Source organism: Arachis ipaensis, chromosome B3, assembly GCF_059453495.1.
Source record: "Arachis ipaensis isolate K30076 ecotype BB chromosome B3, ASM5945349v1, whole genome shotgun sequence".
Classification (NCBI taxonomy): domain Eukaryota; kingdom Viridiplantae; phylum Streptophyta; class Magnoliopsida; order Fabales; family Fabaceae; genus Arachis; species Arachis ipaensis.
In genome coordinates, this window is record NC_142438.1 from 71966996 (window position 1) to 72039084 (window position 72089).

Here is a 72089-nt window from a genome sequence, read left to right on the forward strand (position 1 = left end):
AAAAAGGGAAGAAAACAACAAAATAAAGCTGGGCGTGTGGAACTGGGCGTGCTACTTAGAACAAATGCCATGAAAGTATATGGGCGTGGCACGCCAAGAGCCAGGCGTGACACGCCAGTTGTATTTTCCAGAAAGGGTTCTCAAAGCTTTAACATGGGCGTGGCACGCCCGGAGTCAGGCGCGATATGCCGGTTACATTTTCCAGAAAGGAAAGTTGAAGGCCACAAAGGGGGCGGGGCATGCCAGGCTGGGCATGGCACGCCAACTCCATTGTACACCATGGGGCATGCCACTTGAACTTGTGGGCGTGGCACGCCAGAACAAGATACACACTAGGCATGCCACTTGGTATCGAAGGCGTGGCGTGCCAACTCTAATCCAACACTTGGACGTGCCACTTGAGGACCTAAGCATGGCATGCCAAGCTTGAAGGAGACAAACCAATATGGGTGTGCCACGCCCATTTTCCAGAGGAGGAGGAGAAGGGCCAAACTCACTGGGCGTGCCACTTGGTATCGAAGGCGTGGCACGCCAACTATCATTACTCACTTGGGCGTGCCACTTGAGTCTCAGGCGTGGCACGCGAATGCTCAAACACTCACTGGGCGTGCCACTTGGTATCGAAGGCGTGGCATGCCAGCCTCATCACTCAACAAGAAGAAGACTGGGTGTGCCACTTGAGTTTTGGGCGTGGCACGCCAACCAAAGAACCAAGCACACACAAGGGGCGTGGCACGCCAGACCCTGGGCATGCCACGCTAGTTCAATTTTCCAGAGAAGAAAATGGTACACACACAATGGGCGTGGCACGCCAGACCCTGGGCGTCCCATGCCAGTTCAACTTTTCAGAGAAGAAGATGAAGCACAAAGTGGGCGTAGAATGCCAAACCCTGGGCGTGCCACGCCAGTTCAACTTTTCAGAGAGGAGAAGAAGAAGAAAAAGGCCTGGGCGTGCTACTTGGGATCGAAGGCGTGGCACGCTAGGCTAACCAAGGGTTAAAAAGACCCTGGGCGTGCCACTTTGGCTGGAAGGCATGGCACGCTAGGGAAGGAGGTTCAAAGAGCGTGCCACTTGAGGAGCTGGGCGTGGCACGCCAAGCCAAATTCAGTGGTTAGGTGTGGCACGCCGCTCAAGCGCCAGCCACACGCCAAGCCTGGAGAAGTCACATTTTTGGAGTTTTTTTCCCTCCAGCTGTAATTTTCTTTCTCTTTTGTATTTTCTTAATTCTAATGCTAGAAGTAGTATAAATAACCCCTGAAAGTACTGAGAAGGGGTTCTTGAGTAGTATTTTTTGTTGGAAGTAGTTAGATTTACTTTTCACATCATCTCTTCCATCTCTTGTACTTTTCTCTTAAGCTATGAGTAGCTAAATTCCCTCTTATTGGGAGAGGGAGCTCTGTTGTACTTGATGGATTAATGATAGTGAATTTCCTCTTTTCTTCATCTTCTCTTTGATTTGCTAGAAGGAATTTCGTTTTATTGCTAGTGTTCAATCATCTTGGGAAAGAGGTTGAATGCACAATGGGTTTCATGGGAACCTTGGAAAAGGAAACTTGAAACCATGCTTGAAATCACTTCTCACAATTGAGTAGATCTGGGTTTTGGTGATTGGATATGGTGACATATAATCCACCCACTATTTGGATCTATGAGGATGTGTGGTATAATCAGAGACCAAGCATATCTCTCTTTATGAGCAATTAGACTAAGGAATTTCCTGATTATCAAGATTTGAGAGATTGAATCACCAAGGGATTGGGGTTCAATCAATCATGATTGCCAAGAGGTCAATGAGTTGTATGATTGAAGATGATATGAGCTGGATTTAATCCAAAGAGAACAATATCTCCTAACCCCAATGAATTTCCCCTATTCTTACTTTTCATATTCTTTATAGCTTTCTTTACATTCTGTTATTCTCCATTTCCATTTACAATTCAGTCATTTATATTTCTGCACTTTATATTCTTGCCATTTACTTTCTGTACTTTACTGCTTCTCTTTACTTTTGAGTCATTTTATAATTCTGCTCATTTAAAATTCTGCAATCACAACCTATATTGCTCAGCTTGACTAATTCACCCATTGATTAAAATTGCTCAAATCTACCAATCTCTGTGGATTTGACCCCACTCCTAGTGGGTTATTACTTGACGACAATTTTGGTGCGCTTGCCAAAAAATAGATTCATGATTTTTTTTATGGGGAGTGAATTCCGGTCATCAAGTCTTAACAAGAGTGATTTCTTCACTTATCCTCTATTCTCTATTTGCTGTTTGTTGAATGTATGACAGGTAGAAGAGGAGAAATTTCATCCTCTTTTGATAGTGAACCTGAGAGGACCTTCCTTAGATTAAGGAGGGAAGCAAGAGGCAAAGGAATAATTGGAGAGGAAGTAGTGGAGGAAGATCTGGGAGTTACTATGGAGGAAGAGGTGCATAACCATGTTGGAGAGGATGCTGGCAATCATGTTGGGCAAGAGAGGGGAGTTCTTTGCTTATACATCAACCCAAACCCAGGGAACTGTGACAGTAGCATTCTAAAGCCAACAATTCATGCTAACAACTTTGAATTGAAGCCTCAACTCATCACACTTGTCCAGAATAATTGCTCATTTGGAGGGAGTGCCCAAGAGGACCCAACCTACATCTCACTACATTCTTGAGGATTTGCGACACTGTAAAGTCAAATAGTGTACACCATGACACCTACAAACTACTTCTGTTCCCCTTTTCTCTCAGAGATAAGGTAGCAAAATGGTTAGAAGCATTTTCCAAGGAGAGCTTGCCAACTTGGGATGATATTGTGAACAAGTTTCTAGCAAGATTCTACCCTCTATAGAGATTTAATAGATTGAGAGATGAGGTGCAAGCCTTCAGACAGCAAGATGGTGAAACCCTTTATGAGGCCTGAGAGAGATTTAAAGACTTGACAAGGAAATGCCCTCCGGATATGTTCAATGAGTGGGTGCAATTGCACATCTTCTATGAGGGGCTATCATATGAGTCAAAACAGGCAGTAGATCATTTTTAGGGGGCTCACTTAATAAGAAGAAGACCATTGAAGAGGTCATAGATGTCACAGAGACTGTGGCTAAAAATGAGTACTTCTATGCCTCGGAAAGAACTCAAAAGATAGGAGTAATGGAGCTCAATTCTATGGATGCCCTGTTGGCTCAAAATAAAGTGATCACTGCACAATTGGCAGCTCTAACCAAAAAGATGGAGAAGAACCAAGTCTCAGCTGTTCAAGCCCAAGCCCCTCCACAAGAAGGAGATACACCAGAAGTTGAATGTAAATGGGAGCAAGCTAACTATGTGAACAATCCCAATGTAGGTCAGAAGAGCCACTCAAATTTTGGATGGAAAAACCAACAAAACCATAGCCAAGACCACAAATCATACCAATCTAACCAATACAACAACCACAACCCCAACCATCAATCAGGCAACAACAGACCCTATCACAACTCACAAAATACACCCTACCACAATTCACAGAATGCATCATATCACTCCACCCAGCAAACACACAACAACCACCTGATGAGGGAAAAATGATTCCACACAAACTCACCGGTAAGTGTACCGGGTCGCATCAAGTAGTAATAACTCACAAGAGTGAGGTCGATCCCACAGGGATTGATGGATCAAGCAACTTTAGTGAGGTGATTAGTTTAGTTAAGCTAACAGTGGTGAATTGAGTGAGAATTGAATAACAGAAAGTAATTTGCAGAAAATTATAAATTGCAGAATATAAATCAGCAGAAGCTTAAAGGGCAAGAAAAGTAAATTGTACCAAATGTAAAGGAAATCAGGTGCTGGGAAATTAAATGAAGCAGTAAATCGGAACTTAGAACAATTGCAAAAGACATAAATTGCATGAAAAGTAAATTCAGATCACAGCACGCTCAAATGTAAAGTTGCAGTAAGGAAATTTGCAGACGGAAAGAAAAAGAAATTGAAATTGTATAAACCAAACTGAATTCAATTATAACAGAAATGTAAAATTGTAGAAAAGGGAAAAGAAAGCTAAGCTCTCTACCAGAGCCTTCTACCCTACTCCTACTCCTACTGCTCTGTATTAGAGCCAGCCTCCCTAATGAAATGAAACTGATGCCTTTATATAGGCTTTACAAAATGAAAATGAAATTGAAATTAAAAACAAATTACAATTTAAATGAAATTCCTAGTCTAACTGTTTCTTGTGCCTTTGAGTCATGTCAATGGGCTTTGCTTGCTTTGGGGCTTCAATGAAATGGGTCTTTGGTGTTGCCTCCAGTGGAGCGCTCATTTGAAACAATGAGCGCAACGTTCACTTCACCAAGCGTGCTCTTTGGTGCGCTTGTTTTCTTTACTAGCGCTCACTTAGTGAGTGCCAAGTTAACTTAGTGAGCACTCCTAGTATGTACGGATAGCACCAGCTTTTGCTCCAAGCTTGAAATTCACGAAAAAGTTAACCTAGTGAGTGTGGCACTCACTTTGGAAGTGAACGCTACTCCAAGTGTGTTTTTGGGCCTTAAAGATGCACATTACTTGTGCTTCAATTTCATTCCAAATATAGATTATTATATATCGTTGGAAAGCTCTGAATGTCAGCTTTCCAATGCAACTAAAAGCGCATCAATTGGACATCTGTAGCTCAAGTTATGGTCCTTCGAAGAAGGCATGGTCAAGTTGTTAGAGGTCGCTGGTTTTCTTCCTTAATGCTCCCTTAGTGAGCGCCAAGTTAACTTAGTGAGCGTTGTTTGGAGGCCAATGTTAGCGCCAGCTTCTGAGGCCCAAACTTAACGTTTACCCCAAATTATTATATATCGTTGGAAAGCTCTGGATGTCTACTTTGCAATGCATTTAAGAGCGCATCATTCAAAGCTCTACAGCTCAAGTTATTCTCCTTGGAAGGTGAAGAGGTCAGCTGGCCTTACTGCAGGTTGATACTTTTCAATGTCACTTGAATCACCTCATTTGAAGTTTTGTAGCTCGAGTTATTCTTGTTGGAGTGTGAAGAGGTCAGGGTTGCAAATCCTCTTTGCTCCTTCTTGAATCTGTTTCCAACTCTTTTGCCGCCTTGGGAGTATGATTCTTCTTTTAGTGCTTTTATTGCTTCTTCTTCTATTATTTCCTACAAAGTTTATAAAATCAAAAGATTAAAAAAATATACCATTTAAGCACAAAAGCATTCAATATTTAAGCACTAATCATCAATTTCTTGTATGAAAAAGCATAGAAAAACATGACATGATGACATGTCATCGCAACACCAAAATAAAACCTTGCTTGTCCCCAAGCAAGAAAAGAATCATGCAATAAAGATTTACAGTCCAAGGTAAGAAGAATAGTAGCTCAATGTTCATGGTTGGCTAGTTTTCTATGCATGCCACAATCACAAAAGAGAGGTAAATGATTGATGCTTCTATCTAGCTCAATTTATGAAATCTTTTTCTTATATTTCTTCCTTGAAATAAGTTTTTGATTTTCTTATTAGCTTCTCCTTTTGGGTGCTTTGCCCCATGAGTTGATAACAAAACTACGACTCTAAATGCTTTGTTTTCAAGTATTACCACTTGATACACAAGCACCACAAGCATTTAATTAGAGGACTTCTTTAAGCTCATTTGTTTCTTTTCTTTACTCTCTAATCATTGATGCTCAAAGCCTTGAGCTTTGAGGGAGTGCTTTTGCACTTGAGCCTAGCTTTGACTCTAAGTGTTTTGTTTTCAAGCTCTTTGCCTGATACATAAATACCACGAGTACTTAACAAATGAATTGTCATTGGTACTCAGAGCCTTCAGCTTTCTCATGCTTTCCCTTTTTCTTTTCTTGCCTTAATTGCATTTGATTCTTCAAGGTTTTCATGATTTTAAAAAAATTTCATAAAATGTCCTAGATAAAAACTTCAATTAAATAAAATTTAGTGCAATTGAGCAACAATTAATCATACTAGCCTTCCAATACTTGTATGCCCATGCTAAATTCTTCTTTAATTCCTTGTTTGTTTATGGTCATGATACTTTATTGCTTTTGAACTCACACAATTCAATATGGTAATCATAATGTCACAGCAAGATGTTACAAATCAAAATTCAGGCTATGCTTATTCATACACACATGCATACGGAGAAGATAAAGACAATCATGCAATTTATAGTGCTGGGAATAAGTAGGGAGAAAAAGGAACGTTACCACCTTGTAGTTCATCTTCATTGTTGTTGTCCTTTTCCTCCTATTCTTCCCCTTCCCATACCAACTTAGAGTGTTTGCTCATCCTCAAGCAACAATTGAAACAGTGGTGATGGGGTCTAAGATGGATCATGAGTGTCTTACACAAGAAAATGTCAGTAGCATATGTGTTTAAGCAAGCAAATTAAAAATAACCATGAAGGCACAGGAGACAGAGACATTGTGATTGCAAAAATAAGAGGGTGTGCATGATACATTGCATAAAGAATGAGTGGCACACCAAACTTAGTGTGACACTTTCATTTGGAATTGATGCAAGTATCCAATATAGATTGGAAACAAATTTTTGTTGCATAGCAACACCAAACTTAGAATGCAATCATAGGTCAATTTATTTGAACTAAAACTAAGCAAATGAAACTATTATATGTTAAATACAATTACTAAGGGAAGAATCTGTCATGAATAAGGATTTCTTGGTGAGGTATTTAACAAAAATAGTTAAGGAGTAAAATAAATGGAAACATTAAAAACAAAGATTTAACTAAAACAAAGAGAATAAAAAAAATGTCAAACCAAAAGAAAGATAACACTGTAAAGGCATTATGATTATGCAGACAAGTGGTGTTGCTATATTTCTTGCATAGAGAATTAAGTGGCACACCAAACTTAGAAACTTAGTGTGAGACTTTTAATTTCGAATTGAGGCAATCATCCATAAGGATTGAAAACAGATTGTTGCAGGGCAACACCAAACTTAGAATGTAATCATATGCCAATTTATTGAAATTTTAAACAAAGCAGACAGAGAAAATAAACAAAGAAAAGGAATGAAATGTTACCTAAGGTTGGGTTGCCTCCCAACAAGCGCTCTTTTAGTGTCATTAGCTTGACATGTTATTCTTCACTTTCTTCCTCTTCTTCCAGTTTGTTAAGAGTAATGACCTCAAGGGGGGAGAAGATTCAGCTATTGTCCCCTATTTTGGTCTCTCTTCAACAAGCATCCTTTTGTTAATGGCTTGATTGAGCTTGCTTGCTGATGGTTCAGGGGTTGGGTTGTTTGCATTTGACCTTCTGTTCTTCATGAATGTTGTCCTTTGTAGCTTGGTCACAATCCTCTCTTTGGTGCTCTTGTCAGTTGCCTTCACTTCTTGGATTTCAAGACTTGGTTGCTGTGAGCTTGTTGGAGCTTTATCGTCATCAAAAGCCTTTTGAATTGATGGTTCAATGAGCCCTTCCTCTATGCAGCTCTCTGCTTCAATTGAGTGTGAATCTCATTGATTGGCTTCCTCCCTTTCTTCTGCTTGATCTTCCATTAAGTTTTTTGGGAGTGAAGTTTCATGTTCCTCTGTCACCTCAATTAGCTTCTGTAGATATGTAGTTTCAGGTTCAAATACCTCCACCACCTCATTCTTTCTTGAAATATTGCATGACACAGGTGCCTCTTCTTCTTGCTCTTCCACTTCCTCCTTCACATCCATCAAGTGGTCTTCATCTTCCTTGGTTAGCGGTTCTGAGTGTTTCCTTATGTTCTCCAAGTGCTCATCCATCTTTTGAAGGAAGATTTCTTGTTCTCTCCCGGATTGTTCTTGCCTTTTCAATAATTCTTTGGACTTTTGAAGGGGATCCTCAGCTACTAGTTCAAAAGATGAAAGTTGAGAGAAATGTTGTGGTTATGGATGTATTGTGGTGAGATTGTTTTGAGTGATATGGAATAAATCTTGTGGATTGTTGAATAAGTTTTGTGGTTGGTGGAATGAATTGTATGGATCTTGGAGGAGACTTTGTGTTGAGACATAATCAAGTGATGAAGAATTTTCAAATGAGGAACTGGGAGGTGAGGTTGGACAAGTTTGCATAAATAAATTGAAGGTTTGCTCAAGTGATGATGGCTCTTGATAAGTGGAGTATGAACTGTCATATGCTTTCTGGTTTTGATCCTCCCATCCACAATGTGAATCATTTCATCATAGTATGGATCATTTTGTTGCATTAGGGGACAATCTTGCATGAATTTATCGAAAGCACACTCCCGTGATGATGTCTCTTGATGAACAAAGTATGGATCATCAAAATCTCTTTGATTTTGACCATTCCAGTCACAATCTGAGTAGTTGTTATAGCAGTATGAATCATCTTGTGGCTTTGGGAGGTGTTCATACTTGTTTATTCCTTGTTGATACTCCCATCCACCATTAGCATAATAACATGAATTATTTTGTGTTGTTGGGTAGTATTCCATGGAATTGTCTTGATTAGCATGTTCCCATTGGTTGGATTGCTCATAATCTATTGATTCTTGGTAATATTCCCAGCCACCATTAGAATAGTCAATTGGTGATGGTGGGTAATTGATAAACCATTATTTTATGGTTTATATTGTGTTTAATTGTGTGGTGTTATCAAATCTTTACCCACTTATTCATTAAATAATCATGCATTTATAATTCCTTCCTAAAAATTCTTTATGGTTGAAAACTTGCTTCCTAAAAACTTTTAATTTTGTATTTTAATTCTCCTTTATTCCATTCGATGCCGTGATCTGTGTGTTAAGTGTTTCAGGCTTTATAGGGCATGAATGACTTGGAGATTAGAAAGGAAGCTTGCAAAAATGGAAGGAACACAAGAAATTAAGGAGATGACCAGCGAGAAGTGACGCGGGCACATGGCTCACGCGACCGCGCGACATAGAGGAAATTGCAGTGATGCGGACGCATGGCTCTCGCGACCGCGCGGATTGGAAACTGCACCAGTGACGCAAAGGCGTAGACGACGCGCACGCGTGGCAAGGCAAAATGCTGGATGACGCGAACGCCTGGATGACGTGATCGCGTGACGTGTGCGATCTGCAGAATCTGCAGAATTCACTGGGGGCAATTTTGGGCCCTGTTTTGACCCAGTTTTCGGCCCAGAAAAGCAGATTAGAGCCAGGGAACATGCAGAGACAAAAAAGACAACATTCATTCCGCATAATTTTAGTTTTAGATCTGATTTTACTCCTCCTCTAGGTTTTCTCTCTACACATTGATAGTTCTTAGGATTTCGTTTTTATTGCTTTTTGGATTGGGATATTGAGAAGAGTTATTACCTCTGCCAACACTTCATTATTCTAGTTTGTTTTCCTTACTTCTCTCTTACTCTTCCATGTCTTTAATTTATTCAGAATTACTATTGGATTATTTCTAGAATTTATTTATATAAGAACTATTTTTATTTTTAATTGATCTTTTTTATTATTAGTTATTATGTCTTTCAGTATTTCTCTTCCTTATTTTGTGAAATTTACATTCATAATGAGCGAGTAGTTCTATAACTTGATTAGGAGATGATTAAAAGAAAACCTTGAGTTGGATTACTCAAGAGAAAAATTGTAATTGGGTTTATTGTTGGATTGTCCTCTAGTCACTGACACTAATCCTTTCCAAGGGGGAGGATTGGAACTTGTGAATAGAAATAGCTTTCCAACTTGCTTGACTTTCCTCTACCTAGTAAGGGATAACTAAGCAGAACAACCTTCAATTATCAATTAATCTTGAGAGTACTCCATCAAGGATAGGGCTTCTAACTAATCTACTCCCAGTCAAGGCTTTTATTTAAATTACACAATTTCTCTGATTTAATTCCTGTTATTAACCCAAACCATTTTTTGAAAACATCTGATTAATAAAATAGCACATCTTTCTGCAACTCGTTGGGAGACGACCTGGGATTCATACTCCCAGTATTTTAATTTTAATTTTGTGACAACCCCTTCTAAATTGATAAGTGGATTTTTGGCTGGTTAAGAACTGTACTTGCAACGTATCTCTTATAATAATTTCTTAACTCGCCAATTTCTGCCACGTCAATTTTTGGCGCCGTTGCCGGGGAGTTGCAACAGAGTGCTAAGTTATTGATTGGATTTTATTTATTTGCATTTTTATTTTATTTTGCTACTATGAGCTGCATGTTTCTTTCGTTAAATGACGCGTTCACTTCCTGATCCAAGCTTGCCAGTATTTGATCCTGAGATTGAAAGAACTATCTCACGAATAAGGCAAGCTCGGCCTCGGTTAGTCCTCTCTAAGGGTGAATCTGAAATGTCACTTGAGGAAGAAACAAGCTCCCTTTCTGCTGATTTGGTTGATTTACGTGTAGGTGACATGGTAGCACCTAGGAGAGTTACTATCCAGGAGGCTGGAGCCCCTGATTTCACAATGCAACCGTTTCAAGTGCATCACCCAGCAGTGGCTACAGACTTTGAAATAAAGACTGTACTGCTCAATTTGATGCCTAAGTTTCATGGCTTGACTGCTCAAGAGCCTATCAAGCACCTTAGAGATTTCCAAGCAGCCTGTTCTACTGTCAGGCGCGACGGTGCAGATGAAACTTCTATTTTGTTAAAAGCTTTCCCATTTTCTCTTGAGGGAAAGGCGAGAGAGTGGTACTACACTTAACCCGCAGCAACTGTTTCTGACTGGGATACGCTCAGAAGAGAATTTTTGGAAAAATTCTTTCCAGCTGAAGTTACTGGTAAACTGAGGAAAGACATTTCCATGATTGTTCAGGATGAGTCCAAGACTCTCTACGAATACTGGGAGTGCTTCAACAACCTTCTGGAAGCATGTCCCCACCATATGATTGACAAGATAGTGTTGTTCGGTTACGTCACACAGGGCATGAGGTCCTAAGATAAGACCACATTGGAAAGTGCTAGCAATGGGTCTATGAAAAAGTACAAGACCACTGATGAGGCATGTGTCAGTACAAACCTTGTATTGAATTTTGAAAAATGTCACTTTATGGTAAAACAAGAGATTGTACTAGGACATGTTGTGTCTAATACCGGCATTTCTATAGATCCAGCAAAGGTGGATGTTATTCTAGTTTACCTTACCCCTCCTCTGTTAGGGAAGTCCATTCGTTCCTTGCCATGCAGGTTTTTACCGGAGATTCATTAAGGACTTTAGTAAGGTAGCACTTCCCTTATCCAGATTACTACAGAAAGATATTGAGTTCGAGTTCAGTGAGGATTGCAAACAAGCGTTTGATAAGCTAAAGACTGCCCTGACTCAAGCTCCAATTGTGAGAGGACCAGACTGGAGCCAGCCATTTGAAATCATGTGCAATGCTTCAAACCATGCAGTAGGAGCAGCGCTGGCTCAGCGTGAAGGTAAGGATCCTTTTGTCATTGCTTATGCGTCTAAGACTTAAGACGCCGCTCAGTCTAATTACACTACTACTGAGAAAGAGCTTCTTGCTATTGTTTTTGCTCTAGATAAATTCTGAACCGATTTACTTGGTACTAAAGTAGTAGTACTCAGACCATGCAACTCTAAAGTATTTATTAGCTAAAAAGGAATCCAAACCAAGCCTTATACGTTGGATACTGCTACTACAAGAATTTGATTTAGAAATAAAGGATAGGAGTGGTAACCAGAATTCAGTGGTAGACCACTTGAGTCGCCTTGAGCACATTAAAGATGACTCCACTCCTATAGCTGATAATTTCCCATTTGATAACCTGCAAGTAGTATCTGAGGTAGTTCCTTGGTATGCACCTGTAGCTAATTATCTAGTCAGCCGCACCTTTCCTCCAAACTTTACTAAGCATCAAAGAGACAAGCTGAAAAGCGAGTCTAAATATTATATATGGGATGACCCGTATCTTTGGAGATGTGGCGCTGACCAGGTAATTAGACGGTGTGTGCCTCAATCAGAATTCCAGTCCATCTTAGAGGCCTGTCACTCATCTGAGAGTGAAGGACATTTTAGCCCTCAAAGAACAGCTAGAAAAATCTTAGACTGTGGATTCTGGTGGCCTACTCTTTTTAAAGACGCTGCTAAAATTTGTAAATCTTGTTTCCCATGCCAAAAATTTGGTAATATATCCAAAAAGGATGAAATGCCTCAACAGATTATGCTTTTCTGTGAAATTTTTGATGTTTGGGGCATTGACTTCATGGGTCCATTTCTAAATTCTAATGGTTATTTTTATATCTTGTTAGCTGTAGATTACATTTCTAAATGGGTGGAAGCAATTCCTACCCGTACTGATGATGCTAACACTGTTGTTTTCTTTGTTATAAACCATATTATTTGCCGCTTTGGATCACCACGAGCAATCGTGAGCGATCAAGGCACCCATTTTTGTAACAGGAGACTAACAGGATTACTGAAGAAGCATGGGATAATTCATAAAGTAGCAACAGCCTACCATCCTCAGACTAATGGGCAAGCCGAGGTGTCTAACAGAGAGATAAAGCGCATATTGCAGAAGATAGTCAAACCTCATAGAAGAGACTGGAGCACCAGGCTATAAGATGCACTTTGGGCATACAAAACAGCATACAAGACACCCATTGGGATGAGTCCCTTCTGCTCAATTTATGGAAAATCCTGTCATCTCCCAGTTGAAGTAGAGCACAAAGCCTTTTGGGCAGTAAAGAAGTGCAACATGGGATTTGAGAAAGCCGGAGATGAAAGGAAGTTACAACTGCAAGAATTAGAAAGCCTTCGCCTGGAAGCTTATGAGAACTCAAGGCTGTAAAAGGAAAAGATGAAGGCTGTACATGATCAGCACATCAAGAGGAAAGAGTTCCAACCTGGGGACTTAGTACTCCTTTACAAATCTAGACTGAGGCTCATGCCAGGAAAGTTGAGATCAAGATGGGAAGGTCCATATAGAGTAGAGAAGGCTGAGTCGTACGGAGTTTTTCACCTAAGTCATCCCTCAAGCTCTGAACTCATCAAAGTTAATGGACATCGTTTAAAGCTATATCATGGAGAGAAGATGAAGAAAAACAAGGAGCTAGAGATCTTCCTCTTGGAGGATCCACCCAAAGCAGAAGACTGAGCTAGTAGAGCGTCCAACTTAAGGACGTTAAAGCAAAGTGCTAGGTGGGAGACAACCCACCATGGTATGATCGTTCCTTTCTTTATTCTTAGTTTTATTTTTCAATAACTCTTATCCTTATTAGCACATTTAGTTTGCATCTGTATTTGCATATTTTTATTTTAAGAAAACAAAAAAGAAAAGAGGGAGAGCACGCGACGCGACAGCGTCGCCGACGCGTCCGCGTCATATGTACATCAGGAAGAAAAAGCAATCGAACAGAGAGTCATGCGAGAGCGTGGCTGGAGGTGTGCATTTGGCACAAATCACCCCACGCGACCGCGTTGCTGACGCGTTCACGTCACATGGGAAACATGCCTCCCACGCGTCTGCGTCACTCACACAGACGCGTGACCCAAAAATCGACGTAAGAAAGGGTGCACGACCGAAAGTTGTGCTAGAGTGGTGCTGAACGCACAAGCCTTACCACGCGGACGCATGGCTCACGCGTCCGTGTCATCTCCCTATAATGACCACTCATACGATCGCGTCGACCACGCGACTGTGTCACCCTGGAATTTGGGAATAATGCATTTTGAACAGAGAGTTGTGCGAGCGCGAGGCTGCCCTCGTGCCAGTAGCACAAAACGCATCACGCGTCCGCGTGACCGACGCGACCGTGTCGATCCATTTAAGCGCCATCCACGCGAACGCGTATCCCATGCGTCCGCGTCGCTTGTGCCGCACAGCTTATCCTAATTTGCCAAATATCTTATCTTTCTCTTCCCCAAATCCTACTTTTTCTTTTCCCTCCTTATTATTTTCTTCCCTTTTCTTTCTCCTTCCTTCTTTCTCACTTTTTACTTTCTCTCTCTTACCACCATTGTCAAGGTTTTTCTTTTCTTCTTCCCTCTATACTTTTCTATTCTTCTTCTCAATTTATGTTTTCTTCTCCTTTTCTTTTTCTTTTTACTTGCATTATCCATGTTTTCCTTTTCCTTCTTTTTTCTTTTAATTGGTGTTGGATGTTTCTTAGGGTCATTATTATTCCTTATGGTTTGCTTGAGGATTATTCAGGAACTGTTTGACAATTATATTTTACTTTTTAAAAAGGTTGCTTGCATGTTCAATTTAATACTTTCAATAGCTTCTTTACCATGCATGCTATGTGTTTGTGAAAACGCCCGTATGGCATTGTGCACTATTTTTGAATTCTTTTATTCTCCTACTCTAAATGCTTGCTTTTCACAAAATCCTTTTTTATATCATATTAATTTAATATAATTGTCATTACAAACAAATTGTTAGTATGAAAGACTTGGTAATCTAACTTAGACATTGAATGCTTGTTCTATGCTACTCATGCCTTTGCCTGCATGCCAACAAACACCTTGCATTTACTTGTCATCCTATGCACTTACTATATTCCTCATGATAATTTTTCACATGCAGTCATGACCATGTGTTAACTTCATTCATCTTTAATGTTCATTGATTACCACCCATACCATCATCTTCCTTGCTCTACCCCTTGACATTTTGACATACTTTCTCTTTTCTCCCTTTCAGGATGGCCACCAAGAAAGGCAAGGAGAAAGCTGCTCCTAAATCAACAGCAAGGAGAGGAACAAAACGAGCATTAGTGGCAGAGCCTTCTTTAACTACAGTAAAACCCTCAACAAAGAGAATTAAGAGGATTATAAAGGTTGATGCTAAAGAGAAAGCCTTCCCAGCAAAGGACACTGCGCGATTTACCAATCGCTACTGTGAGCAGATGTTCCCCATCCTGGCAGAAAGGAGTTACAACAACGAATACCTTCTTCTCATCTCAAACCATATTGCTGAATTTGTTGAGCCGCAAATTGCACGAAGACAATGGGGTTTTCTACAGAGACAGCAAAGGCAGGTTAATCTTTCCTGGGTTGTCGAGTTCTACTCCAATTTCCATCTGCCAACCCTGCAGTCTGTCTATGTCCGTCAGAAGCAAGTCCCCATTACAGAAGAGGCCATTCAACGAGGTTTAGATCTTCCCCCTACTCCAGAAGGACTGGACGCATTTCAAGAGGCCGCACTCAAGCGCCAGATGTACCAATTTGACTGGGACGCTGTTCTCAGAGTTATCGCACTACCTGGTAGCAGATGGATCTACGGATACCATCGCTCCCATCCTAAGGGAATTTTGGCTTCTGCACTTACCTTGGAGGCTCGCGTATGGGCACAGATTATGTCCCATTACATCTTTCTGAGCACCCACGAGTCCTCCTTCACTGCAGACATGGCCGTTCTACTATGGTGCATCCTTAAATATCAACCTCTGAACCTACCAAGACACATCCGGAATGCTATGGAACACGTACAAATCGCGGGCAACTTACCTTTTCTCGCCTTGGTCTCAGATCTTGTCTCGGCAGCCGGAGTCTCATACAGAGCTGGGGACACCAAAGCCATGCTTCCACGGGATGATCAATACGTCCCTAACGGGAAATATATCAGACCTCCAGCAGCCACTATAAGCCAGCCTACTGAACCGGCTGAAGACATTCCTCCTTCAACACCACAAGCACCTACAACCAATCAACTGCTCCATCGGATACTCGAGAGGTTGGATCGGCAGGAACATAAAGCAAAACTAAGAGAGCGCCGTAACAAGCGCCGATTCACATACCTCAAGGAGCTACTTAAGGGAAAATACAGAGACTCAGACACCCCGGACTCCACATTCTTTACCAGCACAGGGAGCCATGACGGTCCCGACTGTGGAGACACTGCTACCAGCCCACCTTTATTCCTGACAGATGGCACCGAGGACGGTGCAAAGCCTTAAGTGTGGGGAGGTCGGTCAGTACCTGACTTCCAGAGGTAATTTCTCTTCCTTAACACCAATAAAATAGGATATTTAGTTAGTTTTTTCTTTTGTAGAATAGGATAAATTGCATAGTAATAGATTAGTTGCATGCATGTTCTACTTGATTGAAAAGACAATAAGTTTCTTCTAAGACCCTATTTTTAGAACAAAATTTCACTAATTTTAATTATAACTTTTATGTTAAATTTGCTTGAAGTTGTATTTGGAACATGTTTTTTGAGCTAAAGAACACACAACCTGTGAGACTTTGAGCCTTTATACATGGTTACATTATTTAACCATAATTATTTTATTCTTGTGTATTTACTTCTCTATGATTGTAATCTATACTTTGTTTCATCCTATATGTCCAATGTTTAATATATTTATATGCTTGCATATGATTGAGGCCATTATTTGTTTAGCTCACTTATCCCAAATAAGCCGACCCTTTCAATTACCTTTGTTAGCCACTTTGAGCCTTTAAATCCCATTTGTTCTTTATTTTACCACATTACTAGCCTTAAGCGAAAAAACAATTATATATCCCAATTGAATCTTTAGTTAGCTTAAGATAGAATTGTGTATTAATTAAGTATGGGAAAATTATGGGAACAAAAGATAATAAGGGAATGTGTCATGATGATATAATGGGAATTTGGGTACCTACTCATGTGAAACTATAAGAATTAAAAATATATGTGCATTGATAAGCTATGTTTATTTTTATATTTATATTCAAAAGAAAATAAATAAATAAATAAAATCCAAAAATATTCAATAATTAAATAAGGGGACAAAATTACCCCAATGTTAAGTTAAGAATTCAAAGATCAATGCATGTATGATAAAATTAAATAAAAGTTGATACATGAGTAAGGAATTTGAAAGGAAAATTTTGGGTAGCTAAGTATGAAATTTAAGTTATATAGAATGTACATATGTGTGGGTTAAAGCTTAGGTTAAATAAAGATTCAATTTATAATCTTACTTAACCATATATGTATCCTTACCCTTACCTTGGCCCCATTACAACCTTGAAAAGACCTCATGATATTTGCATTGGTATATTAAATGTTGTTGATTGGTTAGCTGAAGAACAAAAATTAGAAAGCATGATTAGAGAAGGATAGAGTGATTACCCTATACACTAGAGAGATTAGAGCATACATACATCATCAGTGAGGGTTCAATGCTTAAATTCTAGGTTCCCTGCTTTCATGAGCTACCTTCTTGCATTTTTATCCGTTGTTACTGTATAAGAATTGAATTAGTGGAACTTGATTTGTGATTGTCTTGAAGAGCTTGTTTACTTTTGACCAAGTGGACAAAAATCATATAGCTGCATTCACATATATAGGTTGCATTGCATTGCATGAGCTTTACATGTTCCTACTCATTTATTTTATCTCCTTCAACTAAGCATGAGGACATGCTAATATCTAAGTGTGGGGAGGTTGATAAACCATTATTTTATGGTTTATATTGTGTTTAATTGTGTGGTTTTATCAAATCTTTATCCACTTATTCATTAAATAAGCATGCTTTTATAATTCCTTCCTAAAAATGCTTTATGGTTGAAAACTTGCTTCCTAGAAATTTTTAATTTTGTATTTTAATTCTCCTTTATTCCATTCGATGCCGTGATCTGTGTGTTAAGTGTTTCAGGCTTTATAGGGCATGAATGACTTGGAGATTAGAAAGGAAGCTTGCAAAAATGGAAGGAACACAAGAAATTAAGGAGATGACCAGCGAGAAGTGACGCCGGCACATGGCTCACGCGACCGCGCGACATAGAGGAAATTGCAGTGACGCGGACGCATGGCTCACGCGACCGCGCAGATTGGAAACTGCACCAGTGACGCGAAGGCGTGGACGACGCGCACGCGTGGCAAGGCAAAACGTTGGATGACGCAAACGACTGGATGACACGATCGCGTGACGTGCGCGATCTGCAGAATCTGCAGAATTCGCTGGGGGCGATTTTGGGCCCTGTTTTGACCCTGTTTTCGACCCAGAAAAGCAGATTAGAGCCAGGGAACATGCAGAGACAAAAAAGACAACATTCATTCCGCATAATTTTAGTTTTAGATCTGATTTTACTCCTCCTCTAAGTTTTCTCTCTACACATTGATAGTTCTTAGGATTTCATTTTTATTGCTTTTTGGATTGGGATATTGAGAAGAGTTATTACCTCCGCCAAGACTTCATTATTCTATTTTGTTTTCCTTGCTTCTCTCTTACTCTTCCATGTCTTTAATTTATTCAGAATTACTATTGGATTATTTCTAGAATTTATTTTTGTAAGAACTATTTTTATTTTTAATTGATCTTTTTTATTATTAGTTATTATGTCTTTTAGTATTTCTCTTCCTTATTTTGTGAAATTTACATCCATAATGAGCGAGTAGTTCCATAACTTGATTGGGAGATGATTGAAAGGAAACCTTGAGTTGGATTACTCAAGAGAAAAATTGTAATTGGTTTATTGTTGGATTGTCCTCTAGTCACTGACACTAATCCTTTCCAAGGGGGACGATTGGAACTTGTAAATAGAAATAGCTTTCCAACTTGCTTGACTTTCCTCTACCTAGTAAGGGATAACTAAGCAGAACAACCTTCAATTATCAATTAATCTTGAGAGTACTCCATCAAGGATAGGGCTTCCAACTAATCTACTCCCAATCAAGGCTTTTATTTAAATTACATAATTTCTTTGATTTAATTTCCTGTTATCAACCCAAACCATTTTTTGAAAACATCTGATTAATAAAATAGCACATCTTTCTACAACTCGTTGGGAGACGACCTGGGATTCATACTCCCAGTATTTTAATTTTAATTTTGTGACAACCCCTTCTAAATTGATAAGTGGATTTTCGGCTGGTTAAGAACTGTACTTGCAACGTATCTCTTATAATAATTTCTTAACTCGCCAATTTCCGCCACATCAGTAATATCCCATGAAACTTGTTTGATCAAAAGATGAGTTGAACTCCATTTGAATTTTGTAAAATACATCACCAATGAAAATTGAAATTCATGTCACAAGTGAGAATTTCCTAATGAGGCAATAACTTAAACACCTTGGCATCAGAAAATTAAAAGAACAAAAACAAAGAAAATGCTTAATCAAGACTTCTCACCCACTTAATCATTGTTGATCTATATCAATCCCCGGCAACGGTGCCAAAAATTTGATGAGGAAAAAATGATTCCACACAAACTCATCGGCAAGTGTACCGGGTCACATCAAGTAGTAATAACACACAAGAGTGAGGTCGATCCCATACGGGTTGATGGATCAAGCAACTTTAGTGAGGTGATTAGTTTATTTAAGCTAACAGTGGTGAATTGAGTGAGAATTGAGTAACAGAAAGTAAATTGCATAATGTAAATCAGCAAAACCTTAAAGGGCAAGAAAAGTAAATTGTAGCGAATGTAAAGGGAATCGGGTGCTGGGAAATTAAATGAAGCAGTAAATCAGAACTCAGAATAATAGCATAAGACATAACTTGCATAAAAAGTAAATTCAGATCACAGTAAGCTCAAATGTAAAGTTGCAGATACGACATTTGCAGACGGAAAGAAAAAGAAATTGAAATTGTATAAACCAAACTGAATTCAATTATAACAGAAATGTAAAATTGCAGAAAAGGGAAAAGAAAGCTAAGCTCTCTACCAGAGCCTTCTACCCTACTCCTACTCCTGCTGCTCTGTATTAGAGCCAACCTGATAAACCATTATTTTAGGGTTTATATTGTGTTTAATTGTGTGGTTTTATCAAATCTTTACCCACTTATTCATTAAATTATCATGTATCTACAATTCCTTCCCAAAATTACCCCATGGTTGAAAACTGCTTCCTAGAGACTTTTAATTATGTATTTTAATTCTCCTTTATTCCATTCGATGCCGTGATCTGTGTGTTAAGTTTTTCAGGCTTTATAGGGCATGAATGACTTGGAGATTGGAAAGGAAGCTTGCAAAAATGGAAGGAACACAAGAAATTGAGGAGATGACCGGCGAGAAGTGACGCGGACGCATGACTCACGCGACCGCGCGAAATAGAGGAAATTGAAGTGACGCGCTCGCGTGTCTGACGCGAACGCATGGAATGGAAACTGCACAGGTGACGCGAAGGCGTGGACGACGCGCACGCGTTGCAACGCAAGACGCTGGATGACGCGAACTGGTGGATGACGCGATCGCGTGACATGCGCGATCTGCAGAAGCTGCAGAATTCGCTGGGGCGATTTTGGGCCCTGTTTTGACCCAGTTTTCGGCCCAGAAAAATAGACTAGAGCTAGGGAACATGGAGAGACCAGAGACAACATTCATTCCGCATAATTTTAGTTTTAGATCTAATTTTACTCCTCCTCTAGGTTTTCTCTCTACACATTCATAGTTCTTAGGATTTTGATTTTATTGCTTTTCGGATTGGGATATTGAGAAGAGTTGTTACCTCCGTCAAGACTTCATCATTCTAGTTTGTTTTTCTTTACTTGTCATTTACTCTTTCATATCCTCAATTTATTCAGAGTTACTATTGGATTATCTTTAGAATTTATTAATACAAGAACTATTTTTATTTTTATTAATCCTTTTGATTATTATCTATCATATCTTTCCTTATTTCCCTTTCTTATTTTGCAAAGCTTACATTCATAATGAGCGAGTAGTTCCATAACTTGATTGGGAGTTGATTGAAAGGAGGACCTTGAGTTGGATATTCAAGAGTAAAATTATAATTGGAATTAGCGTTGGGTCGCCCTCTAATTATAATCACTGACACTAGTCCTTCCTAAGGGAGAGGATTAGAACTTGTGAATAGAAACTGACTTCCAACTTGCTCGACTTTCCTTTATCCGGTAAAGGATAACTGAGCAAACAACCTTCAATTATCAATTGATCTTGAGAGAACTCCATTAAGGATAGGGCTTCCAACTAATCTACTCCCGGTCAAGGTTTATATTTAAATTACATAATTTCTCTGATTTAATTTCCTGTTTATCAACTCAAACCATTTTAGAAAACATCTGATTAATAAAATAGCACACCTTTCTGCAACTCGTTGGGAGACGACCTGGGATTCATACTCCCAGTATTTTAATTTTAATTTTGTGACAACCCTTCTAAATTGATAAGCGGAATTTTGGTTGGTTGAGAACTATACTTGCAACACATCTCTTATAATAATTTCTTAACTCGCCAATTTCCGCCACGTCAATTTTTGGCGCCGTTGCCGGGGAGTTGCAATAGAGTGCTAAGTTATTGATTGGAATTTATTTATTTTCATTTTATTTTATTTTGCTACTATGAGCTGCATGTTTCTTTCGTTAAATGACGCGTTCACTTCCTGATCCAAGCTTGCCAGTATTTGATCCTGAGATCGAAAGAACTATTTCACGCATAAGGCAAGCTCGGCATCGGTTAGTCCTCTCCGAGGGCGAATCTGAAACGTCACGTAAGGAAAAAACAAGCTCCCTTTCTACTGATTCGGTTGATTTATGTGCAGGTGACATGGCAGCACCCAGAAGAGTTACTATCCAGGAGGCTGGAGCCCCTGATTTTACAATGCAACTGTTTCAAGCGTATCACCCAGCGGTGGCTACAGATTTTGAAATAAAGACTGCACTGCTCAACTTGATGCCTAAGTTTCATGGCTTACCTGCTCAAGAGCCTATCAAGCACCTTAGGGATTTCCAAGCAGCCTGTTCTACTGTCATGCGTGATGGTGCAGATGAAAATTTTATTTTATTAAAAGCTTTCCCATTCTCTCTTGAGGGAAAGGTGAGAGAGTGGCACTACACTCAACCCGCAGCAACTGTTTCTGACTGGGATATGCTTAGAAGAGAATTTTTGGAAAAATTCTTTCCAGCTGAAGTTACTGATAAACTGAGGAAAGACATTTCCATGATTGTTCAGGACGAATCCAAGACTCTCTACGAATACTGGGAGCGCTTCAACAATCTTCTGGAAGCATGCCCCCACCATATAATTGACAAGATAGTGTTGCTCGGCTACGTCACACAGGGCATGAGGCCCCAAGATAAGACCACATTGGAAAGTGCTAGCAATGGGTCTATGAAAAAGTACAAGACCACTGATGAGGCATGGCAATTGATAGTGACTTGGTTGAATCTACTAGGAATCACACGCAGAAACAGAGCCGGTCAAAAGCTGTTGCAGAAGTATCCTCTAGCAGAGAGACTGCTGCTCTAACTCAGAGTATCTATGAAATGACCAACTTACTGAAGCAGATGCAGTTGAGTCAACAACAAGCTCAGCAAGCTCAACCCTCTCCACCACAGCAAAGCCAACAGTTAGTCCCTCAGAGAGTGTACGGGATTTGTGCTGATTATAGCCATTATACTGATGAATGTCTGCAGCTCTAGCAGGAAGGCAACACTGTAGCAGCCACTCATAACTTTTATGACCGCCCCAATCAAGGATACAATCAAGGTGGCAGCTACAACCATGGATGGCAAGACAATTCAAACCAAGGTTGGAGAGATAATTCTAACCAGGGCTGGAGGGACAACAATAGCAGAGGAGGTAGAGACAATCAGAGAAATCAGAGGTGGAATAATAACAACAACAGGCAGCAGAACCAGAACCAGCATTACAGAGCACCTCACCTGAGGCAATTCCAAGGACCACAGTACAACCAACAGCAGACCTCTCAGATCACTTATCCCTCTTCATCTTCTAATGATGAGTTACTACCATCTATTGATCGGAGACAGCAGGCCATGGAAAACAACCTTACTTCTACTCTAAATGGTCTGAACTCTACCTTGCAAGCTCTTGTATCACAGATTGGATCACTAAATAACTCCAACAACCAGCCTTTGAGCTCCAGTGGAATCCCCTCTCAACCATTACCCAATCCAAAGGGTGGCATCAATGTCATCACCCTAAGGTCCGTAACCACACTGCAAGAGAGGAATCAGGAGGAGCCAATCCCGTCAGAACACGCCTTAGCTGAAGAGGTGGTGGAAGTAGAGGATGCTGAAGAGGAAGAGGACATACAAGACATAGTTGAAGAAGAAGAAGCTCAACCACAGAAGGAACCACCAAAGGATGCAGACCCTGTAGGAAATGCCCTCCCTATTCCATTTCCACAAATTTCAAGGAAGCCCAGGAAGCAGATGGAACTTGATCCCAAAATGGTAGAAATATTCAAAAAGGTTGAGGTAACTGTTCCCCTTTTTGATGTTATTCAGCAGGTACCTAAATACGCAAAGTTTCTAAAAGATTTATGTATACATAAAGACAAAATTAATGAATTAGAAACTATTCCTTTAGATAGTTCTATCTCTGCTTTAATGGGAGGTATACCTGAAAAGTGTAGTGATCCAGGTCCATGTATGGTTAATTGTACTATTGGTGGTGTGATATTTTCTGACTGCATGTGTGATTTAGGAGCATGTGTTAGTATAATGCCTTTGTCTATATATGATACTTTGAGGCTCCCTCTCTTAAAAAGGTCGGCAGCTGGTTTTGTGTTAGCAGATAAAAGCATAATTACAGTGGTTGGAATTGCTGAAGATGTGTTAATGAGCATTAAGGGGCTCACATTTCCCATTGACTTCTATATCCTGGAAATGCCCCCTAATGACTCAGGAAGGCCATCATCAATCCTGCTTAGAAGACCATTTGTGAAGACTTCAAAGTTCAAGCTGTACGCATTTTCCGGAACTTATTCTTTTGAAATAGATGGCAGAATAGTGAAATTCAATTTAAATGGAGCTATGGAGCACCCTCTGGATGACCTTTCTATCTCCCAGTGTGACATCATAGATGAAACTATGGCTGATGTTCACCATGAGGAGTTAGAAGAGAAGTACACAGGACAAGGTCCAAGTGTGGGGACACTTTCAGAGGACAATGAGGGTACTTTGCCATTATCACCAGCTCCAGATAATCCAGAGCCTGACCATGAACCAAAATTAGAATTAAAGCCCCTCCCTCCACACCTCAAGTATGCTTACCTTGAGGACAAGCAGAAGTTTCCAGTTATCATTGCAAGGGAACTCACTTCCCAACAAGAAGCACAGCTACTCAGTGTGCTGAGGAAACACAGAAAATTAATTGGATGGAGCTTGGCAGACATAGAAGGCATCAACCCTCAAGTCTGTGAGCACAGAATATTTTTAGAAGAGAGAGCTAGGCCTGTTCGTCAACCCCTGAGAAGACTAAATCCCACTATCTTAGAGGTTGTCAAAAAGAAAGTGACCAGACTACTTGAGGCGGATATCATCTATCCCATCTCAGACAGTGAATGGGTAAGCCTAGTACAAGTGGTACCCAAGATGTCTGGAGTCACTACCGTGGAGAATGAGCATGGAGAGCTCATAGCAACTAGAGTACAGAACGCCTGGAGGGTCTGCATTGATTACAGGCGCCTCAACCAGGCCACTCGTAAGGATCACTACCCCCTTCCATTCATTGATCAAATGCTGGATTGCCTGTCAGGTAAATCACATTATTACTTTTTAGATGGTTACACAGGCTATTTCCAGATTCATATAGCTCCTGAAGATCTGGAAAATACTACTTTTACATGTCCTTTTGGGACTTATGCTTATAAGAGAATGCCCTTTGGCTTGTGCAATGCACCAGCTACTTTCCAAAGGTGCATGATGAGTCTTTTCTCTGACCTTATTAAGGACTGTGTGGAGGTTTTTATGGATGATTTTAGCGTTTATGGTGATTCTTTTAGCCTTTGCTTAGATAGTTTATCTAGAGTATCAGATAGATGTGTCAGTATAAACCTTGTATTGAATTTTGAAGAATGTCACTTTATGGTAAAACAAGGGATTGTACTAGGACATGTTGTGTCTAATACTGGCATTTCTGTAGATCCAGCAAAGGTGGATGTTATTTCTAGTTTACCTTACCGCTCCTCTGTGAGGAAAGTCCGTTCGTTCCTTGGCCATGTAGGTTTTTACTGGAACTTCATCAAGGACTTTGGTAAGGTAGCACTGCCCTTATCCAGACTACTGCAGAAAGATATTGAGTTCGAGTTTAGTGAGGATTGCAAACAAGCGTTTGATAAGCTGAAGACTGCCCTGACTCAAGCTCCAATTGTGAGAGGACCAGACTGGAGCCAGCCATTTGAAATCATGTGCGATACTTCGAACCATGCAGTAGGAGTAGCGCTGGCTCAACGTGAAGGTAAGGATCCTTTTGTAATTGCCTATGTGTCTAAGACTTTAGACACAGCTCAGTCTAATTACACTACTACTGAGAAAGAGCTTCTTGCTATTATTTTTGCTCTGGATAAATTCTGAGCCTATTTACTTGGTACTAAAGTAGTAGTGTACTCAGACCACGCCGCTCTAAAGTATTTATTAGCTAAAAAGGAGTTCAAACCAAGGCTTATACGTTGGATACTGCTACTACAAGAATTTGATTTAGAAATTAAGGATAGGAGTGGTAACCAGAATCTAGTGGCAGACCACTTGAGTCGCCTTGAACACATTAAGGATACCGCCACTCCTATAAATGATAATTTCCCGTTTGATAACTTACAAACAGTATCTGAAGTAGTCCCTTGGTATGAGCCTGTAGCTAATTATCTAGTTAGCCGCACTTTTCCTCCAAACTTTACTAAGCATCAAAGAGACAAGCTGAAAAGTGAGTCCAAATATTATATATGGGATGACCCATATTTATGGAGATGTGGCGCTGACCAGGTAATTAGAAGGTGTGTGCCTCAATCAGAATTCCAGTCCATTTTAGAGGCCTGCCACTCATCTGAGAGTGGAGGACATTTTGGCCCTCAAAGAACAGCTAGAAAAATCTTAGACTGTGGATTCTGGTGGCCTACTCTTTTTAAAGACGCTGCTGAATTTTGTAAATCTTGTTCCCATGCCAAAGGTTTGGAAATATATCCAAGAGGGATGAAATGCCTCAACAGACTATGCTTTTCTGTGAAATTTTTGATGTTTGGGGCATCGACTTCATGGGTCCATTCCCAAATTCTCACAACCTCCCTAATGAAATGAAACTGATGCCTTTATATAGGCTTTACAAAATGAAAATGAAATTGAAATTGAAAATAAATTACAATTTAAATGAAATTCCTAGTCTAACTATTTCTTGTATCTTTGAGTCATGTCAATGGGCTTTGCTTGCTTTGGGGCTTCAATGAAATGGGTCTTGGGTGTTGCCTCCAGTGGAGCGCTCAGTTGAAACAATGAGCGCAGCGTTCACTTCACCAAGCGTACTCTTTGGTGCGCTTGTTTTCTTCACTAGCGCGCTCACTTAGTGAGCGCCAAGTTAACTTAGTGAGCGCTCCTAGTATGTACGAATAGCACCAGCTTTTGCTCCAAGCTTGAAATTCACGAAAAAAGTTAACTACGCTCACTTTGGAAGTGAATGCTACTCTAAGTGTGTTTTTGGGCCTTAAAGATGCCTATCATTTGTACTTCAATTTCATGCCAAATATATATTATTAGATATTGTTCGAAAGCTCTGAATGTTAGCTTTCCAACGCAACTGGAAGCGCATCAATTAGCCATCTGTAGCTCAAGTTATGGTCCTTTGAAGAAGGCATGGTCGTGTTGTCAGGGGTCGCTGGTTTTCTTCCTTAGCGCTCTCTTAGTGAGCGCCAAGTTAACTTAGTGAGCGCTGTTTGGAGGCCAAAGTTAGCGCCAGCTTCTGAGGCCCAAACTTGATGTTCACCCCTTACTATTATATATCGTTGGAAAGCTCTGGATGTTTACTTTCCAATACATTTAAGAGCGCATCATTCAAAGATCTACAGCTAAAGTTATCCTCCTTGGAAGGTGAAGAGGTTAGCTGGCCTTACTGCAGGTTGATACTCTGTTCATCTTTGCACTTTCGGGGTAAGTTTTCTCCCTCAGATTTAGTATCCACCATGTAATGCCATATATGCTTAGAAAGCTCTAGATTCCTACTTTTCAATACCACTTAAATCACCTCATTTGGAGTTTTGTAGCTTGAGTTATTCTTGTTGGAGTGTGAAGAGGTCAGGGTTGCAAATCCTCTTTGCTCCTCCTTGAGTCTGTTTCCAACTCTTTTGCCACCTTGGGAGTATGATTCTTCTTTTAGCGCTTTTATTGCTTCTTCTTCTATTATTTCCTACGAAGTTTATAAAATCAAAAGATCAAAGAAATATACCATTTAAGCACAAAAGCATTCAATATTTAAGCACTAATAATCAATTTTTTGTATGAAAAAGCATAGAAAAATATGACATAATGACATGTCATCACCACCATCAAGATACATCATCCTCAACCATGCAACCATGTGAAATCAGCAGAAATTTTGCAAAATTGGAGGCTGCCATAGCACAATTATCAGCACAACTGACAGGAACCGTTTCCACTATTCTGGAGAAACAAATGCAGGCTTAAAGAAAGATAGATGCAAACCAAGAGGAGTTCAGATCTAACATAAGGAACCAGGGGGCAGCAATTTAAAGACTGGAAGCACAAGTAAGGAGCTTGTCTAAACAAATACCAATGCGTACACATACATTTCCCAGTGATACCATGGCCAACCTAAGAGGGAAATGTAAAGCCATCACACTAAGGAGTGGAAAAGTTGTAGAGGAATCACTTCCAAGTCAAAGCAACCAAGGAGAAGCTGCAAATGACCCTAAAACCAAGAATGAAGAAGAGACCCCTGCACCATCCCCACCAAAACAAGTCCTAAAACCTTAGGTGCCAAAGGCACCCTATCCACAAAGGCTGAGGAAGGATGGTAAGGACAGCCAGTTTTCTAGGTTCCTGGAAATCTTTAAGAAGCTCCAAATCAACATACCCTTCGTTGAAATATTAGAGCAAATGCCACTCTATGCCAAGTTCTTGAAGGAGCTCATGACATGGAAAAGAAACTGGGGAGAGAAGGAAACCATAGTGCTCACAGAGGAACGTAGTGCCATCATACAAAAGAAGCTTCCCCAAAAGATGAAAAATCCTGGGAGCTTCCAAATCCCTTGCATAATAGGGGATATCAACATTGAGAAAGCATTATATGATCTGGGAGCTAGCATCAACCTCATGTCTTTGGCTATGATGAAAAGAATGAGGATAGAAGAGGCCAAACCAACAAGAATGGCACTTCAATTGGCTGATAGAACATTCAAGTTTTCTCATGGGGTAGTGGAAGATTTGTTGGTGAAAGTAGGAGAGTTCATCTCTCTAGCTGATTTTATTGTACTAGATATGGAGGAAGAGGCTAACACATCTATCATCCTAGGAAGGCCATTCCTAGCTATTGTTGGAGCTATAATTGATGTTCAAAAAGGAGAGCTAGTCTTGAGATTGCATGAAGAGAAGATAGTCTTCAATGTCTTTAAAGCAATGAGTTATCCCAAGGAGTCCATAGGTGAATGCATGATGGTGGACACAATGGAAAAGATAGTTCAAGGAGTGTTGGAAGAAGAACAATGTGAAGAAGCTATGGAGCTAGAGCAACAAGCATCAGGTGGAGAATTACCACAAGAAACCATGGATGATTCAATCATGTTGAACCACACTAGCAACAAAGAAGTGGAAGCACCGAAACTAGAGTTGAAGACCCTACCTCCAAACTTGAAGTATGCTTACTTGGGTGACAACAACATATACCCAGTAATCATCAATTCAAGCTTGAGTGAGGGACAAGAAGAGGAGCTTATCCATGTGCTAAAGCAACACAAAGATGCTATAGGATGGACACTTGCAGATTTAAAAAGAAATTAGTCCTTCAGTATGCATGCACAAAATCCTCCTTGACGAGGATGCCAAGCCCTCAAGGCAACAACAAAGAAGGCTAAACCCAACAATGAATGAAGTAGTCCAGAAAGAAGTGTTGAAGTTGTGGCAAGCAGAGGTGATTTACCCAATCTCAGACAGCCCTTGGGTAAGCCCAATACAAGTAGTCCCTAAGAAAGGAGGGATCACTGTTGTGCCAAATGAGAAGAATGAATTGATACCAACAAGAACAGTGATTGGCTGGCGCATGTGCATAGATTATAGGAAGCTTGATAAAGCTCTACCAGGAAGGATCACTTCCCCCTACCATTCATGGACTAGATGCTAGAAAGACTTGCGGGACATGAATATTACTGCTTTTTGGACAGTTATTCTGGCTACAACCAAATAGTTGTAGACCCCAAGGTCTAAGAGAAAACCTTATTTACTTGTCTCTATGGTGTCTTTGCTTATAGGAGAATGCCCTTTGGATTGTGAAATGCACCTGCAACATTCCAAAGGTGCATGCTCTCTATATTTTTATACATGATTAAAAGATTCATTGAGGTGTTTATGGATAACTTTTCTGTATTTGGTGATTCATATTCTAAGTGCTTACACCACTTGGCCTTGGTTCTAAAGAGATGCCAAGAAACCAACCTCATTTTGAACTGGGAGAAGTGCCACTTTATGGTCATAGAAGGGGTGACTATTGGTCATAAGATCTCAAAAAGAGGCATAAAGGTGGACAAGGCCAAGGTGGAGGTGATTGAAAAATTGCCCCCACCTTGCAATGTCAAAGCAATTAGAAGTTTTCTAGGACATGCTGGTTTCTATAGAAGGTTCATTAGAGATTTTTCAAACATTGCCAGACCTTTAAGTAACTTGCTTGTCTCTAATTTACCTTTTATCTTTGATAGAGAATGCATGCTAGCCTTTGATGTGCTTAAAAATAGACTTTCCTCTGCACCTATCATAGCACCACCTTGCTGGGATTTACCTTTTGAGTTGATGTGTGATGCATCAGACTTTGCTGTTGGTGCTGTTTTAGGATAGAGTAGAGATAAGCTGGTGCATGTTATTTATTATGCTAGCAAAGTCCTTAATGAGAATCAAAGGAATTACACCACTACAGAGAAGGAACTTTTTTCCATAGTCTTTGCATTTGATAAGTTTAGATCATAGATCTGCATATGGAGGCCATTTTAGTAGAAAAATAACTGCATCCAAGGTGCTACAGTGTGGGTTCTTTTGGCCAACAATATTCAAGGATACAAAGCACTTGGTGACAAGATACAATGAGTGTCAAAGAGCTGGTAACCTACCCAAGAAAAATGAGATGCCACATAAGTTCATCATGGAGTTAGAATTGTTTGATGTATGGGGAATTGATTTCATGGGCCATTTCCATCCTCATACTCAAACAATTATATATTGGTAGCTGTTGATTTTGTGTCAAAGTGGGTGGAGGTAATAGCTACATCAACCAATGACAACTGGGTGGTGATTAACTTTTTGAGGAAGAATATATTCAGTAGATATGGGGCTCCAAGAGCTCTTATAAGTGATGGGGGGAGTCACTTTTGCAACAAGCGACTTGAGACAATCCTCCTCAAATATGGTGTGAAGCATAAAGTGGCAACCCCAGACCATCCACAAACCAACGGTCAAGCTGAAATCTCAAACAGAGAGCTCAAGAGGATCCTTAAGAAGACTATTGGAAACTCAAGAAAAGATTCGTCCAAGAAGCTGGATGATGCATTGTGGGCCTATAGGATAGCTTTTAAGACACCCATTGGCATGTCTCTATATCAATTGGTGCTTGGAAAGGCTTGTCACCTACCAGTGGAGCTTGAACATATAGCATTTTGAGCTCTAAAGATGTTGAACTTTGATAATCAAGCTGCTGGGAAAAGAAGGCTACTACAACTCAATGAGCTGGAAGAATTTAGAAATCAAGCTTATGAGAATACCAAGATTTACAAGAAAAACACAAAGAAATGGCATGATCAAAAGCTAGCAAGAAGAGAGTTTGTAAAAGGTCAAAAAGTGCTACTGTACAACTCAAGGCTTAAGTTCTTCCCAGGAAAGCTAAAGTCAAGATGGTCTGGACCTTTCACAATCCTTAAGGTGTCTCTCTATGGTCATGTAGAGTTTATGGAGGATAAGACATAGAAGACTTTTACTGTCAATGGCCACAGGCTTAAGCACTACCTGGGGGACTCTTTGGATGAGTAGAGAGTGAGCTACAACCTTAACTAAAGAGGGAGAAACATCAAGCTAGTGACGTTAAAGAAGCACTGGTTGGAAGGCACCCCAACAACCATATCCTTTCAATTTCTTGCTTTCTAGAAGTAGTTTATGATTGTTAACTTAGGTAGTTTAGTTTTTAGTACATTAGTTGATAGTCATTACTTTATTTTCTTTTGTTTATTGGAAGTGCAAGGTTTCATAATTAACTAATTGAGGTTGGTTGAATGGGCTGAGAAACTAGCTAAACAGCTAAGTTTGGTGTGGCCACTAACCCACTTAATTTAGGCTTACAACTCATTGATTGAATTAACTTTGAATGTAAGCCCAAAAATTAAGTTTGGTGTGGCCACCACCATAAGAAACTCACACGGCAAGCCCAAGATGGTTTGAGTTTGAAGCATTTAAAAAATTGGTAGGTGCATAAAAGGTGATTTTAATGTGTACGAAGGGATTGGAAGAGAAGGAATGTAAAAGAATTAAATTTATTCCACCCTTACGAACACATTAAAATCCAATAATTAAACCAATTTATTAGATTCAATGAAAATAAGTTTGTTGTCCCAAGGGACACTCATCAATTACATTTTAACTGTATAATAATAGAGGGAATGTGAAGCATTCCTTTTGTCATTACTAATGGGGTTTTTGGTCTTCAATTTCAGGAGAGGTGGGGCCCACTTGATTGATAATTCACTGGATAAGGAGTCAAAGTGTTCTTTCACCTTGGAACCCAACATCTGAAGGAAGCCAAAGGGATGAGGATTGGCGCCTCTTCCCATGCTAGGCGCCACTCCCAAGTGGAAAAACATTTAATTGGTTTTTACTTCCCACCTTCCCCACCCTCCAGATTACTTTTTTTTTTCTATAAAAGCCATTTACCCCTCCACTCCCCTCCACACTTGGAACCCAACTTCACAACCAAACCTCTACACTTCCTCTTCCTTTTGTTTCCTTACCTTGCTATTTTTCTTTTCTTGATTGGGACAATCAAGTTCTATGTTTGGTGTTGAAGCAAAACAAGGTTTTGCTTACTCTCTCTACTCTCCTTTCTTTACTTCTTTCTTCAACCTTTCAAACCCTCTTTTCTCACTCCAAATGGCACCACCAAGAGCCTCCTCATCAAAGAAGAAAAAGGCCAAGGAACCAATCTCAGGATCTCAAGCTTCAATGAATATAAGTTCCTCTCATCATTCAACCAAAACCAATTTTATGGTTGGGTGAGTGAGAGGTAAATCATTCCGGAGGTGGGCTTTCAACTTGGAAGGAATGAGCATCCAGAGATCAATAGAGAGATCAACAACAGAGGATGGGCATTCTTGTGTAACCCACCAAGGAAAGTGGTGGAGACACTACAAGAAAATACGTCTATTGCCACGTTTTTAAAGCATGGCGAAAAGCTGAAAAAAGCGTGGCGATAGCTTTTCGCCACGCTTTTTGAGCTACCGCCACGCTTTTGAAAGGGTGACCTCTTGAAGGGTGGCGGTTGCTCTATCGCCACGTTTTTTTCAACTTATCGCCACGCTTTTTCTTTTGCCACGCTTTTTACAAATGGCCACCCATAAAAGCGTGGCCGTATGTGGAGATATGGCCACGCTTTTAAAGCGTGACCATATGAGATGTATGGCCACGCTTTTGAAGCGTGGCGATATAGAGAGATATGGCCACGCTTTCAAAGCGTGGCAATAGAGAGAGATATGGCCACACTTTTAAAACGTGGCGATAGCGAGATATGACCACACTTTTAAAGCGTGGCCATAGCCTTGTAAAATTTAAAAAAAAAATCCTTTTTCTGATTTTTACCTTCATCGATACAAAATATAAATTTTTTAATTCTTTTGTTACCAAACTATAAATATAGTATGCAATTTTTATTACAAGACAAATCAAATACAAAATAAATCTCGAGTTTGCATAGGAAAGTGATTGTCCTGTTTACAATTTGAAAGGATTAGCAAACTTCTCTCACAACTGGTTGAAGAATTTAAGTTCCTATGGCGATGCCTTGTACAACAATCTATCTTAGCAATAAAATGAATATGTTCCTAACAAGTATCTCAAAACTGTAAAACCGCGGAGAGCACACTACTAATATGTTCTGCTTGGTTTAGTTCATGAAGCCGCCACAAGCTTTGGTCTGAATCATAGTTTGTAGCCTTTGAAACTAAACTAAACAAAACATGATATAATATGGTTCAAAAATCTCAATAGTAGTTTCTGTAGCCTGGGCTGTACTGCAACTTTCTGCATATTTGACAAGATCCTTAGGTCGAGGTAGATGAGAAACAAGATCTGTTTTACCAAACACAGCACAAAAGATATAAGTATTGAAAAGAAAACAGAGCAAAGTTGTCTGAAACTCAAAACATTTCATGAAACTAACCAAGTTCATATGCCTTGCTGCCACGTTAGCAGCAATATGTGCTGATATCTTTCTGATATTTGAGAATGGAGGGTAAATCAGTCCTTTATCATAGTTCTCCTGTGACACTTGTGCAGCCAAAGCTTCAACTGTTGCACAAGAAACCGTTAGTGAGTTCTTGGTTCTACCTTCTTGGAATTTAGATTGAATTGATTTTAGTATATTTAATCTCTCTTAGCTTGAATGAACTCACAGGCTGCCAAGAGCATCTCATCGCGGACGCGGATTGCACTGGAGATGATCAAACCCAAGCCAAAACCAGGGAATATGTAAGCATTGTTGGCCTGAACAGCAATGCAGGAAGCGCGAAAAAATAAAATGAAAAAATAAATATATAAAGGTCAGCCACTGAGATGTTTATATTGAATAACAAAATGTGTAGGTAACAAAGGTCAAATGAAACCTGTCCAGGAACAAAGACTTTTCCTTCATATTCAACAGCACTAGCAAAGATTGCTTGACACTGCAAATTAAATTAAGATAAACAACATTAACATATAATGATGTGTGTAATCTATTCTAAATTTCTGAGGCCAATTATATAAATAGTTAGTTACCTTGCTCCATGTATAAGCTTCTTCAGCAGTGCACTCAGATTGAGATGTTGGATTGGAGAGAGCAAGAATGAGCGATTTCTACAAAAATCATACACTATCAGAGATATAATCATGTACATATCAGGAAGAATAACTAAGGAATTCTCGCAACTAAAAGTAAACATATACAAAATTTAGCAGATTTTCAGTTATTCCTTTGCCTCCACAAGCAAATACCAGGTCACTTAATATCACTTATATCCAAGGAAACGAAAAAGAAAAATTAAGAAAATAAGCCAATTTATGTAATTAAAGTAAGCTAGATACATAAACTTGATTGCCTTGACTAATAAGGAAAAAAACAACAGTGCACAGGAACTAAACTGAAATGTGAACCAAAACAAGAGAAGAGAGAAATCAACAATTGAGATTAAAGTGAACAACATACAATTACAATTCTTATCATAAAAAATAAATAGCCAAAGAAAATTGTAAATTTCACTGCAGGGAAGTTGTTTCTTGTCATAATCTTTGCATCATGCGCATAACTCTGCATGTAAAAGTAAACTCCCAAAGCTTGTCATTATATTCAGCACAGAATACAATGATAGATAAATAAAAGATCTTACAGATCTAATGCTCATATAATAATTACTTCAATATAATGACTGTTGTATTTCTTTTTTTTTTATTTCCCTTTCTATCTAACATCAAAATTAAAAAAAATATATATTGCAAATAATGTGATTTTGAACCTAGTAGTTGATAAAGTCAAGAACTTGCATACATAAGTAAAAGTGTAAAACACATAATTGAATTACATGCATCAAAATTAAATCCGAAAACCAACAATTTCAAACAATAAACTAAAAATCCACGAAGCAAACAAGCAAATACCTCCAAAGATACTTCTAGAACCCCATCGCCAACTGTTAATCTCCTTTAATCTCTTTCAACCAGTACCATCAAAATCAAAAGCAGTCATCAACACACACATCAGAACAAATTAAAACAACACTAATTCCAAACACATCAGAACAAATTAGAAGAGTAGATTTTCTGTTTAGATTCTCTCAACACTTCTAAGAACAGTAAAGCTGAAAAACTCAGTAGCTACTTTTCACATATATGATCATGATAATATATATTTGTTATTATTGTTTCACATTTTCAACAAACCATAGGAAAATGGTACATAGAAGTCTAAAACTTTATCAAGAACCAAAAATGTAGACATAGTATATATACAATTGGTTCATCATTTTCTCTCATTCTTGGAGTAAAATCTCAGTACCAAGTAGAAGAAGAACCTGTAAAGAACACCCCAAGCTAGCAGGGTCAAGATATCATACTTGGTGAGTACATGAATTATGGGCTGGGTGCTGCCATCTGTCAACGGGTTAAATGGGCTGGGTATCGGATCATCACGTCCACCATGGAAGCAAGCAGCTGCACACAGTCATTAATTAAAATCACCAACATACACACATTATTTACTAATTAACTAACTATCATCACCACTTCATGCCTTTTCTCTCTTACCTGCGCAATATATAAACCTAAGATCTGTTTCACCCCCCAATATGAATAACCAAAACTATTTAACAGAAATAAAATCATAACAAAAATAGAAAATCAAGAAGTTTAGGGGCAAAAAAACCTAAACCAAATATCAGAATAGAAGAACCAGAAATAATTTTTCTAAAGAAAATCATGCTCAATAAATTTCTGTTCAATCCAAAAGAGTAAGTTAAGAATTGCACACCCCATGTCAGAAAGTACTAAAAGATGTAAAAGACAATGCAAGTCAAAATCTTATGGTAATCTAATGTTATACTGGTCTTAAAAGGACAGAAAAACCAACCATCTTGTGAAGTTATATTGATAACTCTTCAGAATATTATTCACTAAGTTATACTAGCACATTTAAAACTTCCAGCGAAAGCGAAATCAGTTATACCTCACCAATGGTTAGAGACTGCATTCTGCTCTTGGGGTCAACTCCCTGGCCAACCCAGACAAAGATTTCAGAGTGACAATCCAAGATGAATATATCTTTTGTCATCAGATCATCCTGGAAAAAATTGTATATCTCTTTCACCTGCAAACATCCCTTCAGATTAATGCATTGTAGCAGGTACAAATTGATCAAACTTTTTGCCAGCATTTTATATTGAGAGTTAGTCTTAAAAGGAAGAATAGATGGTCAAAACTTAAGAAGGGGTATCATATCCAAACTTCAAATATAGATATTTTATATTGACCAGGTTAGCCATAATTTGTTTCTATTTAGCGAATATAAAATAAAGTTTGGTAATTATATGAGTTTAATTAACACCAGTGTCTAGCTAAAATATATCACAGGACATATAATCAAGTGAACAAGCATATGGACTGCCATTGCAATAACTTGATGAAAACCCAAGAATGCATCTTTCACACTCGATCAACAGTATGTCATTCCTGTTCTGTAACTATTCACTACTGATTAAGCCGATTTTTTAATTATCAAGGATTTATTTTGTTTCCTATTGTACCAGTTTGAGTACCAGCTTGATTTTCGATCTTGAATAATGAATTAATGATTACTTATATCAATACAGATAAGTCAGTGTAGGTACCTTTAAGTCTCCTCCTGGATGTTGGTCAATCAGGCAGCCCAAGAAATCATTATAAACAAGTCATCCATTTGCCTTCAAGAAGAGAGGGATCTGGGGGCGAACATAAATCTTTTCTATCAAACAAGAAAATAGTCCTTACCTTTTTGAGAAGTAGTTTAGAAAAATCAGAAAAAATGAAGAACCAGAACAGGGGCAACCTTCCATGTAGCCATTAACAGAGGTTAGTTCCTAAAATATGATATCTAGTTAGCCATCAAGATAGCAATTTTTCTAACAGAGAGAGGTGACAACAATGAACGAACAACCAAAAAACAATACACAACAACTGAATTTCTACCTTTCTATTCTACTATTATTCTTTTTTCATCACTCATTGCCACTTATATAGAAACTAACTTCTAGATTCTAACACCAGTTAATAAGGCAAATTTTAAAGAGAAGAAAAAGAAAATACCATGGGGTGATTAATCCAACAACACCAATGGATTCATTGAGGACATAACTCTTGAAAGTTTCCATGGGAAGAGAAACGCGTGCCTTCTGCTTAGCGTCGAGGTTCTTGGCAAGGCCAGCATAAAACTCGAAGCAACCAGCAACATCATCCTAACATAAAATCAAGCGTGAATCAGAGAATTACAGTAACAATCAGAGAGAATAAGCTGAAATTGAAGCATAATTGAAGTACCATGTCCCAGGCAGCTTCATCGAGTGGTTTTCTGCAATCAAGGGATTCAAGCTTAGCGAGGTGATCCTTTCTCTCGACGACCATGGTAGCGATGGCGCGGAGATAGCGGGCTCGGTGAGCGCCGGAAGCAGAAGGCCAGTTGTTGCCTTTGTTGCGGTTGAGTGCTCTTCTAGCGGCGGCGACGGCACAGTCAAAACGTGCATTGACTGTGCAAAGCAAGCGAACCTCTTGGTGTTAGGGTTTTGCCATTGCAATGCAGCGGTATGACAACGCCATATGCATGCAGTGAGGACTTCGAAGGTAGTGGAAGATTGAGCAACATGACGAGGGTGGAGGACAGAGAATGGCGGCGCGGAGGAAGGAAAGGCGACCTCCGTTGGCTGACCGACACCGTGAGTAGTGAGCGCAGGGAATGCGAGCGCCAGCAGAGACAGGTTAAGGGAGACGACGGAGGGAGCGCCGGCAGAGGAGAGAGTGCAAGTGTCGACGATGAGTAACAGAGTTGGGGATGAGCAACAGAGTCTGAGTGTTAGGGTTTCAAAGCATTAGTGTGTAAGTGTCAGTGGAGAAGAGTAGAAGAGTCTGATGAGTCTTGTAGCGTGTTGGGGAACCTTTTCGCCATGCTTTTTTAGGGGTGCCTAGTTAAAAAACATTTCGCCACGCTTTTTTTGGGTGCCAAGATAAAAAACTTTTCGCCACGTTTAAAAAGTGTCCCTGTTTCTCTCTATGGCCACGCTTTTGAAGCGTGGCAAAAAAAAGCGTGGCCAAATCTCTAATCAATTGTCACCTTCATAAAAGCGTGGCCATAGATCCTTTTCGCCACGCTTTTTAAGCGTAGCAAGAAAAAACGTGGCCAAATCTCTAATCAATCGCCACCCTCATAAAAGCGTGGCCATTGACCACTTTTGGCCACGTTTTTAAAGCGTGGCAAGAAAAAAACGTGGCCATAGGCCTTTTTTCTTGTAGTGAGAGCTTGGTCAGAGAGTTTTATGCTAATGCAATGCCACAACCTAGGCAACCTTATGGCTATCTGAGTTATGTTAGGGAGAAAGCTATTGACTATAGCCCTTCCAACATAGATAGGATACTGATGATGAAGCAAACAAACTCCACCCAGAGCTATGAAGAAAGGGTGAAGCAGAAAGACCCAGGATTTAAGGAGATCCTCAACAAAATATGTGTTATCAATGTATAGTGGATAAATGACAAAGATGAGAGGCCTAATCAACTAAGGAGAAGGGATTTGAGCCCCCAAGCTAGAGGGTGGCTGGATTTTGTAAGAAGGTCTCTCAATCCAACATCCAACACTTCAGAGGTGACATTGGAAAGGGTTGTGCTCATATATAGCATAATGAAGGGAGAAAATGTCAATGTTGGGGAAACGATTGCCAACAACATCAATAGGGTGCTGAAGAGCACCAAGGATAGCACAAGGTTGGCCTTCCCAAGCATCATTTAAAGGCTATGTGATGAAGCAGGGGTCGAGAAGATTATTGATGAAGTGCTAGTGGACCAAGAGAAGCCCATAACTGCCAAGAAGATGGCCAAAGTGGTGGCTGTCAACCCACTTCAGAGAGCAAGGGATCACAGAGCTTGTGCTTATGAGCCACAAGGTCCACCACACCAAGAAGAAGAAGCTGAAGATCAACCACACTACCTACCACTCCCACTACCACCATATCCATAATTCCCTGAAGGCTTCAATTGGGAGCAAATGCAAGGAGACATTCACCAGATGAGGGGAGATATACACTACTTGAGAGAAGATGTCAACCAACTCAAGGAGCAACAACAATAATGGGATTAAGTGCAAGAGAGCATATAACAACTCCAAGGAAGCATGGAGTACATGAAGGAGCAACAAGGCCAGTTCAACTGGGGAGAAATGAAAATTTACCTCTACACAGTGATAGAGCAACAGCAAATTCAGCAAGGGAATCTTGCCGAATTCAGAGCCCTGTTTGAAGCCAGAACTATGGCAAGAAGGCAATATGACTGCTATGCACAAGCAAAGCTGAACCACTTGTGCAATGTAGTAGCCGATATGAACCCCAAATATCCACCATACATGCAAAAGATGGAAGAACTCTGTGCAAGGCTGGAAGAGATAATAGACAAACACATAGAAGCTGAGAGGACCTACATGAGAAGGCTGGGATTTTGGAAGCCTAAGGACAGCAAGGCACAAGAAGGATTGATACGCGAAAATTTGCTTCTCAACAAATTTCCTACCGAAAAGTGTACCGGATTGTCGTCAAGTAAAAACTCACTATAGAGTGAGGTCAAATCCCACAGGGATTGGTAGATTGATCAATGTTAATTGGAGAATTATACTAGTTGAGCGAAATCAGAATTTAATTGGGATTACAGAAAGTAAAATTGGCGGGAAACTTAAATTACAAGAAATTAAATGACAAAAATTAAATTACTAGAAATTAAATAATAGAAGCTTAAATTGCAAGAAATTAAATGGAAATGGGGTTTAAGCATGAAATTAAAGAACAGAAAGTAAACAGAATCGGTAGATCAGAGATGGTGAAGCTTATTGGGGTCAGGAGATGTGATAATTCTCTGGATCAAATTCATTTTTATCTCTTCCTCAATAAATGCATTCATTGATTGATAAACCCTGATTTTGTGGTTTATCTTGTGCTTATTTTGGGGGATATTATCACCTTTTCCCACATTTATTCAATGAAATATCATGGTTTTGTAATTCTCCCTTGAATTGTGCTTAAGTGTAAAAACATGCTTTTTAGGCCCTTAAATTGGTGATTTTAATTCACTTTAATTCCATTCGATGCCTTGATGTATTTGTTGAGTGATTTCAGTTCATAAGGCAAGTATTGGATGGAAGAAGTGAGGAGAAAAGCATGCAAAGTGGGAGAACTCATGAAGAAATGAAGGAACCGTAAAGCTGTCAAGCATGACCTCTTCGCACTCAAATGACCATAACTTGAGCTACAGAGGTTCAAATGAGGCGGTTCTAGTTGCATTGGAAAGCTAACATCCGGGGCTTCAAAATGCTATAAATTTTGCCATATGTTGCTTCGCGTTCAGGGGCGCGCACGCGCACTTTGCGCACGCGCGCCGATGCTGTCCGTGGCCCACTTTAATGAAATCGCCCCCAGCGATTTTACAGCTCATTTTGGGCCCAATCCAACCCATATCTGATGTTATTGAACCCAAGGATTGAAGGGGGAATGAACAAAGTAGTCATAGTTTAGTTTCCATCATGTTTTAGGTTAGGATTCTAGAGAGAGAAGCTCTCCCTTCTCTCTAGAATTTAGGGTAGTTTAGGTTTACTTTTCTTAAATTCATCTTTCAATTCTTGTTTTGATTTAGTTTTCTCTTTTAATTTCTTGTTGTTACATCTTTGTTCTTCTAGTTCTTGTTGTTAATTTCTCTATTTTGCCATTTTTATGTTCATGAACCATTGTTGAATCTTAATTTTCTTTAATGCAATTTTAAGTTTCCATGTTCTTTTATTGTTGATTTGAGTTGTGATCTTGTGTCCTTGCAATTTGTAGTTGATAGATTTTCCTATTCTTGCATTTTTATTATTCTTTCCTTTATTGCCTTCCAAGTGTTTGATAAAATGCTTGGTTGGATTTTAGAGTAGATTTTGAGCATTCTTGGCTTGGAAAGAGTAATTAGGCAATCTTGAGTCATGAAAACCCAACTTATGTTGGTGATCTAGAGTTGTTAGCTAGTATTGTTTCCATTGACGCTAATCTTTTGCTAATTTCATTAGTGAGTTGATTAGGACTTATGGAATATTGTTCCATTGACGCTAATCTTTTGCTAATTTAATTAGTAAGTTGGTTAGGACTTTTGGATTGAGATTAGCTAGTCTCATTAGACTTTCTCCCTATTTGTTGGAGTTGATGTAATGAGATAAATTCTTGTTTATATTTGTGACATGATTAATTAGTCTTGTTTGACATTCTCCCGATGTGTGAGTTAACTAAATAAGATGAATTAATCATGCATGACTAGGATAGAAAGCCTATGATCTCAATCCATTGCCATGAATGTCTCCCTTTATTGATTGCTCTCTCTTTATTACTTGCTCTCTTTAATTTTTCTTGCCATTTAATTCCTTGTCATTTATATTTTCTTGTCAAATTCCCAATTAACCCCCCTTGCACTTTCATAGCTGATGAGCGGGTATTTTATATGCTTTTTGGGGTTAATTTCATATAGATCTTAGTATATCTTAGTTAGTTTTTAGTTTATTCTCATTAGTTTCTAGGCAAAATTCATATTTCTGGACTTTACTATGAGTTTGTGTGTTTTTCTGTAATTTCAGGTATTTTCTGGCTGAAATTGAGGGAGCTGAGCAAAAATCTGATTTAGGCTGAAAAAGGACTGCTGATGCTGTTGGATTCTGACCTCCCTGCACTCAAAATAGATTTTCTGGAGCTACCAAACTCCATATGGCGCGATTTTAATTGCGTTGGAAAGTAGACATCCAGGGCTTTTCAGCAATATATAATAGTCCATACTTTGCTCAAGGATAGATGACGTAAACTGGCGTTCAACGCCAGTTCCATGCTGCTGTCTGGCGTCCAGCGCCAGAAACAAGTTACAAAGTGGAGTTCAATGCCAGAAACAGGTTACAACCTGGCGTTGAACGCCCAAAACAGCCCAGGCACGTGAGAAGCTTTAGTCTCAGCCCCAGCACACACCAAGTGGGCCCCAGAGGTGGATTTCTGCACTATCTATCATAGTTTACTCATTTTCTGTAAACCTAGGTTACTAGTTTAGTATTTAAACAACTTTTAGAGACTTGTTTGGTATCTCATGACATTTTAGATCTGAACTTTGTACCTTTTGACGGCATGAGTCTCTAAACTCCATTGTTGGGGGTGAGGAGCTCTGCTGTGTCTCGATGAATTAATGCAAGTATTTCTGTTTTCCATTTAAACATGCGTGTTCCTATCTAAGATATCCATTCGAACTTCAATATGAATGTGATGAACGTGACAATCATCATCATTCCTCCACGAACGCGTGCCTGACAACCACTTACGTTCCACTATAGAATGAATGAATATCTCTTAGATCTCTTGATAGGAATCTTCGTGGTATAAGCTAGATTGATGGCAGCATTCAAGAGAATCTGGAAAGTCTAAACCTTGTCTGTGGTATTCCGAGTAGGATTCAGGGATTGAATGACTGTGACAAGCTTCAAACTCGCGAGTGCTGGGCGTAGTGACAGACGCAAAAGGATAGTAAATCCTATTCCGGTACGATTGAGAACCTGCAGATGATTAGCCGTGCGGTGACAGCGCATCTGGACCCTTTTTACTGAAAGGATGGATGGTAGCCATTGACAACGGTGATCCACCAACACACAGCTTGCCATAGGAGGATGTGAGTGCGTGAATCAGAAAACAGAGGAAAGCAGAATTTCAGAAGACAAAGCATCTCTAAAACTCCAACATATTCTCCATCATTGCATACAAGTATAATTTGTGTTCTGCCCTTCTTACTTTTCACAGTTCAAACTAAGAATTATTATTGATATTGTTTTCCTGACTAAGAGTTACAAGATAACCATAGATTGCTTCAAGCCAACAATCTCCGTGGGATCGACACTTACTCACGTAAGGTATTACTTGGCGACCCAGTGCACTTGCTGGTTAGTGGTACGAGTTGTAAAAAGTGTGATTTACAATTCGTGCACCAAGTTTTTGGCACCGTTGCCGGGGATTGTTCTAGTTTGAACAACTGACAGTAAATCTTGTTGCTTAGATTAGGAAATTTTTGTCTTTTGAGTCAGAGTCTTTTATTTTATTTTCAAAAATTTTTCAAAAATAATAATTTCTCTATTAAATTTTGTGCCAAACTTTAAGTTTGGTGTTTTCTTGTTAATTCCCCTTTGGTTTTCGAAAATTTTAGTTTGGTTTTCTAAAAATTTTAAGTTTGGTTTTCTTGTGAGTCTTCAAAGTGTTCTTGAGTTTTCCTTGTGTCTTGATCTTAAAATTTTTAAGTTTGGTGTTCCTTGGTGTTTTCCCTCCAAAATTTTCAAAAACAAGGAGCATTGATCTAAAAATTTTAAATCTTGTGCTATCTTATTGTTTTTCTCTCTCCTCTCTAAATTCAAAAATATCTTTTCTCTCTATTTTAAAGCAATTTTTCGAAATTTACCTTTAAAATTCAGATTTTTATTTCAAAATTTAAAACCTTTTTCAAAAATCATCATATCCTTTTCAAAACTTCCTAACCACTTTCTCTCTCCTCAATTTTTTCGAAAATTTTCAATCATTTTTATTTATTTTATTTTAATTTATTTCATTGCCGAAATAAATAAATAAATAAATAAATAAAAATAAATTTTTTTTTATTTTACATCATCTCCCTTTCTCCATCATGGATCTAAGTGGAAATGAACAGTCCAGGAGGACTCTGGGGTCATATACTAACCCCTCTACTGCTTCATATGGGAGTAGTATCTGCATACCCTCCATTGGAGTCAGTAGCTTTGAGTTGAATCCTCAGCTCATTATCATGGTGCAACAAAGCTGCCAGTATTCTGGTCTTCCACAGGAAGAACCTACAGAGTTTCTGGCACAGTTTTTACAAATTGCTGACACAGTACACGAAAAGAAGGTAGATCAGGATGTTTACAGACTATTACTATTTCCATTTGCTGTAAAAGACCAAGCCAAGAGATGGTTAAATAACCAACCTAAGGCTAGCATAAGGACACGGAAACAGCTGACAGAAAACTTCCCGAATCAATACTTTCCTCCAAAACGGATGACACAGCTAAGGCTGGACATCCAAGGCTTTAAACAAGGAGATAATGAATCTCTTTACGATGCCTGGGAGAGATACAGAGAGATGCTACGAAAATGCCCCTCTGAAATGTTTTCAGAGTGGGTTCAGTTAGACATCTTCTATTATGGGCTTACAGAAAGAGCTCAGATCTCTCTAGATTACTCAGCTGGTGGATCTATCCACATGAGAAAGACAATTGAAGAGACTCAGGAGCTCATTGATACAGTTGCTAGAAATCAGCATATGTACCTAAGCAGTGACCCTTCCATGAAAGAAGAGGCTAAAACAGTAACTGCTGAACTCAGTCCTGCAGAGCAAGCTGCTGAATTCAATCAGCAATTGGATTTTCTAACAAAGCAGTTAGCTGAATTCAAGGATAAACTACAAGAGACAAGGATGGCAAATATAAACATGGAAGTACAATTAAAGCAAACAAAGCAGCAGCTGTCAAAACAAATAACAGAAGAATGCCAAGCAGTTCAATTAAGAAGTGGGAAAGCACTAAATACCCCACTTCAAGGCAGCAGGAAACCAAGAAATGAGCAAACCACCCAAAATCCATCTGAGGACAGTAAGAGCCCAGGGAAAAACAATTCTGGCGCTAAAACACCAGAAGCTGGGTGGAAGGCTAGCGCTGAACGCCCAGACCATGCTCAGAACTGGCGTTCAACGCCAGAAACAAGCAAGGAACTGGCGTTGAACGCCCAAAAGAAGCACAATTCTAGCGTTCAGATGCCAGGAACAGATGAGGAGCTGGCGTCTAACGCCACTCCAGCTTCTAACCCTGGCACTCAATTGCCAGTGAGGGATCAGACACATACAAGTGCTGATGATAACCCATCTAAAAAGGCCTCTTCAACCACTTCTGTAGGAAATAAACTGACAGCAACTAAGGTTGAGGAATATAAAGCCAAGATACCTTATCCTCAAAAACTCCGCCAAGAGGAGCAGGATAAGCAATTTGCTCGCTTTGCAGATTATCTTAGGACTCTTGAAATAAAGATTCCATTTGCAGAGGCACTTGAGCAAATACCTTCTTATGCCAAGTTCATGAAAGAGATCTTGAGTCATAAGAAGGATTGGAGAGAAACTAAAAGAGTTCTCCTCACTGAAGAATGCAGTGCAGTCATTCTGAAAAGCTTTCCTGAAAAGCTTAAAGACCCTGGGAGTTTTCTGATACCATGCACATTAGAAGGTAATTGCACCAAGACAGCTTTATGTGATCTTGGGGCAAGCATCAACCTAATACCTGCATCCACTATCATAACACTTGGTTTAACTGAAGAAGTTAAACCAACCCGGATATGTCTCCAACTTACTGATGGCTCCATTAAATACCCATCAGGCGTGATTGAAGACATGATTGTCAGAGTTGGGCCATTCGCCTTTCCCACTGACTTTGTAGTGCTGGAAATGGAGGAGCACAAGAGTACTACTCTCATTCTACGAAGACCCTTCCTAGCAACTGGACGAACTCTCATTGATGTCCAACAGGGGGAAATAACCCTGAGAGTCAATGATGATGAATTTAAGTTGAATGCTGTCAAAGCCATGCGGCATCCAGACACATCAAAAGACTGCATGAAAGTTGATCTTATTGACTCTTTGGTGGAAGAGATCAACATGGCTGTGAGTCTCGAATCAGAGTTGGAAGACATCTTTAAAGATGTTCAGCCTGATTTGGAGGATTCAGAGGAAATGAAAGAGCCTCTGAAATTTCCTCTGGAAGAGGAAAAACCTCTGAAACCCGAGCTCAAACCATTACCACCATCCCTGAAATATGCATTTCTGGGAGATGGTGACACTTTTCCAGTGATCATAAGCTCTGCCTTAAATCCACAGGAAGAGGAAGCACTGATTCAAGTGCTAAGAACACACAAGTCAACCCTTGGGTGGTCCATAGGTGACCTTAAGGGCATAAGCCCAGCTAGATGCATGCACAAAATCTTATTGGAGGATAATGCTAAACCAGTGGTTCAACCACAGAGGCGGCTAAATCCAGCCATGAAGGAAGTGGTGCAGAAAGAGGTCACCAAATTACTGGAGGCTGGGATTATTTATCCTATTTCTGATAGCCCTTGGGTGAGCCCTGTTCAAGTTGTCCCCAAAAAGGGAGGCATGACAGTGGTTCATAATGAAAAGAATGAACTGGTTTCTACAAGAACAGTTACAGGGTGGCGCATGTGTATTGACTACAGAAGGCTCAATACAGCCATCAGAAAGGATCATTTTCCTTTACCATTCATAGACCAGATGCTAGAAAGACTGGCAGGTCATGATTATTGCTGCTTTTTGGATGGCTACTCAGGCTATAACCAGATTGCAGTAGATCCCCAGGATCAAGAAAAAACAGCATTCACATGTCCATCTGGAGTGTTGGCTTACAGAAGGATGCCATTTGGGCTGTGTAATGCGCCTGCAACCTTCCAGAGATGCATACTCTCTATTTTCTCTGATATGGTGGAAAAATTTCTGGAAGTCTTCATGGATGACATCTCAGTATATGGAGACTCATTCAGCTCCTGTCTTGATCACTTGAAACTAGTTCTGAAAAGATGCCAAGAGACCAACCTAGTTTTAAACTGGGAAAAATGTCACTTTATGGTGACTGAAGGGATTGTCCTTGGGCATAAAATTTCAAACAAGGGAATAGAAGTGGATCAAGAAAAAATAGAGGTAATTGAAAAATTACCACCACCTGCCAATGTTAAGGCAATTAGAAGCTTTCTGGGGCATGCAGGATTCTATAGGAGGTTTATAAAGGATTTTTCAAAAATTGCAAAACCTTTGAGCAATCTGCTAGCTGCTGACACGCCATTTGTGTTTGACACAGAGTGTCTGCAGGCATTTGAAACACTGAAAGCCAAGCTGGTCACAGCACCAGTCATTTCTGCACCAGATTGGACATTACCATTTGAGCTAATGTGTGATACCAGTGATCACGCCATTGGTGCAGTATTGGGGCAAAGGCATAACAAGCTTCTGCATGTCATTTATTATGCTAGCCGTGTTTTGAATGATGCCCAGAAAAATTACACAACCACAGAAAAAGAATTACTTGCAGTGGTTTATGCCATTGACAAGTTTAGATCCTACTTAGTGGGATCAAAAGTGATTGTGTACACTGACCATGCTGCTCTTAAATATCTACTCACAAAGCAGGATTCAAAACCCAGGCTCATAAGATGGGTGTTGCTTCTGCAAGAGTTTGATATAGAAATAAGAGACAGAAAAGGGACAGAGAACCAAGTGGCTGATCATCTGTCCCGGATAGAGCCAATAGAAGGGGCGTCATTAACCTCCCTTGAAATCTCTGAGACCTTTCCGGATGAGCATTTGTTTGCTATTCAGAAAACACCATGGTTTGCAGACATTGCAAACTACAAAGCTGCAAGGTTCATTCCCAAGGAGTACAGCAGGCAACAAAAGAAAAAATTAATTACTGATGCAAAGTACTACTTGTGGGATGAACCCTATCCCTTTAAGAGATGTGCAGACGGAATAATTCGGAGATGTGTGCCTAGAGAAGAAGCACAGAGAATCCTATGGCATTGCCATGGATCACAATATGGAGGCCATTTCGAAGGTGAGCGAACAGCCACCAAGGTCCTCCAATGTGGCTTCTATTGGCCCACACTCTATAAGATTCCCGAGAGTTTGTGCGTAACTGTGACAGTTGCCAAAGAGCTGGTAATCTGCCTCACGGTTACGCCATGCCTCAACAAGGAATCTTGAAGATTGAGTTGTTTGACGTATGGGGAATTGACTTCATGGGACCTTTTCTACCATCATACTCAAACACTTATATTCTGGTGGCTGTTGACTACGTATCAAAATGGGTAGAGGCTATTGCCACACCCATCAATGATACTAAAACAGTGTTGAAGTTCCTCCAGAAATATATCTTCAGCAGGTTTGGGGTCCCTAGAGTACTAATCAGTGATGGGGGCACTCACTTCTGCAACAAACAGCTTTACTCTGCCATGATCCGGTATGGGATTCCCCACAAGGTGGCGACTCCATATCATCCACAGACTAATGGACAAGCTGAAGTCTCTAACAGAGAGCTAAAAAGAATCCTAGAACGGACTATAAGTACCCGTAGAAAGGATTGGGCAAGAAGCTTGGATGATGCTCTGTGGGCATACAGGACAACATTCAAGACTCCTATAGGGACCTCTCCATACCAACTTGTGTATGGTAAGGCATGCCACCTGCCCGTGGAACTGGAACAAAAAGCCTACTGGGCAACCAGATTCCTAAACTTTGATGCCAAATTGGCTGGAGAAAAAAGATTGCTCCAGCTAAATGAGCTAGAGGAATTCAGATTCACTGCTTTCGAAAATGCCAAGCTTTATAAAGAAAAATAAAAAAAGTGGCATGACAGAAAGCTGTCATCTAGAATCTTTGAACCAGGACAAAGGTTCTGTTGTTTAACTCTAGGCTCAGGCTATTCCCCGGGAAACTGAAGTCCCGGTGGAGGGGACCATATGTGATTACAAGTGTATCACCATATGGTTATGTGGAGCTTCAAGATATTGATTTCGATAAGAAGTTCATTGTTAATGGACAGAGAATCAAGCACTATCTTGAAGGCAATGTTGAGCAAGAGTACTCAAGGCTGAAGCTAGATTAAAAGCTCAGCAAGGTCCAGCTAAAGACAATAAAGAAGCGCTTGCTGGGAGGCAACCTAGCCATGGGGCATCACTTCCTCTAAGCATTTTGCCCTATTCTTGATTTTATTTGTTTATATAAAGTTCATTGATCCTAAGGTAAAGAGTCAATTGTATAAGTTCATAGGGTTACAAAAGGATTCTGCACGCAAAACAGAGAAAAAGAGCTCACTGGCAAGAAAACGCCAGTAAAAATCTGTTTTGGGCGTTCAACGCCCAACAAAAGCATCCACTGGGCGTTGAACGCCAGTAAGGATAACCATCTGGGCATTGAACGCCAGAAAGAAGCTCTTTCTAGGCGTTTAACGCCAGATTTATAGCGTTCTGGGCGTTCAGAAAAACGCCCAGTAACAAAGGACTTCCTGGCGTTCAACGCCAGAAATAAGCAGCAGCTGGGCGTTGAACGCCCAGGAGAAGCAGCATTTGGGCGTTCAAACGCCAGGATGGTGGGGAGGAGGTAAATTCGTTTTTTCTTCATATTTTTCATTTTAATCCTAATTTTCATGTTCCAATTCATGATTTCTTGCATAAACATGTTAAGAACCCTGATTTCTAAAATCCCTAATTTCTAAAAACCCTTCTTTAAAAATATTAAATGTATCTTAATCCATAAGCACAAATCTTTTTTTTAATCCAACTCAACTCTTTTTCAAAAAAAAAAAAAATCTCTCTCTTTTCATTCAAAAATCTTTTCAACTAAGCAATATCTTTTTCAAATCTCCATACTATCTTTTTCAAAATTTCAAATCTATCTTTTTCAAATATCTTTCATATCTTTCCAATTTTAAATCATATCTTTTCTTATCATATTTTTTCTAAAAATCATATCTTCTATCTTATCTTTCTCCCTATTTTTCGAAAACCCACCCCCCTCTCCCTTTATATATGGGTTCGGCCTCCCTCCCCTCCCATCCACCATTGCACCTAGCTCTCCTTCTCTCCCTCTCTTTTCTTTTCTTTTGCTTGAGGACAAGCAAACCTCTAAGTTTGGTGTGCTTATCCGTGATCACTAAGATCATGGCTCCTAAAGGAAAACAACCCACTCTAAGAGGCAAGAAAGAGAGTGTTCCAAAACCACTTTGGAATCAAGGGAAGTTCTTAACTAAAGAACATTCAGACCATTATTACAAAATAATGGGTCTAAGATCAGTGATCCTATAAGTCAGATTCGATCTGAAAGAAGACGAATATCCAGAGATCCAGGAGCAAATTTGAATCAGGAACTGGGAGATCCTAGCCAATCCTGAAACGAAAGTGGGAAGGAATATGGTCCAAGAGTTCTATGCTAATATGTGGCATACAGACAGGCAAAGACTATCTGGATCTGGTATCTATGACTATCGGACCGTGGTCAGAGGAAAGATTGTTCATACCCGCCCTGACAAGATCAGAGAGATCTTAAAGTTACCTCAGCTGAAAGATGATCCAGACTCCTTCAATAGGAGAATGATGAGAACAGACAAGGGCTTGGATAAGATTCTAGAAGATATATGTATCCCTGGAGCCAGGTGGACCACCAGCACGAAGGGTGTTCCAAATCAACTCAAAAGAGAAGATCTCAAACCAGTCGCCAGAGGATGGCTGGATTTCATTGGGCATTCTCTGCTGCCCACTAGCAACCGTTCTGAAGTCACTATTAGAAGAGCAGTGATGATCCATTGCATCATGATGGGAAAAGAAGTGGAAGTTCATCAACTGATTTCAACTGAATTTTACAAAATTGCAAACAAAAATTCCAAAGATGCTAGGTTGGCCTATCCAAGCTTGATTTCTATGCTCTGCAAGGACGCTGGAGTAAGGATGGGAATAACTGAGTATATCTCAATTGAGCGACCAATCACCAAAGCATCAATGGAAAAACAACAAGCACAGGATGACCCCATCAAGAAGAAAACACAGGAATTTCTCCCAGAAATCCCTCAATCTGAATATTGGGAGTATCTTGAAACATCAGTTACCAAGATGCAAGAAGCTATGGAACAAATAATGAAAGAACAGAAGAAACAAAGCAGCATTCTTTGCTATTTGATTAAAGAACAGGAGGAGCAAGGGCGCGACTTAAGGGAACTGAAGCGCCAGAAATTATCTCTTGAAGGACCAAGTACCCCACAGATTAGAGGAACATCCACTCCCCAGAACAAAGGTTGTTAAATTCCAATCTTAGCCTTAACTCTGTGATAACTGTTCTTATTCTAGTTTTACCTTAGGAGTCATATAGTAGTAATTAGTATCTATATTTTTGATTTTATCTCCAATTAAGCTATAAATTAATTTTCTCATCATCATCAAACATGAATAAAATAGAAGAATTTCTTTAGAATAAGAGGCAATAATTTTCGAGTTTTTAATAAGAACATTCTAATTATTTACATGTGGTGGCAATGCTTTCTGTCTTCTGAATGAATGCTTGAACAGTGCATATGTCTTTTGAATTTGATGTTTAAGACTGTTAAATATGTTGGCTCTTGAAAGAAGATGAACAAGGAGACATGTTATTTGATAATCTGAAAAATCATAAAAAGGATTCTTGAAGCAAGAAAAAGCAGCAAAGAACAAAGCTTGCAAAAAAAAAAAAGAAAGAAAGAAAAAGAGAGGCAAGAACAAAAAGCCAATAACCCTTAAAACCAAAAGGCAAAGGTAAATAAAAAGGATCCCAAGGCTTTGAGCATCAGTGGATAGGAGGGCCTAAAGGAATAAAACCCAGGCCTAAACGGCTAAACCAAGCTGTCCCTAACCATGTGCTTGTGGCGTGTAGGTGTCAAGTGAAAACTTGAGACTGAGCGGTTAAAGTCAAGGTCCAAAGCAAAAAGAAGAGTGTGCTTAAGAACTCTGAACATCTCTAATTGGGAACTTTAGCAAAGCTGAGTCACAATCTGAAAAGGTTCACCCAATTATGTGTCTGTGGCATTTATGTATCCGGTGGTAATACTGGAAAACAAAGTGCTTAGGGCCACGACCAAGACTCATAAAGTAGCTGTGTTCAAGAATCATTATACTGAAATAGGAGAATCAATAACACTATCTGAATTCTAAGTTCCTATAGATGCCAATCACTCTGAGCTTCAATGGATAAAGCGAGATGTCAAAACTGTTCGGAAGCGAAAAGCTACTAGCCCCGCTCATTTAATTAGAATCTGAGCTTCACTCAAAAACTCTGAGATATTATTGTTTCTTGACTCGTTTGTATTCTATTTTGTTTATCTAGTTGCTTGAGGACAAGCAACAGTTTAAGTTTGGTGTTGTGATGAGCGGGTATTTTATACGCTTTTTGGGGTTAATTTCATATAGATTTTAGTATATCTTAGTTAGTTTTTAGTTTATTCTCATTAGTTTCTAGGCAAAATTCATATTTCTGGACTTTACTATGAGTTTGTGTGTTTTTCTGTAATTTCAGGTATTTTCTGGCTGAAATTGAGGGAGCTGAGCAAAAATATGATTTAGGCTGAAAAAGGACTGCTGATGCTGTTGGATGTTGACCTTCCTGCACTCAAAATGGATTTTCTGGAGCTACAGAACTCCAAATGGCGCGCTTCTAATTGCGTTGGAAAGTAGACATCCAGGGATTTCCAGAAATATATCATAGTCCATACTTTGCTCAAGGATAGACGACGTAAACTGGCATTCAACGCCAGTTCCATGCTGCTGTCTGGCGTCCAGCGCCAGAAACAAGTTACAAAGTGGAGTTCAACGCCAGAAACAGGTTACAACCTGGCATTGAATGCCCAAAACAGCCCAGGCACGTGAGAAGCTTTAGTCTCAGCCCCAGCACACACCAAGTGGGCCCCAGAAGTGGATTTCTGCACTATCTATCATAGTTTACTCATTTTCTGTAAACCTAGGTTACTAGTTTAGTATTTAAACAACTTTTAGAGACTTGTTTGGTATCTCATGACATTTTAGATCTGAACTTTGTACCTTTTGACGGCATGAGTCTCTAAACTCCATTGTTGGGGGTGAGGAGCTCTGCTGTGTCTCGATGAATTAATGCAAGTATTTCTATTTTCCATTCAAACATGTGTGTTCCTATCTAAGATATCCATTCGAACTTCAATATGAATGTGATGAACGTGACAATCATCATCATTCCTCCACGAACGCGTGCCTGACAACCACTTACGTTCCACTATAGAATGAATGAATATCTCTTAGATCTCTTGATAGGAATCTTCGTGGTATAAGCTAGATTGATGGCAGCATTCAAGAGAATCCGGAAAGTCTAAACCTTGTCTGTGGTATTTCGAGTAGGATTCAGGGATTGAATGACTGTGACGAGCATCAAACTCGCGAGTGCTGGGCGTAGTGACAGACGCAAAAGGATAGTAAATCCTATTCCGGTACGATTGAGAACCTGCAGATGATTATCCATGCGGTGACAGCGCATCTGGACCCTTTTCACTGAAAGGATGGATGGTAGCCATTGACAACGGTGATCCACCAACACATAGCTTGCCATAGGAGGACGTGCGTGCGTGAATCAGAAAACAGAGGAAAGCAGAATTTCAGAAGACAAAGCATCTCCAAAATTCCAACATATTCTCCATCATTGCATACAAGTATAATTTGTGTTCTGCCCTTCTTACTTTTCACAGTTCAAACTAAGAATTATTATTGATATTGTTTTCCTGACTAAGAGTTACAAGATAACCATAGATTGCTTCAAGCCAACAATCTCCGTGGGATCGACCCTTACTCACGTAAGATATTACTTGGACGACCCAGTGCACTTGCTGGTTAGTGGTACGAGTTGTAAAAAGTGTGATTTACAATTCGTGCACCAATAGCCAATAATCATACACTTCATTGCAACTCTTCGTGAGACGACCCGGAGTCCAATTACTCCGGTTATAAATTCATTTGGGGTTTGTTACTAGTGACAACCTAAATTTTTGTATGAAAGGATTCTTGATTGGTTTGGAAACTATACTTTACAACGAGACTTCATTAGACAAATTCTAAACCGTCAAGAATTCGCTCATCAAAATGGCGCCGTTGCTGGGGAGTTGCAGTGGTGTTACATTATTGGCTATTGTGAATATGTGAATATGTTTACCTTTTGTTTGTTAGTTAGTTTTTGTTAGATTTAGGACTTTGTTGCTTATTTTTGTTAGTTTTTGTTTTTGTTTGCTACTATGAATTCTCATCACTTTGGCTATGAGTTTGGCTCAATTTATGTTGTAGGGAATAGGAACTACAATGAGGATATGCATCAAGGATGGAACAATCAAAGGTGGGAGGAGCCTCAAGGGATTGATCAACCTTATTGGCAACAACAACCTCTGAATTCTTATGGGTATAATTCTAATCCTAATGTATATCAATCTAATGGATGTGGTGACCCTTATTGTGATTGTCAACAACCACCACCACATGCCTATGAACCACCCCCTCAACATGACTTTGAACCACCTTACTCACAAGCCCTATACCACCAAACACCCCCATATGACCCTAATCCTTATCCACCATATCAACCACCTTATGAACCATATGAACCATACATAGAACCACCACAATCCCAACACAACTACTCTCAAGAACCACCTCCATATACACCAACTCCATACCCTTACCAAGATGAACCAACTTCCAAACATGATACCTTCCTCTCAAACAATGAACCTTCTCTTCCACCATCACCTCCCGATGAAGCCCCCACGCATGAATTGAGAGATCTTGAATCTCATATCTTAAGGCGACAAGAGGAGGATGAAATAAAGTTTAAAGAGCTAGGAGCCAAGATGGCTATCCTAGTGGAAGCCGTTAGCAATATGGCTTCCTCCCGACTAAGCCTAAGCAATCAAGGAACTCCCATTGACGAATGTGGAGAGGCAATTAAGGAGCATAATGAGGGAGTGAGTTTAGAGCTTCAAGATGAAGAAGAGGAATTGAAGAAAGAATTGCCACAAGGGGAAGAAGTTGAGATAATTGAGCCGGAAGAAGTGGTTGAAAACCTAGGAGATGTTGGAAGTCCATGGGAATGTATCATTAGAGAGCCCTCTTTCAAGAAGCTTGATATTGATGTTGAGGAGGGTGTACAACCTCCAAGGCATATCATGGTGGAAAACTTTGAAGAGGTTGATCAAGAGATGGATTCAATCATTGAGGAGTTCCTATCTACAATTGGATCCTCTCCCATTGGGCTTGACATGGAGATCAAAGAGGAAGATGCACAACCTCTCATGCCCTTGGTGAGTAATGAAGAAGAGATTGAATTGAAAGCAAGCCACCAAGAGGAAGAGGTTGAAGTTAAGGAAAGTTGTAAAGAGGTGGAGGTATTCAAAGAAGAGCACAAGGGAATGGAACTTACAAGACCATTGGAGACGTCCCTTCCTAAGTCACCATCCAACACAACATTCAAGTGGGTAAAACTCTTATCCCTAAGCTTTAATTTCTCACTTGAATATGGTTTGATTGAAAATGATGGTCAACTTAGAGCTCTTTGTGGAATCAAGAGTAAGAGAGAATTGGTTAGTGGGTGGAAATGCCAATCAAGGTTCTTTATGGTTGGAAATTCAAAGTTCAAGTGCAATGGTTGGTATAATTCTCAACTAAAGGGGTCTAGGAAGATGCTTTGGTGTTCACTTGAGAATTCGGATCACTTCTCACCCAATTGGAATTATGATGATCAACTTGAAGATGGATGTAGAAACAAGATTTGGGATCCGGGAATATGTGAAGACCAATTTTGGAAGCCCTTAGCTTGTGTGGAACTTCATCAAAGCTTGGTGCCATTGATCTTGAATCTTGGAGCTTACTTGAAGTCTAAGCATTGGTAGAAGTTTCAAGATGAATTCAAGCACAAGCCACCATAACAAGGAGCTTTCCAAATGTCCAACTTAAGGACTTAAACTAAAAGTGCTAGGTGGGAGACACCCCACCATGGTAAACTCTTTCCACTCTCTTTTAGATTTGGTTAATAAGTGATTTGAGTTGCCATTGTAGGTAGTTTTTGTTATTTTCTATACTCTTATGCATTTTGCTTTTATTGATAGGTTGTTTGTTGCATTCATGCTTTGATTAGAGTAGTTGTAGTTAGATTGCATTTTGCTTGTAGTATAAGTTTTGTTTTTAGTGTATTTGAAAAATTTTCAAAAAAAAAAACCAAAAATATTTGTTGTTAAATTTGAATTTTGCTTGCTTTAGAATGTTTATAGATTAGGAGAGTATTAAATTCTGTGTTTGTGCTTCTTAATAAAAAAAAAATGGAATCGGCGCCCAAGCGCGCTGATGTGCATAAACTTGATATGCTACGATTTAGGAAATTGCACGATCGGCAAAATTCCTTCCGGCAAGTGCACCGGTTATTGTCAAGTAAAAACTCACAATAGAGTGAGGTCGAATCCCACAAGGATTGGTTGAGTGAGCAATTCGGATTAGAAGTATGTTCTAGTTGAGCGGAATCAAGATTTAGATGAGAATTGCGGAATGTAAAATTGCATGAATTAAAGAGCGAGAAGCTAAATTGCTGAAATTAAAAGGGATGGGGGTGATTGCATGAATTTAATTGCAGAATGTAAAGAGAAAGTGGTAAATCGGAAATGGGGAGTTCATTAGGTGTTAGGAGATATTGAGATCTCCGAATCAAAACAACTTTTATCCCTTCCTCAACCAATGCATTCATTGAATTTTGCTTGGCAATCTTATATGATTGGATCCCAATCCCTTGGCTCACCAATTCTCTCTAAAAACAAACAAATTCCCAATCCCTTGGTTTAAATGTTCATAAGAAGAGATGATGCTCGATCACTGATTATACCACACAGTTTCATGAACCACAATTTGGTAGGATTACATGTCACAATATCCATCCAAACCCCAATCCAATTCACTGTGAGAAAGCTTCTCTAGCATGAATCCTCCATTCCTTTCCCAAGGTTCCGAAGGATTCCAATTATGGGTAGTTTCTTTCCCAAGACAACTACCCAATGGAATTAGATCGAGAAGCTTTCTAGCAAAATTCAAGAGAAAAGATTGAAGAAGAAGATAAAACTATTATTGATTCATTGAATTACAATAGAGCTCCCTAACCCAATGAAAGGGGTTTAGTGAGTCATAGCTCTGAATTCAATTACAAAACTAAAAGAAAATGATCCAAAGTTCTCCGTTAAAAGTCCCAACTAACTTAAATTCTATCCTATTTATACACTTTCTAAATTGAGCTTCTGTTGTGTTTCTTGGGCTTTGAGGCCTTTCCCTGATTTCCTTTTGCTTTGGGTTTATGGTCCATAATCCTGATGAGGCAGTGATCCAATTCTGTAACATTCATTGAGCAAACTTAGTGATAAACAAGTAATGACACAAGACTCAACAAATTGAAGCTCCAGACTCATCAATTCTTCAAGCCCAATCCCATAAACCATGATATTCAATTGGGTTTCATACCATAATACGTTTAAGTTAATGTTTGTGCTCAAATGCTAACATAAACTTCAATATATTTGGCCCAGAAACCCCTTTCAAAAAGTGGCGTTTAAGTTGAAGTTTAAGTTTCAGTTTAATGTTAAACTGAAACTTAAACGTGGAAATGGAAGAAAGCAACCCAGGAGTGTGAAATGTCGAACACGTTTAAGCTTCAGTTTAAGGTTAAACTGAAGCTTAAACGTGGAAATGAAGAAAGCAACCCTGGAGGAGCAATTGGGTCGAACACGTTTAAGCTTCAGTTTAAGGTTAAACTGAAGCTTAAACGTGGAAATGAGAAAGCAACCCTGGAGGAGAGAAATAGTCGAACACGTTTAAGCTCCAGTTTAAGGTTAAACTGGAGCTTAAACGTGGAAATGCTCCTGGTGCCTTTCTTACTTCTGGCGTTTAACCTCCAGTTTAAGGTTAAACTGGAGGTTAAACGTGGAAATGCTTCCTGGTGAGAGATTGTGTCGAACACGTTTAAGCTCCAGTTTAAGGTTAAACTGGAGCTTAAACGTGGAAATGCTCCCTTGGTGAAATTCTCATTCTGGCGTTTAACTTCCAGTTTAAGGTTAAACTGGAGGTTAAATGCCAATTGCAGCATTTCTTAGCCTTCATGATTCTGGCGTTTAAGCTCCAGTTTAGGCTTAAACTGGAACTTAAACTCCACATGTGATATTCAAACTTCCTTTATTGATTTTGTTGCTTCCTTGCCTAGCCTCTTCTTCCCTGAAATCATCCAAACAATTGCATCAAAGTCTTGCAAAATTTCATGAGAAATCTTCCATTCATAGCATTCAAGTAATATAACTAAAAACTCATGGAATTTGCATCAAAATCATACTGTTTGGATGGTTCATTGCTTTGTTATTCATTTAACCATTCTTGGTTACTTTAAGCTCAAGAAAATGCATAAAACAACTAAAACTAACAAAAAATGCTAGTGAAACTAGCCTAAGATGCCTTGGCATCACGCGCGGGTGGTGCATATCACACTCCTGGTACAAAAACCAGAGAGTTGTGCCCACTTTATGCCTACTTTGTGCCAGGCGATCTGCGCGTAAGCACGCATGGCGCGCACGTGCCGATTGTCCCTGTCGCATCCGCGCCCAAGCACGCATGGCGCGCGCACGCGGATTGTACCTGCTGCATCCGTGCATAAGCACGCATGGCGCATATGCACCGATTTGCACCCTGTTTTTCTCCTTTCTCCTTTCTCCTTCTTTCTTCTTTCCTTCTTCTTTCTTTCTATTTTTTTTCTTTCTTCTTCCTCACTTGGAAAATTTTTTTTCTTTCTTTTAAAAATATAAAAAAAATAATAATAATAATAAAAAAAATTATTAAAAAAAATAAAAAAAATAAAAAAGAATTTCTTCCATTTTCTTTTATTGCATTTCCTTGTTTTCATTCATTGAATTTTAATTTTATTTTTTTTGTAACTTGTTTTCCCTTTTATTTTCTAAGTTTCTTATTTTAATAATGGTGTTGAATTTTATTACTCAATTGTTGAGAATTTCTTGGTTAATCTTGGTGCTACTTAACTTATTTGATATTGTTGGGTGATGAAATTTCTAATTCAATGCTTAACCCTTGATGATTCTTGTATCCTTTGTGCATTGATATGAGCTTGCATGTTTTTCATAACCCACTATTTCTTGTTTAAGCTTGATGCAACATGCTCTTCATGTCATTTGCCTATGCTTTGACTTTATTCTTGCATCAAGTATTAGTTAATATGCCTTAGCTTATATTATTTTCTCACTCACATGTTGTAGCTACCATGTAGTGAGAACCTTACTCTTATTTGGCATTAGCCCCCCGCCTATGTTCTAATTGCTTTTATATCTTTGTTGTAGGCTTAATTTTCTTTCTTTTTCTTTCCTTTTAGGTTGGCCACCAAGAAGGAAAGGAATGAGAAAGCTTCTAAATGGGGCAACAAATAAGTCCACCCGCACAACCTTTTGAAGGAACTCATCAATTGTAGAAACCCGTCCATCTTGCTCTTCTTTGCATGCACCGAGGACGGTGCAAATTTTTAAGTGTGGGGAGGTCGTCCGACCAACCTCCATGGGTAACAACTTCCTTTTTCAACACCAATTTTTAATTTTTGTCTTTGTTAGATTAGTTGTTGCATTGCATGATAGATTGCATATAATTTGTATATATTTTTACCACTTCCTTTTTATGTTAGTACTACTTGGTTAGGGTGATGATTTCTTTTCCAAGAAAACTATTTTAGGGCACCCTACCAATTTGAAAAAAAATTTTTGTGTTGAACTTGCTTGAAGAATTTATTTTGGAACATGGTTTTTGAGCTAAGAACACAAGCATATAAGTTTTGAGCCTAATTGTGTGGTTACATCATATAACCACTTATTTCCATTCTTGTGTGCATTGTTCTCTTTCTATGATTGTAATCTTTGATTTGTTTGATTCTTTATGTCCATTATTCCATGCATACATGCATTTATATGATTGAGGCCATCATTTCATTTAGCTCACTTACCCAAATAGCCTACCTTTCATCAACCATTGTTAGCCAAATTTGAGCCTATTGAATCCCTTTTGTTCTTAATTTTAGCACATCACTACCCCTAAGTGAAAAACAATAAATGTCCTTAATTTGGATCTTTGATTAGCTTAGGCTAGTGAGAGTGTTTATCATTTGGGTATGAGAAACTTGGGACATTGGTTGAGATAAAAGTGTATTTTTTATTTTTGTTTAAAATATTGGAAATTGGGTACATATTCATGCACTATATGTAAAAACCATATGCATTGATACATTTGTATATACAAAAAAAATGAAATGATGAAAAAAAAAATATATATATATATATATAGAAAAAAAAAAGAGAAAAAGAAATAAAAAAAAGGGGACGAAAATGCCCTAAGGTAAAGTTCAATAAAAATCAATGCATATGGAATGTGAATTAAAAAGAATGCATGAGTATGTGAAAAAGTGGGAATCATGGGTAGCTAGGTTGTGTATTAGAATTGTATAGGTTGTTATATGTGCTAGGTGAGAGCTTAGGCTAATCAAAGATACAAATTTTAAGCTCACTTGACCATATACATCCCTACCTTGACCCTAGCCCCATTACAACCTATGAATAAGTCCTCATGATGAATGTATGCATGCATTGAATAATTGTTGATTGTTAGATGAAAAACAAATCATGAAAAGCATGAGTAGAAGAGAATTGAGTGAATCGACCCTATACACTAGAGCGACTAGAGCGGATACACATCCGGTGAGGGTTCGATGCTCAATTCCTTGTTCCTGGCTTTCATGAACGTTCTTCTTGCAAGTCTATTTGAACTTCATTTTGATATTTGAATTGATAGGATTCATGAATCATCATATGATCTTAGCCCAACTTGTGCATATGTGTTCTTGGGGATTGATTTACTTTTAACCAAGTAGGTAGAATCATTTTGCATTTAGTGCATTCATATAGATAGGTGCATATAGTTTGTTTGCATTGAATAAATGTTCATAACCTTTTCTTGTCCTTCTTTATTCTTAGCATGAGGACATGCTTAGTTTAAGTGTGGGGAGATTTGATAAACCCCGATTTTGTGGTTTATCTTGTGCTTATTTTGGGGGATATTATCACCTTTTCCCACATTTATTCAATGAAATAGCATGGTTTTGTAATTCTCCCTTGAATTGTGCTTAAGTGTAAAAACATGCTTTTTAGGCCCTTAAATTGGTGATTTTAATTCACTTTAATTCCATTCGATGCCTTGATGTATTTGTTGAGTGATTTCAGTTCATAAGGCAAGTATTGGATGGAAGAAGTGAGGAGAAAAGCATGCAAAGTGGGAGAACTCATAAAGAAATGAAGGAACCGTAAAGCTGTCAAGCCTGACCTCTTCGCACTCAAATGACCATAACTTGAGCTACAGAGGTTCAAATGAGGCAGTTCCAGTTGCATTGGAAAGCTGACATCCGGGGCTTCGAAATGATATAAATTTTGCCATATGTTGCTTCACGTTCAGGGGCGCTCACGCACACTTTGCGCGCGCGCACCGATGCTGTCTGTGGCCCACTTTAATGAAATCGCCCCCAGCGATTTTGCAGCTCATTTTGGGCCCAATCCAACCCATATCTGATGTTATTGAACCCAAGGAATGAAGGGGGAATGAACAAAGTAGTCATAGTTTAGTTTCCATCATGTTTTAGGTTAGGATTCTAGAGAGAGAAGCTCTCCCTTCTCTCTAGAATTTAGGGTAGTTTAGGTTTACTTTTCTTAAATTCATCTTTCAATTCTTGTTTTGATTTAGTTTTCTCTTTTAATTTCTTGTTGTTACATCTTTGTTCTTCTAGTTCTTGTTGTTAATTTCTCTATTTTGCCATTTTTATGTTCATGAACCATTGTTGAATCTTAATTTTCTTAAATGCAATTTTAAGTTTCCATGTTCTTTTATTGTTGATTTGAGTTGTGATCTTGTGTCCTTGCAATTTGTAGTTGATAGATTTTCCTATTCTTGCATTTTTATTATTCTTTCCTTTATTGCCTTCCAAGTATTTGATAAAATGCTTGGTTGGATTTTAGAGTAGATTTTGAGCATTATTGGCTTGGAAAGAGTAATTAGGCAATCTTGAGTCATGAAAACCCAACTTATGTTGGTGATCTAGAGTTGTTAGCTAGTATTGTTTCCATTGACGCTAATCTTTTGCTAATTTCATTAGTGAGTTGATTAGGACTTATGAAATATTGTTTCCATTGACGCTAATCTTTTGCTAATTTAATTAGTAAGTTGGTTAGGACTTTTGGATTGAGATTAGCTAGTCTCATTAGACTTTCTCCCTATTTGTTGGAGTTGATGTAATGAGATAAATTCTTGTTTATATTTGTGACATGATTAATTAGTCTTGTTTGACATTCTCCCGATGTGTGAGTTAACTAAATAAGATGAATTAATCATGCATGACTAGGATAGAAAGCCTATGATCTCAATCCATTGCCATGAATGTCTCCCTTTATTGATTGCTCTCTCTTTATTACTTGCTCTCTTTAATTTTTCTTGCCATTTAATTCCTTGTCATTTATATTTTCTTGTCAAATTCCCAATTAACCCCCCTTGCACTTTCATAGCCAATAATCATACACTTCATTGCAACTCTTCGTGAGACGACCCGGAGTCCAAATACTCCAGTTATAAATTCATTTGGGGTTTGTTACTAGTGACAACCTAAATTTTTGCATGAAAGGATTCTTGATTGGTTTGGAAACTATACTTTACAACGAAACTTCATTAGACAAATTCTAAACCGTCAAGAATTCGCTCATTTGTTGGTTTGGAACTATACTTTACAACGAGACTTCATTAGTTAAATTCTAAACCGTCAAAAATTCTCTTCATCAATGATCTCCTTGACAATCTTAAGTGATTAGATCCCAATTCCTTGGTAATCTAATCTCTTTGAGCATGAACAATTGCCCAATTCCTTGATTTAAGTGCTCATGGGAAGAGATGAAGTTTGGTCACTGATTATACCACACAAATTCATAGATCAAAGTGTTGGTAGGATTACATGTCACTATATCCATCCGAACACCAATCTAATCCAATGTGAGAAAACAATTCTAGCATGATCTTTTCATTCCTCTTCCAAGGTTCCGAGGAGATCCAAGTATGAATAGCTTCTTTCCCAAGATAACTATCCAATTAGATGAAGATTGAAAGCTTTCTAGTAAATTTAAGAGAAAAAAAAAGAAGAAGAATGAAAACTAGTATTGATCCATTGAATTTACACAGAGCTCCCTAACCCAATGAAAGGGGTTTAGTTGTTCATAGATCTCAAAATGGAAATTGGAATTGAAAGATACATCCTGAAAATTAAAACAGAAAATGAAAAGTGCAGTAGAAAGTAAAAGTCTGAAAAAAAGATGCCTCTAACTTAAATTCTAAGCTATTTATACACTCTCTTCCATTGATCTTCAATCTCTAAATTGGGCTTTTGGCCTTGATGGAATTGGGTTGAAATGGCTCCAATTGGTTTTCCCTGCTGTTGAGAAGAGATCTGTTTGAATTTCAGATTCTGATGCTTCACGTTGGAGTCAACGTTTGATGGCCAACGTTGACTCAAACGCTCTTCAGAAAAACCAAATAACTTGCTGTCATTGGTGTTTGACTAAACGTTGGAGGGCCAACGTCCTGCTATCCACGCGTACACGTGCTTTGCACGTTTGTGCATAAGGGGTAAAAATGCTCATCCACGCGTACGCGTGCTGCAGGCATGCGCGTGGATGCAAAAATATCATTTTCCTGTTTTAAACACATGCAGGGGAGCGTTGGCCTTAGGGTTCGACCTCCAATGTTCCCTCCAACGTTGGCATTTTCACGCGTGCGCGTACTCCACGCTTACACGTGAATCGCCCTTTTTCCCATCTACGCGTACGCGTCGCTGACGCGTATGCGTCGATTCAAGTTTTTCAAATCCAAATTTTGGGCTTTTTATCACGGACGTTGGAGGCTAGCGTTTGAGGCAAGGTTGGACTCCAACATTCGCTTACTGACGTGTACACGTGGATGATCAATTTTTCCATTCCACGCGTGTGTGTGACTCACGCTTGCGCGTGGATATGAAAATTTTGCTTTTTCACATGTACGCGTCATAGACGTGTACGCGTCACTCAAAAATTCTTCAGCCCCAGAATTGATCATTTTCTCACAACGTTGGGGGTAACGTTAGATGTCCAACGCTACCTCCAACGTGAGTATCAGCACACTTTACAGAGAATTGCTCTGCCTCTCTTCTAACGTTTGAGGCAATGTTGGTGGTCCAACTTGGCCACCAATGTTGCTTCTTCTTCATCTTTTCCAGGCTCCTTCTTCAACCTTCCTTCATGCTTTTTTTCACCTATCATCAACCATTACATGCATCAAAGTCTTGCTAAAGTCATGAGAATTCTTATCATTCTTAGCATACAAGTAATTATAGCATAATTCTCATGAAATTGCATCAAATTAATCATAGTTGAATGAATTTAGGCATACATGAATTTCGAACCCAATTGCTTACTTATAGCTCAAGAAAGTGCATAAAACCTATTAAAAACAAAGAAAAAGGATAGTGAAACTAGCATAAGATACCCTGGCATCATAACACCAAACTTAAATCTTGCTTGTCCCTAAGCAAGTACTGAATTATTAAGAAGAAAGAATGAAACAGAAGGTGATGTTCATATCAGCAAGTGATTATTATTAGCTCATGGGGTTTTATGTAGACAATGCAGTAGCTAACTTCTTATTGATCTTTAGGCATAAACTGTCTCCTTTAAGCATCAATTAACACATTGCTATGACCTCTAGTTATTCACTCATCCTTGATAATTGCTTTTCTTTATTTTCTTTTTCTGTAAACTTTAGCTCAGTGTCATGTGTTGTAGCAGTTTTTTTAGCTTATTTGTACTCAACACATATTCACTACAGACACTTGGCTCACAATTCCTCTTAAGACATTGGTGCCCAGTACCTCTTTGGATTACTAAATGCCTTGTAACTAGGTTGCTCTTGATAATGGACTTTCGGTTGATAATTCCAGGTTAGTTAACCCAAGTTACCAAGTGTTAAAGCACTCCATAGAACCTAATCATCCAAGCAGATCCTAGTACAAAGACACCACAGGAATATGTCCTAAGGTCCAAGCTATTGGTGTCTAGCCTTATTCTTTGCTTTCTTCTATTTTTGTTGCCACTTTTGGCTTTTCTTTTTCTTTCTTTTTACTTGTTTTTCTTTCATCTAAGGTTTCTTATTTGCTAAGATTCATAGACAGCAAGCTAATCTACACTAAAGGGGAACAATCTATCCTTTTATTCATTATAAGTGAGCTACTACACAATCAAACATATATACCACCACCTACTGTTATTTCACTTCTTGCTAAAAAGGAACTATTCCACTTCTGTTCAAACATTTCTTTTATTTAATTTGAAAAGACTCAGGGGACAAAGTAAGCAGTTAACAAGTGAAAGTGAAAGCACACACACTTAGGCTAGCATAATTATTGCAAAGATTAAAACATAACGGAATTCAAAACAACTTAAACTAACAGTTACTATCAACTAGAACAAACATGTTCTTTCTTTATTGAATGGAATAACCAAGGAGCAAGTCCACCTTTCATTTTTTGTCCTTTTTCTCTTTCTTCTTCTTCTCACTTGCTTGCTTACTACTTTCTCCCTTGCCTTTTCCCTTTAGCTTTGTCCAGAATCCAGCTTTCTTCATTGTCTCTTCCACTCTGTTCTCAAGGCGTATTGCCTTGTCTACCTCTATGTCACTCCTGTCCTTGAAGTATTGATCATAAATTGGAAATGCTGGATCCATACTATGTAGATGTTCTGCAAGGTAGTTGAGCTTGATTTGAGAGTTTATGTTGTAATCAAATTAAACTTGATACCTTGCATCCTGAAGAGTCGTGAACTCCTTGAAAGCTCTCATATTCTCAACTTGAAGTTGGCCTAGCTGGTTGAAAGCTTCTTGACAATGTGAGGCTTGTTCTCTTTGCATAATTAGAGATCTTGACTCATAATCTCTCTGTTGACTTATCATTCTCAGCTGAAGCTCCTCTTGTCTTTGTTGAGTTCTCATGTACTGTGAATGGAATTTTTCTTGCTTTTCTTGAACTCTCATGTACTGTGCGGATAGCCTTTCAATTGCTTCTTGCATCCGTCCCATGTCCATGTTTTGTGGTTGGAATTGTTGCTCATCTTCTTGTTCTTCTTGTTGTTCTTCTTCCTCCTGTGATTCTTCTCTCCTTCTCCTCCTTTTTGGTCTTCGACCTTGTTGTGCCTCTGTAACATTCATCATCCTTTCAAGAGTCATAGGCATGCCTGGATGCAGCCATGTTGGGTTTGCATCCTCCATTGGCATTTTGGCCTTTATGCATAAGCTCATAATGGTGCTTGGGTTATATAGCCAGGCTTCAGCAGTATTTTTCTCTGAGATCTTTTAAATATCATTTGCAATGATCTCATGAACCTTTACCTCTCCTCCCACTATTATGCAATGTAGCATGACAGCCCTTTGCTTGTTAACTTCCGAGGTGTTCACTGTGCCCAGAATTGATCTCTTTATAAGTTCATACCAACATTTTGCCTCAGGAGTGAGATCTCCTCTTCTCAGGTACTTGTGCCCTCCTTCATTGTCTCTCTCCCAGTCAGTATTTATCACACAGATATCACTACAAATTTCATCATAATCGGGGTTCCCGTTCACTCTTTGTTGGTACCCTGGCTCATAAAAATGTGCTGGCCTTAGTCCTAAGACCTTCATAATGGCCTTCTGGCTAAAGTCTACTTCCATACCCCGTACAAAACTCTTGTATGTTGGTGCTTCAGCCATATCCAGCCTTATAGCATTAGCATAGAACACCCTTATGATGTTTGCATTAATTTTGGTGATTAGTGAGGTCAGCTCTTCCCACTTCCTCTTTCTGGTCTTGGCTTTTATTTTTGGGCATCCTTCCTCAGGCAACAGGAAAGAGATTTCTGGATATATCTTTTTGTCATTCATCCACCCAAGTTACATTTGGTGGACTCATGATCTGAACTTCCATTGATCATAGTCGTTTTCAGCTCCCTCAGTGACAGGTTCCTTTCCTCTCCTTCTTTTGGAACTTGAAGAAGATGCCATGCTTTCCTTGATGGTTAGCCGAGTAGGGGTTGAAGGTTTATGAAGAGGGAAGGTTGGTGTGATGCACTCTCCATGGAGAAGTGTTTGAATTGAAGGTAGTGTTATGGAAATAAGTGAACAAAGGTACTTTATTGCACAAAGAACACGGTTATTGGGATTTAGTTTTGGAGAATACAAGAGTTGAATTTCTGGAGTACAAGAAGTGTGAAACTTTAGTTTACATGCATGGTTCAAGTGAGGCTATTTATAGTAAGCTTTAATGAAGAATGGATGACTAGGATTCTCTGGGACAAGTGATGAATGAAGGGTGTGCATGCAAGGTTGAATGAAGACAAAAGTTTCCTCTTCATTAAGCATATCTCTTCGGTTTTCCAAGGGCTTCTTCCAAGGATGTGCAGAATCACCTTCCAAGCCCTGTGATCTATTTTTGTCTTTATGCTAGCTTTACCATTCCTTGTCTTGTCCCTTTCATTAAATAGTTCTCTACTCACCTAACCATCATAACAAGACAAAAGAAGTAAGTGCTAACAAGTGGCGACAAGAGAAGAATTAATATTTAAAGCTAAAAAGAATAATTGGCTAGCATTCCTTATGCTTGTTTTAGCCAACCGTGACTCCCCTTCTTATTTATATAGTTTTGGAGGACACCAAACTTAGGGTTTGGTTATATGGTTCAAAGTGTTACTTCCTCCAAGTATTGTCATTGAGATCTCAACGGGATTATTGTCACTTTTGGTTAAACCATCATGAGAAACACTTTATTTTTCTGTTTCTAAACATGAACTAAAAATTATAAACATGGTTGCACTTTCATGACTTTCAAAACTCAAAAGAACTTTGACTCTCATGACTTGTTCTTGCAATATATAGAACACCAAACTTAATGTTTGGCTATATACTCCAGGAAACACATGTCAAAATGGCACTATGATCATGATTTTTGTAAGGTATCTTGGTGTGTCTGTAGGCACACCAAACTTAGAATTGGATCATATGCTTCACAATGTTGTAGGTAGTTGTCAAAATTGTCTATGTGAGCTTGAATTCATGTTAGAGCAACAATTATTATTCATACTGAAGTATTAAAAACAACGAAACTAAATCATGGGCTGCCTCCTATGGAGCGCTTCTTTAGCGTCATTAGCTTGACGGTTGGTCTTTGTCAGGGTAGATTGTAGTGTCTTAGGTCTTCTCCACTTGATTCCTTGATGATCTCTATATGCTCTAGGGAAAGGACCTTTCTGATGGTGAACACTTGAGGTAATTGAGATGGAATGGTTGGAAGATGGGGTGGGGTTGATGGATGGTGGGATGTGACGTGGCAAAAATTAGCCGATTAAGAAATTAATATAGAAATAACGTTGCGAGTACAGTTCTTAACTAACAAAAATCCGCTTATCAATTTAGAAGGGTTGTCACAAAATTAGAATAAAAATACTGGGAGTAAATATCCCAGGTCATCTCCCAACGAGTTGACAAAAGAGTGCTATCTTATTAATCAGGAGTTTTCCCAGAATTTTTAAGAGTTGGAGAACAGAAAATTTAATGATGGTGAATTAAAAGTAATTTATATATTCAAAGTACAAGCCTTGACCGGGGGTAGATTAATTGGAAGTTCTATCCTTGTTGGCTTTTTCCAAGTGGAATAGCAAGAGGTTGTTGTTTTCACTTAGTTAACCCTTACTAAATAAAGGAAAGTCAAATGATTGAGCTAACTCTTATTCACAAATCCTAATCCTCTCCCTTGGGAAGGATTAGCGTTAGTGCCTAGAGAGTTAGCCAACAACTTCCAATTTAACTAATCACTTAAGTATTCTAACTCAAGGGTCTCCTTTTAATCAACCCGCAAGTCAAGTTGGGAGTCTACTCCATTGACATGAAAATTACTTGCACAGAATTAAAAAGGGGATAAAAGGAAGACATGATAAATAATAACTGAAATTAATTAAAAGTAAAAATAGTTCTTTGCATTAATAAATCCCAAAATTATAAACATACTTATCTGAGCAAGATTAATAGGTAATCAAAAGAGTAAAGGAATAAGAAAACAAACTAAAATAGCAACTTCAACGGAAGTAGTGACTCTTCTCAATATCCAAAGCAAAAGCATAAAAAGCATAAAAACTAGAACTATGAATGTGAAGAAAATCTAGAGAAAGTAGTGATTTTTCTCTAAGATTCCAAACTAAAAACTAAAAACTATGCGAATGAGAATGTGTTGAGTCTCTGCTTGTCCCCTGGCTCTAGTCTGTGTTTCTGGGCGAAAAATTGGGTCCAAACTCAGCCCAAAATTGCCCCCAGCGTATTCTGCATTTTTTGCAGGTAGCACATCTCACGCGTACGCATCGCTGGTCATCTTCGCGTGTCACGCGTATGCGTCAGGAACGTGCACGCGTCGCCGTGCAAACTCCGATTCACGCGCATGCATGAGCCATGCGTGCGCGTCACTCCTCGCTGGTTATCTCCTTTATTTCTTGTGCTCCTTCCATTTTTGCATGCTTCCTTTCCATCCTTTAAGTCATTCCTGCCCTATAAACCCTGGAAACACTTAATGCACAGATCACGGCATCGAATGGTATAAAGGAGAATTAAAATACACAATTTAAAGGCTTGAGAAGCAAGTTTTCAATCACAGAACAAAATCTGGGAAGGAATTGTAAAATCATGCAAACAGTATGAATAAGTGTGCAAAGACTTGATAAAAACCACTCAATTGAGCACAAGATAAACCATAAAATAGTGGTTTATCAAACTCCCCACACTTAAACATTAGCATGTCCTCATGCTAAGCTCAAGGAGACAAAAGGAATGAATAGGGGAAAGTAAGACTCATGAGATGCAACCTATATATGAATGCAACTACATGCTAAGATGTTTCTGTTTACTTGGTTAAAAGTAAACAAGTTTTTCAAGACAAATATAAATCAAATTCCACTAATTCAAATCATACAGTAAGTGACAAGTAAACTTGTAAGAAGATAGCTCATGAAAGCAGGGAACATAGAATCAAGCATTGAACCCTTACTAGTAGTGTATATACACTCTAATCTCTCAAGTGTCTAGGGTTGATCACTCTACACTTCTCTAGTCATGCTTTTAAAACTTTGTTCTTCATCTAACCAATCAACAAATATTTAATGTACCAATACAAATATCATGAGGTCTTTTCAAGGTTGTAATGGGGCTAAGGTAAAGGTAAGGGTACATGTATGGCCAAGTGAGCTAAAATATGAATCTTTGACTAACCTAAGTTCTTACCTATCACACACACACTCTATGTAATTCTAATTCATTCCTAGCTACCCAAAATTCTCACTTTTGCATCACATACTCATGTATCAACTTTTCCTTAGTTTTTCCACATATGCATTGATCTTTTACTTTAAACTTAACATTGGGGTAATTTTGTCCCCTTATTTATTTATTTATTTATTTATTTGAATATTTTTGGTTTGTTTTTTTTTTTTTTGAAAATATAAAAGTAAATATAACATATTAATGCACATGTGTTTTTAATTTTTCTGGTCTCATATGAGTATGCACCCAAATTCCCAATACTTTTGTCACTAAAACACAACACACTTTCATCAACCTAAGTTCCCATAGTTTCCCACACTTAATTGATATACAATCTCTAACTTAAGCTAACCAAAGATTCACTTGGGGTAATTAATTATTTTTCTGCTTAAGGCTAGTGATGTGGTAAAATATAGAATAGAAGGGGATTAAAAGGCTCAAGGTGGCTAACAAAGGTGATTGAAAGGGTAGGCTATTTAGGATGAGCGGGCTTATAACAAATGATGGCCTCAATCATATGCAAGCATGTGAATACACTAAACAATGGACATATAGAATGGAACAAAGTAAAGATTGCAATCATAGAGAAGGAAACACACAATAATAAAATATTATGGTTAAATAATGTAACCATATAATAAAGCTCAAAATCTTACAGGTTGTGTGTTTTGAGCCCAAAAATTATGTCCCAAATTACAATCCTCAAACAAGTTTAACAAAAATTTTCAATTTAAATTAGTGAAATATCATAAAATAGGGTCTTGAAAGGAAACTCATTGCTTTAACCAAGCAAAACATATATGCAAACAATTATTATCATGCAATCTATCCTACCTAACAAAAGAAAAAGTAAAATGTTGGTGTTAAAAGAGAGAAGTTACCTCCGGAAGTCAGGAACTGACCTCCCCACACTTAAAACTTGGCACGGTCCTCCGTGCCGTCAGTAAGGAGCAAGGTAGGGCTGGAAGCATCGCCTCCACAGTCTAGTTCGCCTTGGCTTCCTGTGCTACTGGATAAAGGGGAGTACGGGGTGTCCTTCTTCTCTGGAGGTGGGTGAGTACCGACGTTCCTTAAGGTAGTTGTATCGGCGTCTGTTACGGCGCTCCATTTGCTCCATTCGCCGGTCTTGCCGGTCTAACCTCTCAAGGATCTGAAGGAACATCTGATGGGGGGTGGTTCCTGTGGTGTGGATGATGGTGGAGTGGAGAAAGGAGGAGTATCCAAAGATGGGCCTGCAGGCCGGCTCGCAGAGGGGACTGGCAGCCTGATGTACTTCCCATTCGGGACATATTAGTCGGCCCTAGGAATCATGACCTTCGTGTCTCCTGTCCGATAGGACACACCTATTGCAGAGACTAAATCTGAAACCAAGGTGGGGAAAGGAAGGTTACCCGCTATCTGTATGTGTCCCATCGCATCCTGGATGTGTTGGGGGCAGGTTGAGGTATTGCTTTGTCAGGATGCACCAGATGAGGACAGCCATGTCTGCTGTGAAGGTGGACTCATGAGTACTCGGAAAGACATAGTGGGACATAATCTGTGCCCCCACGCGAGCCTCCAAGGTAAGTAACTAGGCTGAGATGCTCTTGGGTTTTGAACGATGCTGCCCAGAGATCCAGGTGCTGCCAGGTTGGCTATAACTCCAAGTACGCTATCCCAATCGAATTGATACATTTGGTGCTTGCGGGATGCCTCTTGACATGCATCCCATCCCTCTGGACTAGGGGGAAGGTCCATGATGAGCGGATATTTTATACGCTTTTTGGGGATAATTTCATATAGTTTTGAGTATGTTTTAGTTAGTTTTTAGTTTATTTCCAGTAGTTTTTAGGAAAAATTTATGTTTCTGGACTTTACTATGAGTTGTGTGTTTTTCTGTAATTTCAGGTATTTTTCTGGCTGAAATTGAAGGAGCTGAGCAAAAATCTGATTCAGGCTAAAAAAGGACTGCTGATGCTGTTGGATTCTGACCTCCCTGCACTCAAAGTGGATTTTCTGGAGCTACAGAACTCGAAATGGCGTGCTTCCAATTGCGTTGGAAAGTAGACATCCAGGGCTTTCCAGCAATATATAATAGTCCATACTTTGCACAAGAATTGACGACGTAAACTGGCGTTCAACGCCAGCCTTCTGCCCAAATCTGGCGTCCAGCGCCAGAAAAGGATCAAAAACTGGAGTTGAACGCCCAAATTGGCACAAAAACTGGCGTTCAA

General features: G+C 39.1%; 2 protein-coding genes, 1 non-coding gene and 1 pseudogene across 3 annotated transcripts; 1 reads left to right on the forward strand and 3 right to left on the reverse strand.

The window, feature by feature from the left end:
• Positions 1–2851: 2851 nt before the first annotated feature.
• LOC148571093 (small nucleolar RNA R71) lies at positions 2852–2957 on the reverse strand. The gene has a single exon (XR_015880283.1). It is a non-coding gene; the product is annotated as a small nucleolar RNA R71 (small nucleolar RNA).
• A 24707-nt stretch (positions 2958–27664) lies between these two features.
• On the forward strand, positions 27665–28564 carry LOC107633153 (uncharacterized). The gene has a single exon (XM_016336788.1). The coding sequence runs from the start codon at positions 27665–27667 to the stop codon at positions 28562–28564; it is 900 nt and encodes a 299-aa protein (XP_016192274.1).
• Positions 28565–33009: 4445 nt separating this feature from the next.
• LOC107633154 (NADP-dependent malic enzyme-like) lies at positions 33010–35930 on the reverse strand (annotated as a pseudogene).
• Positions 35931–36523: 593 nt separating this feature from the next.
• On the reverse strand, positions 36524–37608 carry LOC107634448 (aminoaldehyde dehydrogenase ALDH10A8, chloroplastic-like). The gene is made up of 3 exons (XM_088510030.1): positions 37070–37608; positions 36839–36987; positions 36524–36612 (listed from the first exon to the last, which is right to left on the reverse strand). Exons 1-3 carry the CDS (start codon positions 37151–37153, stop codon positions 36606–36608), a joined length of 240 nt encoding a protein of 79 aa, XP_088366156.1. The 5' UTR covers positions 37154–37608; the 3' UTR covers positions 36524–36605.
• Between the last annotated feature and the right edge of the window lie 34481 nt (positions 37609–72089).

Excerpts from the sequence above, each read along its gene's own strand:
- LOC107633153 (XM_016336788.1), top strand. The coding sequence starts at position 27,665 with ATGCCACTCTATGCCAAGTTCTTGAAGGAGCTCATGACATGGAAAAGA.
- LOC107634448 (XM_088510030.1), bottom strand. The coding sequence starts at position 37,153 with ATGGTCGTCGAGAGAAAGGATCACCTCGCTAAGCTTGAATCCCTTGAT. Across the intron at positions 36,988-37,069 it reads ATGAAGCTGCCTGGGACATG|GATGATGTTGCTGGTTGCTT; the intron begins GTACTTCAATTA and ends ATTTTATGTTAG.